Below are 72,089 nucleotides of genomic sequence, written 5' to 3'. Positions count from 1 at the left end.
TCTCTCTCTGAGAGAGACACAGAGGAAACCTCCACTTCCAGCAAGCGAGAGCTGTTTGACAGCTCTCGCTTGCTTGGAGCGGAGTGTTTGCTCTAACTTGGCGGGAACTGTCAAAGTTTCTGCCAAGTCACACAAACAGCTAAGTCCCAGGGGTGGGAGTCCAAAGGCCCATTACTGCCCCCCACCTCCAACATTTAAACAGTCCTGGGGAGGTGGTGGTCCCCAGAGAGAGTCTGCAATGGACCTCCTTAATTCTTATTATTGTAGCCCTGGGGAGGTGACTGTCCCCTGGGCTGCGGGGGGCCACATGGACCCGCCTGCCTGATTTATTAGCACCAGAGAGGTGGTGGCTCCTGGGACTGCGGGGGGCACACGTCCCCTCCCGCATTTATTAGCTCTATAGCCCCAGGAAGGTGGTGGTCCCTGGGGCTGCAGAGGGTTTTGCACGCTGCATTATTTAATTCTATAGCTCCCTGCTTATTTTTCTCATGCCCCCAGGACCTGGCCCACCCAGGCGCGTCACTAAAACAAGTGTGCTAGGTCCCCAGTACCAGAGCTAAGGAGTTAGGGTCTCTCTACCATGGCCCCTTCTCTTATTTTTTAAATTTTTTTCTTGGACTTGGCTAACGAGTCACAAGATGGCTGACAAGACTTCCTTGTCGAAGTGTTGGCAGCCAATCTGATCTCAGCACAAGATCGGGAGGATTTGCAGAGCCTTCACGTCCCTAGGAGGTGGTGGTCTCCAGGCTATCTCTGGCTTCAAGAGGGGCCACCCTCCATCGCAGACATAGCCTTTGGGGTGGTGGTCCCTGGAGCTTGGGGATCCCAGAGGGACCCCTTTTCTATTTTTAAATATTTGCCCGCAGGCCCCACTGCTTTGAATACAGTGTAGCCCCGGGGGTGGTGGTCCTTGGGGCAGTGGCCGCATATGTAATATTTGCCCTGGGGAGGTGGCGGTCCATGGGACAGCCGGAGGGAGCCAGGAGCACCCCCCCAACCGCAATTTTCACAGAAAAGCCCCCAGGATTTCGCCCACCCAGGGGCATTATATACACTTTACATTTTTTAAAATTTTACAGCAGATCCATGGCTCCACCGCGACTCCGCTCGTAAATGTTTTAAAAAAATGCTTTTGAGCCCTATGTGGGGGGGGGGGGGGAGGGGAGGGTGGGTACCAGAGGTAAGGTGGGTCAAGGAGTCCAGACCCTGGAATCTTTTCTTTATTTTTTATTTTTTTAATTTTCTCATGATTTTCCCATAGAAGTTATGGAAGGTGCTCCAGAAGCTAAAATGCACGCATATTTTCTGTAAATTCACACTATGGCCCTGATTACGACCCTGGCGGTCGGTGATAAAGTGGCGGTAAAACCGCCAGCAGTAATTACCGCCAAATTATGACCATGGCGCAAAGATCTCCGAAAGACAGCCAATGTACCACACCGACCACCAAGGCAGAAACAACAGCCACCACGGCGGTAGCCGCCTACAGCAAAGTGGAAGTCAATGTTCCGCCCACCATATTATAACAACACAATCCGCCACCTTTTCTGAGGCGGTACCAACAACATCAAAAGCCTGGTGGAAACTGAGCTCAGAAGTGAAAGGACTCACCATTGGAGACGCAGGGAACAACCACTGCATGTATTTCCGATGATATTCTACGTTCTGCTCCACCACGAACACCAATGCCGGGGAAGACGACAACGGTGAGTACAGACGACTAGCACACACGGGAGGGGAGAGGAAAAAGAGAGAGACACACAGACGCACATCACACAACCCATACACACACCCCATTCACACAACCAGATGCACAAGAAAGCAAGTTAATCCCAGAAATTGGCTAAATAATGCAAGGACAAAAATCATTTACCAAACTGAATGTAATAATATCAACACAGTTAAAAAATAATAAATTAGGCAATGTAACAGTTATTTACAAATGTACAGACCAAGGGACACTGCCCAGTCCTCAGTTTGCATGGGCCACATGGCCACAGGCCAAAGTCTAAGGCTCCACTTGTCACCTGCATCAACACGGAGAGAACACTGCAGGGGCATCAGTTGACAAATAGACAGGCACCTCAGGGGAAGGGGGGACGCACCTCAGCTGGAAGAGGAAACAAAGACCACTGGTTCTGGAGGGGGCAACATGCCCTGTGCTTTGCCCTGGGAAGTGCAAGGCCACAGTCTCTCAGGAGGGAGTCTTGTCCACTGGTTCTGGAGGGGGCAACATGCCCTGTGCTTGGTCCTGGTGAGTGCAAGGCCACAGTCTCTCAGGTGGGAGTCTTGCCCACTGGTTCTGGAGGGGGCAACATGCCCTGTGCTTGGTCCTGGGGAGTGCAAGGCTACAGTCTCTGGAGTGGTTGACTTGCCCACTGGTTCTGGAGGGGGCATCATGCCCTGTGCTTGGTCCTGGGGAGTGCAAGGCCACAGTCTCTGGAGTGGGTGTATACCCCACTGGTTCTGGAGTGGCCAGGCTGCACAGCAGCCCTTGGAGGCAGGATTACATTGCGTTCCCCGGCGGTGACGGCTGCACTGTGGTGGTGCTGCACATCCTCTGCACCCTCAGATGGATGCACTGTGGTTGTGCTGGTGCTGGGAGGCTCCTGCACATCCCCTGCACCCTCGGATGGATGCACTGTGGTGGTGTTGGTGGTGGGTGGAGGCTGCTGCACATCCCCTACACCCTCAGATGGATGCACTGTGGTGGTGCTAGTGGAGGTGGTGGTGGGAGGCTCCTGCACATCCCCTGCACCCTCTGATGGATGCACTGTGGTGGTGCTGGTGGTGGGGGAGGCTCCTGCACATCCCCTGCACCCTCGCATGGATGCACTGTGGTGGTGCTGGTGGTGGGGGGAGGCGCCTTCACATCCCCTGTATGCTTGGATCGATGCACAACCATGGTTGGTGGTGGGGGCTCCGTGACAGCTGCTGGTGCAGGCTCCTGGGACTTCTTGCCTGCTGGTGCAGGCTCCTTGCCCTCCTTGACTGCTGGGGCAGGCTCCTTGCCCTTCTTGCCTGCTGGGGAAGGCTCCTTGCCCTTTCGGGTGGCAGGTGCAGCCCCCTTGCCCTTCCAGCCTGCCGGTGCAGGCTCCTTCCCCTTTAGGTTGGCTGGTGCAGGCTCCTTCCCCTTCATTAAATGTGGCCTGGATTCCTTTCCACCACAAGTAGGTGCGGATGGAACTGGGCCCGTGGGCTGTGTGACTTAGGTGCATGGCTGGGTTAGTGATACCCTGGCCATAAGAGGAAGAGGTCAGTGGTGGATAGGAAAAGTCTCTCAGGGAGATTGGGGAGAAGGAATGGGAGTGGAGGATGAGGGAGTGGTTGTTGGAGGTGTTTGTCTGCTGGATTTTGGTGCAGGTGCATGGGTTGTATGCTGTTGTGAGGTGGATGACTGTTGGGTGCCTGAGTGCTTGCGTTTGTGTACCTTGGGGAGGGAGACAGACATAGTGGGAGAGACACAGGAGGCGTGTGCATGGATGCTGTGGAGGTGTCTGCCAGTGAGGTGTGTGTTCTTCTTGGTGTGGTGATGATGCTGGTAGTGGATGATGATGTAGTGCATGCAGGTGAGAGTGTGGACGTGGCTGGGAGGGAGGCAGTGGAGGAGGGGGAGACAGTAGAAATAGTGGATGTTGTAGTGTCTGCAAATGAATGGTGTTTGTGTGAGTGCTTGTGGGATGAAGTGTGGTGCTTGTGTTTGCCTGTGCCACTCTTGGGTGTTGTCTTGTGTGCATGCTCGTCTGTATGTGTGCCTGGGGTGGGTTGGGGTTGAGGAGAATGGGACTGGGAAGTGGAAGTTGGAGGGGGGACGGTAGGAACAGGGACAACGGCTGCCATTAGAGAGGAGGTCAGAGCCTGAATCGATCTCTGTTGGGCCGCCAATCCACAGAGGATGCCCTCCAGGAATGCATTAGATTGTTGCATCTGGGCTGCCAGCCCCTGGATGGCATTCACAATGGTTGACTGCCCTACAGAGATGGATCTGAGGAGGTCAAAAGCCTCCTCACTCAGGGCAGCACGGCTCACTGGGGCAGGGCCTGAGGTGCCTGGGGCGAAGGAGATGCCCACCCTCCTGGGTGAGGGGGCACAGGCAACTCACCGAGGGGCTGCTGGGAGGGTGGTGCTGGTACAGGGCGTGGCGGCTGTACCTATAGCTGGGGTAGTCACAGAGGTGTCCGCCACCACCAGGGAGCTTCCATCGGAGGAGGTAAATGTGTCTGAAGTGTCCCCTCCAGTCTCTGCCGTGGTGCTCTCCTTGTCCTCCGTCCCACTAGTGCCCTCAGTGTCGGGGGACTCTGCCTCTGGGGTACTGTGGGATGCAGCTCCCTCCGTTGCCGGGGCATCTGCTCCTCCGCCAGATGATGCTAATGCACATAAGGACAGGATGACAAAACACAAAAGGGGGGGGAGAGACAAAGGATACACTGGGTCAACAGCTACACCAACACCACTGTTGGCGTACACAGCACCCTCATACACAGGGAACAGGCCTACGCACTTTGCATTGCACCACCACTGATACTGCTAGCCAGCAAGGCATGAGGAGGGGCACACACCGCCAACTGCAGCACACCTGGGACCCACGCAGCCCTGACCAGTAGTGGATGCTTACAAGCTAGGTAGGTGAGATTTTCCCTACAGGACCCTAGCCACCAAAGGACCTACGCTGCTATGTCAAGCCTGGTCTAGGGGCACCCACTGAGCCACATCCACCACCCGGGTACCACCCCACCAGGCGTAAGTTGTAATGATACCCACTGTACTCACCTCCTTGTGGCTGCTGTGATGCCCTCAAGCACCCAGCCAGCTCTGGATAGGCCACTGCTAGTATGCGGGACATCAGGGGGGTCAGGGTTCGACAGGCACCCCTTCCTTGTTGGGAGGCCATCCCCAGCTGGGCCTCTGCCCTCTTCTGTGCCCAGTGTCTCAGGTCCTTCCACCGTTTGCGGCAGTGGGTACTCTGCCTGCCATAGACCCCCAGGGTCCGCACCTCCTTTGCGATGGCACGCCATATACCCTTCTTTTGATGGGCACTGACCTGCAAAGGCAATACACACAGGAAAATACCATTAGACAAACAGTCCAGCCTGTTACACACATGGCCCACCATACCCGTTACCATCACCACTGGCACACACATAGCCCAGCACACAAGCTGTACACCACAAAGAGGACATCCACCCACCCCCTTACATGAGGCCTTCACACACACCACTCCATGCATCTATGCCACTTGCATCGTGCCCACAGTGTACTCACCTGTTGGTATGGAGGCTCATACAGCAGTCCGTATTGGGGTAGGACCCCATCCACTAGTCTCTCCAACTCCTCAGAAGTGAAGGCTGGTGCCCTTTCCCCGGAATATGATAGAAAAAGGGCAGTCATGTCCGCGGCGGTGCATACCGTCACCGCCGGCTTAGATCACCATTAGCCACTGTACCCCATAGGGGCCAATATTAACTAATGAGGAGTTGCACGTCGGTTCCGGACCGCCTCCCGCCACGGCGCACGTCACCGGAATTACCTCACTTCCACCTGTCACTCCACACAGGACAGGCAGACGCCATTTTAGGGGGGGGGGCAGCACTATGGATTCATGCTGCGTCACTGGAGAAATAGGCACAAAATGGACAAATCACACTGACTCATTACAAGCTTACAGATTGCAAACTCCTGTTGTGGCTCAAATGTTCAGTTTGTGACAGATTCCTCACTCTTGTGTCCCTTAGATACCTAACGCTGTGGATTAATAGGAGATGGAGACAAACCCCTTTGTACCGACCCCTGGTGGACTTGGCAATACTTGAAGACAGGCACATTATCCTCAGCTATAGACTGGACAGGGCCACAATCACAGAGCTGTGTGCCCAATTGCAGCCTGACCTGATATCTGCTATCCGTCACTCCACTGGGATCCCCCCTCTTGTGCAAGTGCTATCAGTGCGCCATTTCCTGGCAAGTGGTTCTTTGCAAGTGACAGTGGGCTTGGCAGCAGGAATGTCACAGACAATGTTCTCAAACGTGCTGACAAGAGTGTTGTCTGCCCTGATAAAACACATGTGCAGCTACATTGTTTTCCCTCAGGTGGAGGATTTGGCCACAGTGAAGGCCGAGTTTTATGCAATAGGACATATCTCCAACATTATTGGGGCGATTGATGGAACACATATTGCATTTGTTCCCCCCCCTCACCAGAATGAACAGGTGTTCAGGAATCATAATAGCTTCCACTCTATGAATGTGCAGATGGTGTGCTTGGCGGACCAGTACATCTCCTACGTTAATGGCAAGTATCCAGGGTCGGTGCTTGATGCCTTTGTCCTGAGGAACAGCAGCATCCCACATGTGATGGCGCAACTACAGAGGCACAGGGTGCGGCTAATAGGTGAGCCCTGGTTCCCACCCAGTATATGTTGGTGTATGGGTATGGTGTGGGCCATATAGGATAGTGTATGGCTAAATGTTGTCCCTCAATATTTGCAGGTGACTCTGGTTTCCCAAACCTATCATGGCTGCTGACTCCTGTGAGGAATGCCAGGACAAGGGCAGAAGAACGTGATAATATGTCACATAGGCCAACCAGAAGGATAATTGAACTGACCTTTGGCCTCCTGAAAGCCAGGTTCCGGCACCTCCATCTAACAGTGCTACTCACCAAAGAAGGTCTGCCAGATAGTAGTGGCATGCTGCATGTTGCACAACCTGGCCCTCAGACGCCATGTCCCTTTTCTGCAGGAGGAGGAGACTGGAGATGCCAATGTGGCAGCAGTAGACCCTGTGGACAGTGAGGATGAGGAGGCAGAGGATGAAGATGAGGACAACAGAACATCAGTTATTCGACAATACTTCCAATGACACACAGGTGGGACAGTGTAACTTTACATTTCAATGCCTTTGGTTGTAATCTGTGTGGCAATGGCATGCTGATATTTCCCACTTCTATGTCCACTTACTGTTCCCTCCGGCTATTCATTTTGCAGATGTTGGTGATTTGAAAAATACTCCTGGTGTGATCACTACAGCCAGCTACAGGTCATTAATCTATGCTCAATCTATGTACAGTTAAATTGCAATGTTTGTCCCTGTTTCAATACATATTTGAGATACATGACATACTCCAAATGGATTTTTGTCAAAGGGTGTTTACTGAAGTGCTAACATATAGGGGGCAAGTGCAATGGGATGGGGTGATGATGGAGGAAAGTCCAGGGTATTGTTCCAGTCTGTTTGTAGCACAGATGCATTGTCCAAGGAAACACAGGAAGGGGAGCAATGGCAGTAGTTCAAGGTGGACAGGGTGACTGAGTGGGACACAAGGGTGACAATCAGGAGAGTCTAATTTCCTGGCGGGGTCTTGGCAAGTGTCTCTGGCTTCTGTCTTGATCACAGGGAACGTTTGCGGGGTCGTTCACCTTCTGCAGGTGGAGGGGTGCTAGTGGCCTGTGAGTCCTGTGGCGGGGCCTCCTGGTCACTAGTGGCAGTGGAAGTGGAAGGCTGTTTAGATGTCTGGCTAGTGGCAGGGGCCTGCTGGCGTGAGACTGCCTCCCTCATAATTTTGGCCATGTCTGCCAGCACCCCTGCTATGGAGATCAGGGTGTTGTTGATAGCCTGCAAGTCCTCCCTGGTCCCCTGGTACTGTCCCTCCTACAGCCGCCTGTTCTCCTGCACGTTGTCCAGGATCTGGCCCATCGTGTCCTGGGAATGTTGATAGGCTCACAGGATCTCGGGGATTGCCTCCTGGAGAGTCGGTTCCCTGGGCCTGTCCTCCCCCGGCGCACAGCAGTCTTCCTAGTGTCCCTGTTGGCCAGTGCCTCTATCCCCTGAATCGTGTTACCACTGCCACTGAACTAAAGGTCCCTGATTGTCTTGGGTGCGAGGTGTGGCCTGGGGACCCTGTAAAGGTGGACACACTCCTGATTGATGTGTCCTTGGGACAGAGGTGTGGGTACGCTGGGTGGGTGCTGTGGTGGTGTTTCCAGATGGGGTAGGCTCTGTGGTGGTGTGTGACTGGGCCTGGATAACCGGCTTACAGTGGTCCCTGATGGGCCAGGTAGGTCATCCAGATCCTGAAGACCAGAGTTGCTGTCATCACTGTAGGCCTCTTCAGTTGGGGGACTGGATAGTGCTGGCACCTCTTCTCCACTGACATTGGCTCGGGTACCTGTGTGAATGATAATGGTGTGTTATGGTTAATGTGTCTGACATATTGTACTACCGTGGCTTCCCCTCTATGGTTGGATTTGCCCTGCCAGCTTTCACCTGTGTATGTTAGTGTATGGTGGGATAGTTAGTTCTCTCTGCTATGCATGCTTTATTGATGAGTGTCCGTGCAGGGCTGTGAGGGGTGTCCATGCATTGGTACAGCATGCAGGGCTTGGCATTGGGATGAGTGAGATGTGATGGTGGGGTGTGTGGGATGTAGTGGAGTGATGGGGGTGAGGGTATGTGATGGCATGCAGGTACGGGGTGTGTTAATTGATGGAATTTGACTCACCAGAGTCCAGTCCTCCTCCGACTCCAGCCAGGCCCTTAGGATGCAGTATTGCCATGGCTTGCTCGTCCCATGCTGTGAGTTGTGGAGGAGGTGGTGGGGATCCACCGCCAGTCCTCTGGATAGCGAGCTGGTGATTTGCTGCAATGGAATGTACCTTCCCCCGTAGGTCATTCAACCTCTTCCTGATGTCATCCCTAGTTCTTGGGTGCTGTCCCACGGCGTTGACCCTGTCCATGATTCTCCACCATAGCTCCATCTTCCTGGCTATTGATATCTGCTGCATCTTTGCTCCAAATAGCTGTGGCTCTACCCTGACGATTTCCTCCACTATGACTCCACAACTCCTCCTCTGTGAAACGGGGGTGTCTTTGTGGTGCCATGGGTGTTATGTGAGGTGTGTTGGTGAGGGTGTTTTGGGTAATGTGTTGGGGTGTGTGATGTTGAGTGCGTGAGTGGTGTATAGGTGTGAGTAGTGTGTGGCTCTGGTTGTGTCAGTGGTCTTGGTGTCTTTCTGTTGGCAATGCTTTGTAGTCGTAAAGGGTTGTGGGTAATGTGGGTGTGTGTTTTATAGTGGTGTGTGTGTGTGTGTGGGTGTGGTGTGGGTATGGGTGTCAGGTGGGTGTTTTTTTAATTGGCCAATGTTGTGTAGTTTAGTATTTGGGTGTCCATTGTGAGCACGCCTGTATTTTACGCCAATGGTTTACCGCCGTTAAATGTCTGCCATGGTGATTCATGGGTCATAATGTGGTGGGCGTTGTTCTGTTGGCGTAACGGTGTAGGTTTTGAAACCACCAGGTAATCACTGACCTTTGGTCTGGCGGATTTGTGTGTGTGTGTGTCTGAATTCTGTCAGATTATGTGTGTGTCATAATATGGTGAACAAATATCCGCTGCCGTGGCGGTATGTTAGCGGCCGTCAGTGTGGCTGTAAGTGGGATTTGCCACCAATGTCATAAGGAGGGCCTATGTTTCTCAGCCATATGAAAATGGAGTCTGACATTTTCAGTAAAACATGTACTTCCAACAGAAGGAACATGTCAATTGATTCCCTTGTGTTCTATTGCAGCCTCTCAAAGTGTTCTAAAGAACAAGCAGAGCGCTAGCAGTCTTACTTATGACAAAAGTGTGGCACACCTGAAGCCATCTTGATTGAATCAAACTGGTAAAACTTAAAACATTTAATTTAGAAAGGAACAAAACAAGGGAGTTCATTTTGTCACAGAAATTATGGTTAGTGCTGTAGAAAGAAAAATTAGGACTTGCTTTAAGTGCGTTCTCAACTATCGTCCTCTTCTATTTCATTAAAACATTCTGACATACAAACTGAAACATGCACTTTCAACATCAGCAGCAGGATGCCAGTTAACTCCCTAGTGATCAGCAGCTTTACTAGAGTATTCTAATGAGCAACTAGAGTGCTAACATTCTGAATTTATGCCAAAAGTGTGGCACATCTAAACACCACATTGATGGAATCGAAGTGAAAAACTGAAAACATTTTCCACTGAGGAGACTGCAGTAAATGAGGAAATTAGAGAGCTTCATAACAAATAAGTCTCCCAAGACAGCCACCAGTTAAAAAAAGGATCCAAATGTAGCACAAATATAACCCAAATGTAGCCCAAGCATAGTCCTATAATAAAAGTGTGGAAAACACTTAATTTGTGTGTTTTTTTTTTAGTTTTATATAGCTCAGGTTTGACCCAAAGGTACCTGAGTGCTTTACATGAACATCAGTTAAATTACACAAGGTCACATTCATTTTAGTTCTATGCATAGGGAGATTAAGTGATTTGCCCAGAATCACGTGCGGACATCGAAACTCAAACCTGGTTCCCCAGTTGCAAAGTCTCCAGCTCTGGCCATAACACAATATCCTCTCCCCTAAGTGTAACATATAATCAAGTGATCAACTGGATACAAAAACATAAAGATAGTAAATAATTTTAAAGTGCTTTGTCTCTATTTGAGAACTCAGAAAATATGTCTAATTTTAGTTTTTTAGAGCACTAATAATTATTTCTATGGAAATAAGACCCTCTCGTTTTTATAACTTCTAAAGGAACTGCTTTAGGTATTACAGTTATGATTACATCAAGATGACCTCAGGCGTGCCACACTTTTGTAATGAATATAGAATGTTAGCAACATAGTCGTTCATTAGAATACTGTGGGGAGGCAGATGTCAAGGGCACAGACTCAGATAATTGAGGGCAGGGAGGAGGGTGTAGAAGCAACATGTTGACCATGCAGGGCAGGCGGGAGGGGCAGTGGCAGCACAACAGACCTTAGAGGGCAGGGGAAAGAGGGGCAGGACAACAAATCAACCATGCAGGAACGGCAAGAGAGGCTGTGGCACTTTAACAGACCATTGAAGGCAGAAGGAAGAGGCAGTGGCAGTACAACCATACATGCCAACAGACCCAAATCAGGCAGGAGACTTCTGATGTTTTTAAGCCCAAGGAGTTTTATGTTGTCTGTCTCCTGCCTAAAATCTCCTCTTTTTCAACATAATTCAATATAGAAAATCAATTCCCCAGTTTTTTATTTTCAAAATCTCCCACTTACCAAGTTCAAAATGTTGGCAAGTTTGGTATATTGGATCACGGAGGGCAGGAGGAATCGGGTAGGGAGATGCAGGCGTCAGGGGTTGCAGCAGCACAATACACCACACAGGGCAAGCGGGACAGCAATGCAGCAGGATGGACCATGGAAAGCAATAGGAAGGGGACAGGGCCATGCAGATGGGCAACAGAGAGCAGAGGGGAAAGAGGCAAAGGCAGCAAACCAACCAAACTGGACAGACAGGAGTGACATTTGCTGCATAATGCACCATGAAGGGCAGGAGGGAGGGTGCAGGGGCATGACAACGGACCAGACAAGACAAGAAGAAGGGGGTTAGGGGCCTGCCCATGGAAAACGGAGGGCAGGGGGCAAGGAGACAGGTATGAGCAGCAAGCTGACCATGGAGGGCAGGCTGGATGGGCACTGGAAGCACAACACACCATGCAAGGGAATAGTGAAACTATGATTGCAAACACACAGACAATGAAGGGAAAATGGGAGGGAGTCAGGGGCAGCAAGCTAAGTACACAGGGCAGGTGGGAGGTGGCAATGCCTTAATGGTAGCAATGAATGTGACAGCACAGAAGACCATGCAGGGCATGTGGGAGGGTTAGTGGTAGCACACGGGCATGGAGGATAGAAGGAAGGGGTAGAGGCTTGACACAGACAAGAGAGGGCAGGGATAAGGGGCTTCACAACAGATCACGCATGGCAGGTAGGAGTAACAATTGCAGCACCACAGAGCATGGAGGGCAGAAGGGAGTGACAGCAAAATGGACCATGGAGGACAGGAGGGAGGGGATAGTGGCATAGAACTTGGACAGATAGGGTGGAGGTGGCAAGTACAGACGCAGCCATCTGACCATGCTAGGCAGGTGGAAGGGGCTGTGGAAGCTCAATAGAACACTCAGAGTCGATGGGAGGGGCAGTGGCAGGTCCATGGAACATGGTGGACAAAACAAAGGGGGCAGGGGCATGCACACAGACATCGGAGGGCAGAAGGGAAAAGAGGGTAGGGGCAGCAAGCTAAGCACCGAGGCTAAGCAGAAGGGCAATGATGGGGCATGGAATTGGGCATCAAGGCTAGGGGAAGTAGGATAACAGTACCCTGCCCCCTTTTCTAGTTTTTTACTTTTGTTAGAAGTGTTGGCAGCCAATCAGATCTCTGCACACAATCAGGAGTATTCGCGAAGCCTTTGCACCTCCAGATATAAAAATGTGGTTTTCTTTTAATATTTCAAAAACTACTGAATGGATTTACACCATATAACAAAAAGGCTAATTTCTGGACCAAAAGCTACCGTTCTGCCACATTTGGATTAATCACCACCTCCCTGGGGCTAAATGCTTTTATAATGTGGGAGAGGCCCGATGGCCTCCACCAAACCGCAAGAGACCACCACTTCCCCAGGGTGATATATTAAAATATGTGCGGGGCGCACCGCCCCACTATGCCCCGGGACCACCTGGGGAATTACAGGAATTGGGTGAGGGGGACACACTGGTCCCTCCGCAGTCCCAGGGACCACCACCTCCCCAGGGTAGTTAACTAATAAGGTGCTGGTGCCCCACAGCCTCCCTGCAACCCCAGGGATCACCACCTCCCTGGGGCTATACATGTTGGAGGGGGGCTGCCCCCCTCATAGAGCCATTGATGGTCCTGGGACCGCCAACCCCAGGGCCGGCTCCTGCTATGTCCCAGGGTGCCCACCCCAGGACACAGCGGTTTGCTGTGGCTTGGCTGCAGCCTTGACAGTCACAGCACACACTCAGTTTTATTTACAGCAGAACCTGTCAAACAGGTCCCGCTGTCAAAAAGTAGAGTTTTCATCACTGTTCCCTGCATGCACATGTGCATGCTGGAAAAAGATGAAAGATTTGCTCCAGCAAGCAGGGAGCTGCTGTTTAAAGCAGCTCCTTGCTTGCTGAAGCAATGGGACAGCGGGGGAGGCCTTGAAGCCTCCCCCGCGATCCCTAATAGCCCTAAAATGGCTTAGTATAAAATAAATTCTAAAACAAAGTCAGGGACCGTGGGTCAGGCCCTGGGGTTTCCCCGTGGTTCCAGATAGCCCATAAAGGGCTACATAAACAATGAAAAAAATCTAATTAAATAGCACCCAGCATTGAGGGTTCGAATCCAGGTGTGTCCCTGATCGGTTCCCTGTTTTTTTAATTCAAATGTTTAAGGCTGATACTGAAAGGTGAATTTACTCTTTTTAATTGACGAATCAATTTTTCGTTGCAATTTGTGCAGAAATATCTTGTTGTAAATATATCATTCATCAAAGCCCAAAAAACTATCTATCTCTCTCCCTCTCCCTCCCACTCTCTTTCTCTCTCTCTCTCTCTTTCGATGTCTTTCTCTCACTCACACACCCATTCAGACCCTTATTCAGCCACTCACAGACCCACTAAGACACTCACGCACCTACTCACAGAACCACTCAGACCCTCGTGCTCCCGCTCACAGCCCCATTCAGACCCTCACAGACCCACTCACACTCATGCATCAACTCACAGACCCACTCAGACCCTCATGCACCCACTCAGACCCTTACACACCTACTCAGACCCAAGTCAGACCCTCATACACCCACTTACAGACCCACTCAGACTTCCACTCACAGACTCTCATACACTCACTCATAGACTCACTGACACCCTGATGCAGCCACTCACACACCTATACAGACAGACGCACCCACTTAGACAGTGATGCACACACTCTCACACCCAGACAGAGACTCTTGCAGCCACTCTCACTCCCAATTGCACTCTCTTACACCTATTCTCACACCCAGAGAGATAGGCTGCTGCCAACTCCCACTGTGCACACCCAAAGGGCTGTGTGCAGAGTAGGGTTGGCTGTGGTTGGGTGCAGGAACTGGCTGCAAGCCAGGCCGTGCGGGCGACCATTGCTGCGCACAGGGGAAGGCTGTGCATGGTGCAAGGGTGGGTGCTTATATGACGGTTGACCTCGGGCCTGGCCAAAGGCCTGGCCTTGTGGCTAACCGCCGCCTTGCGAGGCGGTGGTTGTATTAACGTATAGTAATGAAAATTATTAAACGTTAAAAAAAAACATAGAAATTCACTTAAAAAAACAAAGGATACAGGGACATTATGGTTAGGAAATTGAATTTTTTTTAAAACATAGAAATTAACTTAAAAAAACAAAGGTTACAGGGACGTTATAGTTAAGCTGACATTATAAAGCACAAAACCATATAAATTCACCAGTTATAGTTTCTCCAACTCATGCTTTAAGGTAACTATTACTCGCGCCCTCGCCATGCACTGCTAATTACCCCACAAATTACAGCACTCATGATATCTTTGATAACAACACTAATCATATCAATGTAAACATTGCAGTAAAACATTTTATATTAAAAAACTGTGCATGTCATGTGTTCGAATGTTCTGTGTCTTGTCCAAGAATGTGGAGACACGCTCCTGTAACATTGTTTGCCACAGTGATAGGTGTGATTGTAAGTCTAGTTCATTATTGTATTGAAAAAATGGCCAATAAAGAGCTATTTTTTTTTTTTAAACTAAGATTTCCTCTATTCTGTCTTAGTAGTCAAAGTGTGTTTGCATATCATGCATAATGGCCATTATTTCTAGATCCAAACAGGTCCTTATCATATGCATACATGTCCACTCTCAGATTACATGTTCACTCTAAGAATACTAAAAGCAGATATTTCCTGTGGACTGGCATATGAGACTTAGTAGGCGGAACCTGTATGCTCAGAATGTGAAAGGTGTCATGGCATAAATATGGTAATTCTTGGCATAGTAAGAGGTCCATGGCACAGTGGCGCGAACCCCTGGCATAATGCTTGCCCTTGCAATTCTTTTCATGTAGTAGACATCCATAGCACGTACCACAATTATACTTACTTCTGGCAAAATGATTTGTGGTATAATGTGGGCACCTATGACAAGATGGTGCCCACCCCTGAGATATTGGTGGTGAAAATAATTGGCAAGTAATACATGTTCCATTTAGATCTTCAAGGACGAATCTTCGTGCAAAAAGCTATTATTTTGGGATCAACTATGTATTTACTAAAAAGTAAAAGGCCAGTATTGCAGAATAAAATGGCAGTATTTCATAAAAATTACATGCTTTTAGCATGAACTTATCACAAACAACGTAAACATTTCCAGTTGATAATAAAGTGTGCATTTTTCCAGAAACGGCCAAGCTGATGTTTGAGGCCAAAATGAGTGGAATTTATGCTTAACTCTGGAGACTTATTTCTGATGTTATTCTTACAAACTATCCAATGTATTTCATGCCTGATGGATTAATCTCGTCATCTAAATTTTTTTATAAAACGTTTTTATTACACTTTCATACTTATGGAGAACCAGACTCCAAACAAATCACACATCATTGTAGACAAATAGTGTTTCACCCACAAATTGACAAGGTTTGAATTCACAATACAGGATATTCCCGACTCCTTCCAAAATGAGGGATCCTCCCCCTCTGTCAAGCCCACCCAACATGAACTACGTGCCATAATCCTTGACTTCATCATCCAATGATTATCTAGATTCCCTAATGGCCTAAATGAGAATGTCTCTACACTGCTACCAATCTGCCCATATTTGTAATATGGGAATACGCACCTTTCCACTTATACAAGGTGTTCCAAACTCATACAAAGATTCAATTCCTGTTTCCGCCTCTCCAAGGCTGGGGGTGCTACATCCATCCACGCCCCAGCGATGTCCCTTTTAGTCACAAACAGGCCCAGGCCACAATAGTGCCAACTTTTATCTATTGCTATCCATATTACTTATTATGTGTAATAGAACGAGCATTAGATCTCTGTGGAGAGACCAACCCAAAACCGAACCCAAACAATCAAGTACCTCTTCCCAGAAGAAAAAACCTTTGGCCGATAGGGCTATCCTAGCCAATTATAGGCCCATATCACTACTGCCGGTCTTCTCAAAGATTCTTGAGTAACTGATCAATGCCCATTTGTCCAAGTATTTAGACTCCAAGTAGTTGCTGCATTCATCTCAATCGGGCCTCCACCCCGGAAACAGCACTGAATCTACTTTGGTAGAGGTCTCTGACACCATCAAGATGGCAGTGGAGAAAAGGAAGCAAGGTGACCTAATAGTCCTAGATTTAACAGTGGCGTTTGAGAGTTTCCCACCCTAGCCTCATGCAACGACTGAGGGACATTAGGATAAGTGTGGCCGCCTGGGCCTGGTTTGGCTCTTTTCTTTCGAACAGATGTCAGGCTGTATGGATGCCGCCTTTTGCATCTGACTCCAAACCTCTAAAATGTGGTGTTCCTCAGGGCCCTGCCCTAAGTCCAATGCTGTTTAATGTCTATATGACTCCTTTGGCACTCCTGGTGGAATCATTTGGTGTGCAGGACATGTAGATCCTACTTACCTTGGATAGTAATATTTCCAATGCCCAGAACAGATTGGAAGTGTGTCTGTCAGTAGTATTGTAGTAGATTCACCCGAGCAATCTCCAGTGCAATACCAGTAAAACCCATATTTAAAAAGCCCATGGCAGATTCTAAAGAACTGACAAATTATAGATCAATATCATTGACTCCTTTTCTGGGTAAACTCATGGACAATTTGGTGAAAACCCAACTCTCAGTTTTTCTCAAAAATTACTTAGTACTGGACTCTTCCAAGTCAGGCTTCCGAGCCTCATTTAGTACAGAAACGGCACTGGTGGAAGTCCTAGATAACATCAGACTTGGTTTAAATGAAGGGCACTCAGCCAAGTTAGTGCTACTAGATATGTCTGCAGCATCTGACACCATCGCACGATCAGTCATACCTCATAGACTTGTGGAGATTGGTGTTGGCGGGAAAGACTTGGGCTGGTTGAGGAATTTCCTGACAGGATGCACCAATAAGTTGCAGATGGAGTTATTCTGCTCTCAAACCATTGCCTTGGACGGGCGGGCGGAAGGGGGGGTGGGGGGGGTGGAGGTTTCACAGGGCTCTTCCTAGAGTCCCAGTCTATTTAACATCTATGTGACCTCTTTGGCACAAATTATAAAAATCCTTTGGGTTCGAGGTTATATCAGATGCAGATGTCACCCAACTGGTTATCACCATGGGACCTAATCCATTAAAGAAAGATTATGTGAATGTATGGGAAAAATTGCCACTTAGGTGCGGCAGAACTGTCTTCAATTAAACTCTGGTAAAACAGAGATTGTGCTCTTCAGGAAGGCTCACTCTGAGTGGTCTGAGGACTGGTGGCCTCAGGACTATGGGCCCGCCCCCACTTCGAAAACTGCATTGAGAAACTTGGGTATCATTGTAGATAAAAATATTTCTATGAGGGTGCATGTAAATGCAATCGCGGATCTTGTTTCTAAATCATGCGCCTTCTGAAGAAACCATTCCAGTGGCTACCTCTCCAATCTAGGAAATCGCTTATCCAGGCTCTTATAGTGAGTAGGTTGGACTATGGCAATGCCTTAATGGTAGCAATGAATGAAGACCATTTTCCAAACTTCAGGTGGTTCAAAATACAGTTGTATGTTTAATCTGTAATTTGCCGCCTCAAACTCCTTCAGAACCCACTCTTAGAACGCTTCACTAGCTGCCCATAAAGAAGCGCTCACTGTTTAAACTCCTTGGTCTGGTAGTGAGACCGGCTATTTTCAGGGCAAATTAGACTGTATGCCCCCACTCGTAGCCTTAGATCTAGGGGAGTAATCATGCTATGTCCTCGGCGTTTTCGCAGGATGAAATATGGGGGCTGTGCTTTTTCATATCTGCACCCCAGCATTAGAATCAGCTGCCCCTTCATTTACGCTCATGTTTAGACTTTAAGCAGTTTAAAAATCCCTCAAACCCCGGCTTTTTAATCTCTGTTATTTTAATTTACCTTTTGAAACTTCCTGCTCAGGTCCAGTAAGGATGTAAGAAAAAAAAGCGCTGAGAGACCCTCTGGAGGGAGATTTGCTGAGCTCTATAAGCAACCATAACAATGCTTTTCATCTCTCCCTGTGTGCCACTAAAGATGAAGGCTCCTTTAAAGGGAGCCTAAAAACCTGGTTATTCAAACGAGTCTTCTAATCTACCCCTTCAGCGGTCGACGAACCTTTAGTGCCATACCACTTGATTGATTGACTGAGTAAGGGGGGCAGGCCCGCACAAGACCAAGTTGAGTGGTGCACAAAGTCCACACACTGGGTGTAGCACCGCATGCAGTTTGCTGAAAGAATCACAATCATCTTTCATGAGCCATTCTCTCGTGTACTATGCCCTGTGTAAGTATTTTAACTGAATGGCCATAAAGTGAGAGGCAATCTCAGCTTCTCTGGGAGAGGTGTGGGCCTCTCATCAGTCGTTTTCTGCCAAGGGGCATAAATCCCAATCTCATGCCGCCTGCAGCTGACCAAAGGAGTTTTACGAGGTTACCACGAGGGATCGGTACACCTGGCATCAAGACCTTAGCTTCCTGTGGGCTGTACCCTGGAAGGTCTTCCATGTTAGTTATGTATGGTGAAAGAGCAAAATGGCACTGTAAATAGCAAAAAGAAATGAGATCTGTGGAAGTTATATTCAGTTTGTAGTTCAGTAAAGGATTTCAATGTAACCCTGGGCGTTACTTCACCAAGCTTGGAGATACTGATGATATCCCACACTTTAAAGCCTTGCAGTATGGATGCTCGTACCGACCAGTCTCACCATCACAAGTGGCGTGCCCAGCCCAGTGCCAAGCTCAAGGCGTTTCAGGCAGTTAGCACCGTCTTTGTGGCTGGGAGAAATGAAGGTGCAGTGCCCTCCTATAAAGGAGATGTGAGATCGAGGTTCCCTGCAAAAGTCATTTTTTGGAGGCAAAAGCCAGATCCCCTGGGGTGTCAAAAGAACATTTATTTAGGGTGATTAAGTGGGACATCCTATAATAGTAGATGGTATCTTGGGCCGCTACGCCCGTCCTTTGTAAACATTTGTTAAGGGCAATCCTAGGGGGCAGGGGCTCCACCAAAAAAAAAAAACGAGCAACGAGGCATAAAGCTGATTAAAAAATAATTGTGGCATGGGGTATGATTAGTTCTGGAGCCCATATAAAAGGAGCAGCAAAGTGACCATCTTGTAGATTGATGAATGACCAAAAAAAGACAACTGGAGTGCCGACCAAAAGGTCACGTTTCTGCTCAACCTGTCTAGTTAGGGTTGAAGATTCCGATCCCAGACCCTCCACGTATCTGGCATAATATAGACCGAGACGTACTTAAAGCCTTCTCATATGGTTTGGATGTCTGCGACCCGAAGAAACACAGAGGTGCAACACCTAATGGGGTAGACAGAAGAATCTGTCTTGTTGAAAGTGAGTCCCGAAAATTCCCTAAAGATAATTAGTATCCGAAGGGCTTTGGTTTCCAAGTCTTGGGGTTCAGTCAAGAAAATAAGGAAAACATTGGTTCATGGTCCCTGGAGACCATTCAACACCCTGCACAGGGGGATCTACCCTGAGCAATCCAGTCAGGGGCTCAATCGTCACAACAAAAAGCAGGGATTCACAACAGCCTTGGTAAGTGCCACACTGCACCGGGAAGAGATCCAACACAGAGCGCCTTGAACGATGCCACCACCTTCATGAACATCAGGAGAGGGCATCCGATATATTTAGGGCCAATGTTTATTTTTGCCAACAGTGAGAATAAGGGGGGGAGTGGCCAAGCAAGATGGCCAAATAGATGTGCTTTAAGACTGCTCCCGCAATGGAGAACAATATCCTGTATAATCCTGCATCCATGATCATCCGTTCCCCTGGAGGTGCATGAACGCTTATAGAATTGTGAAAGACCTGTTGTCACCCCTGATTTTGTGGTGATGGCTGGCGAGCTGCAACCTGATTGTTGCTGCTTGCGCCTGGATGAGGAGTGGCCAGCGGTGCAGTGAAACCAGAAGCAGCAGGGTGGGCAATATGTGACTGGGTCAAGTGCGACCCAGAGGGACAGTAAGCTGAGTCGATCCAAAAGCCCTGCCCCAGCGATGTGCCCAGATCGCCCAGGCCACAGGCCATGTGGCAGAACATCTGTGACACATTGGATGGGCAGCTAACATAGATCCCCCAGATGGCGGCCTGTGGGACAAAGGGCCGCTAGCGATAGTCGCAGTCCCACCCAGGTGGACTGAGACTGAGGGTCCTCCCGATATTGGTGGCTGTTTCCCTCTCCCGAAGGAATGAGGGTCAGCGGAGGGGGATCCTGACGAGCCAGAAGTGAGAAGGACCGTGGTTGCCTCTGGTGGGTACTACATGGACAGAAAATGGCCTGCAGGCTGTGAATTAAGCCAGATGATGATGCCCAAGCTGGATGGACAGGAAGTATTTCACTCTAGATTCATTAAACATTAAGGAGGCTGATTTGAATTGTGGGTTCCCGCGGGGTCATTATACACGGCTGGCAACAATACCTAGGGACTGTAGTGACTTCACATTTGGGCCTGGGACGAGGGCCTGGCTGGGGGGTGTTGCACTGGCCTCGGCTCTTTGTAAAAACTCTGCTGTACAACGATACCTTCAAAGTAAGCAGATAAAAGGGGGACGCTTTGACTGCAGCATTATTAATGGTGACAAGATACAATGCTAGCTGCTTACCTTGGTATCCGCGCAGAGACCTTGACCTACTCACAGTGGTGAGTTGTCCCACGGATATGCAGAAACTACTTGCGGAGCCCCTGGGTAGTCTTTGCAGTGCCAAAGGTACTACACGGACCTGTGCGGGGAGCGCGCCCAGGTTGATACCGGACTTCTGATGAGAGGCACACGGTGTCGGCGAATGGTCAGGTTATCCTGTGGGGAGAGTAGGCTGTCCCCCGTTGAACACCCACTGGCTAAGTACCCTCCCGGTTGGGCGGCGTCTCTCTCCCGGAAGCGTGATGGTGAAAGATAAGGCACAGAAAAGTTGCCAGTACAAAGTAATGTCCCTGGCCCGGGCTCCCAGGAAGAAGGACAGGGGGCACGACGGATGGAACAGGAACATTGAAGTAAGTACACTGGCTCTTCTTGTTCTTTCCTTAAAAGTTTATTTCCAGTTATAATGTACAAACAGAGATACATGAGCTTGCCATCCCCAAACCGGCACAACTCTGACCTTTCATATGAAAACATTCCAATCCCCAGTCACAGCCTGCCCCAACATTCCACTGCCCCAACATTCCACTGCCCCTGATGTCATAGCATTCTTCTTTTACATACAAACCAATACATCACTACACATCCCCTTCCCTTAAAAAAAAACACCAAAAAACAAGAAAAAAATAAAATAATAATATGTATATAAATAAATATATATATTTTTATTTAATCACACACAAACTTTTCTAATACCTTAGGTTTTCTCAAAACCCTGCCGAAACAACTTTTCTTCACTTCACCACAAACTACATTTTTATTCTGTTCACGCTCATTCACATTACATTCAAATTCTCCCATATTAATACGAGTCTGGACACCTTCCTGACAGCCCCTAGCTCCCAATTCCCCAATAACTCTAGAATCTTTGTTACCATCAATATCACACTCCAACCACCAATATTTGTTATTATTACCTTCCAGCAAATCATACTGTACAAATTGTTGTTTGCAAGGCTTAGCAATAGCAACGCGACTCATGTGACATACACTGCCATCATCCAAAATGACAGTATTTCTCATCACTTTCTTAATTCTTATAGGCTCGCCAAACTTGCTCTCACCTTTAGCCACTTTCCTTACGGATTTCACTCTCACCCAATCTCCCCCATTCAAATGTGCTTCTTTAGTGCCATATTTATTATTAAAATATTCCTTGTTCTTTTCTTGTGAATTCTTTATGCACTTTCTTACATGTTCCTTGCTCCAAAGTACTTGTCTGCTTCTTTGCATCCAACCAGGGTTAATCTTTGAAAATGGAATTCTACCTCACATTATATCAAACGGACTTTGACCTATTGTCTCATGAGGTGTCACTCTATAAGCCCATAACATTTTCCTTAACTCAGAATCTATATTACTTTTGTTTCCATGCTTTGCAATTTGAATGATGCCCTTGAAAATCCTATTTATACGTTCCACTACAGCATTCCCCCTGGGATGATATAAAGCTGTAAACCTTTGTTCAATACCAGTCATTTTAGCAAAAGTTTTCATTTCCTCAGATTTAAATTGAACACCATTGTCCGTCAATAAAATTCTGGGAAATCCTTCCCTCAAAAATATTTCCTCCAAAAAATTAATCACTGCCTTGGTATCAATTTTTTGTAACACAGAAAATTCAATCCACCTTGAAAACAAATCAACTAAAACCACAATAAACTTTGAAGTCCCATCATGCCAAGTAATAGGACCCATAATGTCTAAAGCAACTTCTTCCCATGGTATATTAGGCCAACTTGAAGAAGAAATTGGCGGGTTAAGTGTCTTTTGAGATTTGTCACTATTCTCACACTCCATGCAGTCACGTACATATCTCTCAATTTCTACATCAATTTTTGGCCACCAATAAAGTACTTTAATTCCTCTTTTGGTGCGAGATATTCCTGAATGACCTTCATGTCCAATAGCAATAAGTTTATTTCTAATACCACAGGGGGGAATAATCTTCCCACCTCTACACACAAAATCACCTTCAATGCTCAATTCATCTCTCACTTCCCAAAAAGCTCTTAACATATCACTGCTTTTGACTTTCTTGTCATTATACCAGCCGAACATCACTTTGTTTTTAACTTCTTTCAACACTTCGTCTTTCTCATACTCCATGATCCATTCTTCTTTTTGCAATGAGCTTAAAGTATTCTCATCAAACACACCAGCTACACACCAGTCATTCCATGGATGTTGATCCAACTCTCTTAAAGGTAAGGACATTCTACTTAAAAAATCTGCAGTAACATTTTTTACCCCAGGAACATACTTCACTTCATATAAGAAATCTTGTAGTCTCATAGATAGTCTAGCTATTCTCGCAGATGCTCTACATAAACCTTCTGTAGTTAACAATTTAGTAAGAGGCTTATGGTCAGTCCGTATGATGCATTTTTGCCCCCAAACAAATTTCCGAAAGTGTTCTAATGCCCATACACATGCTAAAGTTTCTCTCTCTATTACAGAGTATTTTTCCTCTGTGGGAGACAAAGAACGGGATGCAAATGCAACCACATATTCTTTACCCCCATTGTCACTTTGTGTTAATACACTACCAAGGCCCTTACCACTCGCATCCGTAGTGATAATAGAACAAGCTTTTCGATCGTACCCATGCAACATTGGAGCACTCACAATTGCATTCTTAATTTCCTGAAAAGCCTTCTGACAACTTACATTCCATTCAAATTTCACTTTGTTTTTTAGTAACAGTCTCATTTGGTAGGTTTTAGCTGAAAATGTTTCTACAAATTTCGAATAAAACTCAGCTAGACCTAAAAAGGATCTCAAATCATCTTTAGATGTGGGGCATGGGGCATTCTTAATAGCTTCCACCAACTTTTTTTTAGGTCTTATGCCTTCATGATCAATCTCATGTCCTAAATACGTTACTTTTCTCTGTGCAAATCTACATTTACTGATCTCTGCGGTCAAACCTTTTTCTTGTAAGATGTTCAAAACATTCCTCAATTCCTTATCATGATGTTTCTTGCTACTTCCCATAACTAAAATATCATCCTGAAAGAATGTAACATTAGGCAAATGTCCAAATAACTGCGCCATCAACCTTTGAAAGACGGCAGCCGCCGACGCCAAACCAAATGGCATACGTTTGAAACGAAAACAACCCCATGGTGTACAAAAAGTTGTAAGATGTCTGCTATGATAATCCAACCTAACCTGGTGGTAAGCAGACGACAAGTCCAAAGTGGAAAACCATTTAGCATCTCTCGTGGCAGACAACATCTCATCAATACGAGGCAAAGGAAACTGATCTACTATGATATTATTGTTCAAACCTCTCAAATCCACACACAAACGCACTTTGCCATTAGCTTTACGCGCAACAACCAAAGGTGAAACCCACTCAGAAGCTTCAACTGGTTCTATAATCTGTGAATTTTGTAACCTGTCCAACTCTTTTTTTACCTCTTCCCTGACAATAAACGGAATATTCCGTACCTTATGAATTTTTGGTTTGGCATCCTTTTTGAGTCTAATCTGATGTATAAAGCCTTTCAGTTGACCTACTTGCCCATTGAACACTCCTGGAAACTCTTGTGTGACCCATTTCTTTGTGTCTTCTTCATCACACATTACTAAGACTTGCTCTACACTGTTAGGATCAAGCACAATATGCAGTTTCTTTTGGTCTTTCCAGCCTAATACCGACGGACCATCCTTAGCCACATATAATTTACATACTTTTGCTTAAATTTGAATACCAGCAATCTAAAACCAATAATATCTATTCTATCACCAGTGTAACTTTCAGGCGAAATGTCAGAGGTTTCTAAATGTTCCCCTAAACTATGTACAAAATGCTTTTGCCATGTGCATTCTGAAACAATACTGTATGGGGAACCAGAGTCTGCTGCCACCTGCAACATAACTCCCCCAAATGATATCCAACACAAGGGTTTGTTTGACGTTTGTCCTGAAATGTTCAAAACCACAGTTTTGTGACCCCTCAGTTTATAATTTACGTCTTCATCACTGTCATCAGAACAGTCTTCCACCACTTCCTTAATGCAGGCCACTTTACTGTTCACCTTCTTCAGTTGTTTCTTCCTGCACACCCTAGCAAAATGGCCTACAATTCCACATTCCAAACACTTAGCATTTTTAGCTGGACACCCATCAAATTTTGCAGCATGAAAGGAACTCCCGCAACGGAAACACTCATTTCTGGATCGATCAGGCATGTTAGATTTTAGATTTTTTGCAAAAGTTTGATTTTTCTCTTTTTTAAAGTCATTATCCCGCTTATCCATGGACCATTTGTTGTGCTTGCGATCACTAACTTTGGCAACGACTTCTTCAAAGTTCTTATCCTGTGCCAAAGTGATTTTCGCACATCTTTCGGATAATTCTGCTTTCTTTACTAAAGCAATAATATCCTTTAGACTGGATTTGCCTTCAATCCACAACCTCTCTTGAATAGATTTGTTTTTAGTATACATTACAATCTGGTCCCGTACCAGTTCATCATGTAGACCAGCAAACCTACATGAGCTAGCTAAATGTTTTAAAGCAGAAACGTAGCTCTCTATGTCCTCGTGTTTCTCTTGTTTCCTGTGGAAAAATGCGTGACGAGTAACCGCAATGCAAACAGCAGGAGAAAAATGATCATTTAAATCCAAAATAGCACTTTGAAACACATCTTCATCGCCTCTATCGTGTTTTTGTAGTTGATTGTAAATACGAAGACCTTCAGGGCCTAAACAGTGCATTAAGATCCTTTTTTTTCTTTCAGCAGAGATTAAACCATTGCAATCTTCTAAGTTTGCGATGTAATTCAAAAAATATTCCTTCCACTCCTTCCATTGTACAGCTGGTTCACCAGGAGACGCTAAAAATTCCTTTGGTGTACTCAACTGCAAAGAAAGCGACGTCCCTGTACCAGAAGAATCTCCACTCGAAGACATGGTGTACTAAAAATTATAGCTGTAAAATATAACTCTTTAGCTTACTTCTTCAGCAAGACATGTATCTCTGTTATAATAATTTCTGTTAGTATTCCTTTGTGCCGGATAAACTTCAGCAATGAAGTTGCTAAAAAAATTAAGAATAGTAAAAATAATACCATGTACTTGGTACTAATTAACATTAAAAGGGCGCTGTTCCTGCTCCCATGTAACTTCCAGCGCAAGAACCAGAACGTTCACAAGACATTGTTATTAAGCATTATGTTGTCCAGGCAACCAGTAACCAAGCGGGGGTGCACGCGAGGACCGAGGCGATGAAAAATCTATAAGTTGCCTTTAACAAAGCAGGTCTGAAAATAGCTGCTCTCCAATCCTCAGTCTGATGTCTGTAGCGTTGCCTTCCAATAATTGCAGTTTTCTCAGTCCAATGCTTGCTGCTTTAAGATCCTGCTCGTCGCCATGTGAAGTAAGTACACTGGCTCTTCTTGTTCTTTCCTTAAAAGTTTATTTCCAGTTATAATGTACAAACAGAGATACATGAGCTTGCCATCCCCAAACCGGCACAACTCTGACCTTTCATATGAAAACATTCCAATCCCCAGTCACAGCCTGCCCCAACATTCCACTGCCCCAACATTCCACTGCCCCTGATGTCATAGCATTCTTCTTTTACATACAAACCAATACATCACTACAAACATGGAGACTATACCCAGGGCACCGCTGGAATCCTGGCTGCCATTCAAGGCTCCAGAAACTAAGACGAACTCGATGGCCATGGACATAAATCATCTTCTTTTGGACCTACGCAAGGTTGTTGAGCGAGTCACTCCTACTGAGGAAGAGGCTGCTATACTACAGTGAAATGTTAAAGACCTCCAGGCCACGGCCGTGAGTTTAAGATGCAGTGCATCGCAAATGGAAAGCCGACTAGGGAGGAACGCTCCCACAGAAATCTTGTGTTTCCTTTAATTCCCTGAGAGAGACCTCTTCCTTGAGGGCTGCATTACTACCGCGCTGGAACCCAAATGACTCTCAAACATTTTCTCCATTGAGTGCGCACGCAGAGCGCTGCTGCCCATACCCTGCCCGAGGGCACCCCCAGGCGCTTATTGCCTGATTTTTTAATTACAGGGACAAAGACGCAATTCTCCAACATATAAACGCATACGCCCCCCTCTCCTCCCAAGATAAAAACCCTCCAAATATTTCCTGACTATGCGGGGAGAGTCCAGGATCTTCAGAAAAGCTCCATGATGGTTAAGAGACTACTGAGAAAGCATAACATTTAGTGCAGCCTCCTATTCCCGGGCAAGCTCTGTCTTCAATAAGAGGGCAAAGTACACTTTTATGTATCACCTCAAGAGGCTGTAGACTGGCTTGTATCCTTAGGCTTAGAACATGAAGAAAGGTCGCTGGAATAGAAAGAACAGTGAAGCCGGGGACCCCGCAGATCGACAAAGCGCCAGCCGACACCAAACAACCAGTTAGAATCTGGGGAGGATGCATCTTGATATACTACAGACAGTAACTGCGCCACTGGACAGACAGAAATCCCTTTCTCCGCTGTGTCTGGTTCAAGAGACCCAAAGTAATGGAGCTGGACCGGAGTGAACAGAACTTGACTGGATGATAGACAAAATATTCTCTTATCACACAGGTAACACAGCGGTCTGGTGAGACATTTGCAAAGACTAATAACTTTCCCGCTTCCACATGGGGACTGTACATTTCTTCTATGTTAAATGTTAATTTGTGATGAGTGATGTTTATACTCCATGGCTGTGGGAGTCAAGGGACTGGGCCGGTGTGGATTGCTGAGCTTTTTTATTGAGGGGGGGGGTGGAAAGGGGGGGGCGATTGAGATCTGTGTCAGTCTTTGTGCTCTGGACTAAAGCTACACTGTCTATTTTATCTTCTATAGTTATGATTAAGGGGACAGGGTGGGCAATTGGGGTGGGCTTCGCAACCTCTTGACCATTGGTTGTGCCAGGAGGGTATTGTAGAAACTACCCATGGGTGGGTACTGGGTAGGGGGGGAGGGTTTATTGCTCACTTGTTCATTAATATGTTGATATTGTTAGATGTGAGGGATGAGGGGCTTCCAGTTATACAGTATTATTATGTTAACTAGTACTTGACATCAATCCTCGGCAGGGTGGGCTAACTGCAATGAACCCTACTGTCTATCACACTCATGGGAACCAAATACAGAATTGCTGACCTGGAATGTGCGGGGTCTAAATAACTCAGTGAAGCAGAATAGGTTACATGCCCATCTCAGTAGATACAGAATAGTAGCGTTTCTCCAGGAGATGCACCTACGGGGATTGTATTAAATACCTGAAGAAGCAATGGAGAGGGCAGCTCAATGCTATGTCCTACTCTGGGTTTGCCTGCGGGGCTCTATTTGGGTGGCACCAGGGGTCCCATTTAAACAGACGCGAATCACTATGGATGGGAATGGAAGTATGTTATACTAGAGGGCACACTAGACACTCATGCATTTTGTTTTATTAATATTTATGCGCCCAACATTGTCTTTGATGCCTTAATTGACACTGTGCTGGAAGATGCCCACATTCCCCCCCCACAGCAGAAGTTAGTCTAGCCAGCGATTTTAACTGCGTGTTTGATGGCCAGATGGACAGGGCATTCCCTCGACATGACACTAAGCCCCATATGACTTTGCCCTTCAAGCAGACTCTAACGACCTTGACTCTTGTTGATATCTGGCACATGCAGCATCCGTACTCACTCACGTACTCCTGCTACACACCCACGACAGCTACAAATAGCCACCTAGATTACTTTTTTCATAAATGGAATTGTGATATATAGGGTGATGGACACACAGTATTTGGCCTGCTATATATTGGACCATTCGCCGTTACTAGTCACATACTCACTGGGGGAGGCAGAGACCAAGGATACCCCTATGGAGGCTCCACGCTGACACACTAACTGATCAGGCCCTTAGAGCTACGCTTCCAGAGACCCTTTCCCAATATTTTGAACACAACTGGAACAGTGTAAATAGTAGGCCGACATAGTGGCACGCCAAGAAGGTGGTATTCCATGTGGTGTGTCTGACTATCACTGTTGGCATACGCCAGACGTTGGAGGAGGACCTGAAACGACAGGAGACAGAACTGGAGGCCCTCAATTGACCACTACCGTCCAACCTGGTGATCCTAGGAGACTAGGACACACAGCAACATAGGGTATGTGAACTGTGGGACCAGCTTGAAAAACGCATGGAGTGTGGGGGATGCCGGTGGTATATGGAGGGAGACAAGGTGGGACGCATGTTACTACAACTGATACAATCTGAGACTGTCTACACCCCATTTTGGTGATAAGAAACCAGGAGGGCAAAGTGGTGCCTACACAAAAGTCGACTAATAGAGGCTTTGCATCCCACTTGCAAGAGGTGTATAGTGAGTCCCTGCATAAGACTACCGCTTGCTTACTGCACATGTTTAGTTTGCCCTACAGAGGAATTCTCTATGCAACCTATGTCGGTTAACCCATGTACTCCACACACCAGAGCTAAGGGATGATCCATATGCCCTGGCCTATCTTGACTGAACAGGCCTTTGACTCAGTACGCTGGGAGTATATCTGGAAAGTGCTAGACAGAATGGGATTGGGGCACAAGTACATTGACTGGGTTCAACTGCTTTACAAGTTCTCATGGGCAAGGGTGAGAATGAGCCAATATGTGTCAGAGGCAACTGATTTACAAAGAGGAACCTGAAAGGGGTGGCCCCTGTCCCCACTGATTTTCACTGCTGCGATGGAACCATTAGCCTGTCGACTCAGACAAGCCCTACATGGATGGGGTATACAGACATGTAATACACAACATATAATAAAATTATTATTATAACTCATAATAACATGATTATTATAATATATACACACACATCACCTACATTATATAAATATATATCTCAACTAAGATAAAGAAAATATATTTGTAAAACTAACTAAAGCTTTATATTTTCTGATAGTATTTCACATACTTAGGTTTATAAACTTTCACGGAAATAGTCTTCCAACAACCTGGATGGTTTTCTAATTCTTTTGTTACATGTATCTCCCCCATCACTTCCACACAACATTTCCTTTGGAAAATCCAGTTGCGCAATATTTTTCTAATTAATTAACTTATTAGTACTGGCCTGAGCAAGGTCAGAATCCATATCTGGTTGTTGCACAATATTTTCCTCAGTAATTACCTTATTAATACCAGACTGAACAAGGTCAGAGTCCATGGAATCGTATGAGTTGGATCCCATGAACTTTGCAGAAGAATTAGTTAGTTAATTAGGAACTATTGCACAATTAACACCTCATTCTAGAATATCCACCAATGGATCCTGAATACGGATTTGAAAGTCATTACCCATTTCTTACCATGCTTCAGAAATCCCAAATGTTACTCTGTTAAGAGTCAATACTTTGTCATTGTTAAGTTTGACAGAGTTGTTTAAGACTTCTACTACTTCCTCAGGCTCATAAGATTTGCTTTCACCCTTTACCACACAACCAAGTTTCTTGATTCAGACCTAATCAACTTCTTTAATCTCTACATTTTTGTACCTCTCTTTGAGTAATAATACGGGCTTACTTTTCTCTTTCCTGTCTTTAACTTTCTTCCGAGCTGCGTCTACAGACAATTAGTCAATACCTGAACGGAATAGCCAACCTGGATTGTATTTAGATATAGGATTTTTCCCTCACATCATCACAAAAGGAGACACACCTGTGATTTAATTGGTGGTAATTCTATAAGACTATACAGTTCTTCTGAGTTGAGTTACCCAGACACCATTCGTGGCAATAGCCAAATGAATAGCTCCGGTAATAACATGATTAAATCATCATCATCACACAAGCTTTATTCGGTCATAAATAACCATCAAAGCAATAGAAAAAGTACATTAATACAAGAATTTTTTTTTTTTAAAGGAATTAAAATCATGGGTGAACATTTACAATAAGATAAAGCCTTTCATTTCTTATCTTATAATAAACATATTTACAGATTTCTAAATATTTAAAAGACGAGTACGTATATGCCATGCCGCTACAAGGGACTTGCTAACTGCATAGATTATGAGAGTCAAGGTAGCGCTCTTCAAGGTCGTTAAGGCAATACCACATTGTCTTATGCCCATATTCCGGTGAACTGGACGAATCCACTTATGCCGGGGAAGGGCATACACTGGGCAAAAAACATAAAATGTTCGACAGATTCAAGAGAGTCATTACAGCCAGGGCATAGATCGGATGTTAATGATGATCTCCAGCTACCAGTTAAAGACTACAGCAGTAAGCATCCGAAACGAAAACGGGCATACAGGCTCTTGCCCAATGAATCAGGAATAGGATCTAAATAAGGTTCAAACTGAGGATACCACTTAAAATCAAGAAATTGATTAGTCAATCGACCATGTGATATTCAAAGAAGGTGATTATTTCTTAATATAGGACCAGTAGACGGATTTCAGGAATTGCTTCTGGGCCTTTCCTAAATTCTGTGGGTTCTCCCAATAGCTCTCAAGTCCCAAAATGCGAAACCATTTTGACACATGCCTAAGCCATGGGATAGAAACTGCATTATGTGTTTTTAAGATGTCAAGAGGGGAGTCCCTATAGATGGTAAGCTCTGGTGTAGTTCAGATCCTTACCCAGAAGAGTAGGGGTCTCAGAGCTATCAAATCAGAAATACCATTAAACCCAAGGTTCAAGAAAAACAGAATCAAGGGTGTACTACGTGGGCATGCAAGTATTGCTCTAGCAAAGCAATTTCCACCCACAGACAATTTATTAGTATTACAAAATCCCCACACCTCAGCACCATAGGCAGCAGCACCCTGCACTTTTGCCAAATAGATCTTAATAGCCGGGGAGACAGCTTTCGTGGCAGTGCTTTTGTAAAAGTGCAAGATAGCGCCTGACCTATGTTGAAGTGACACACTTTTGCTACTCTGATCCTCCCAATGTAAGTTGTTCGAGATCCTCAATCCCAAATAGTCTATTGAACTGACCTTGCTCAAGGGGGCCCCTAAAATGATGGTACATCTCCTTGCTGGTCCTGAACTAAACACCATTAGTTTGGTTGCTAGCATTTAGATCCAGTCCATAATCTGCACAGAAAGTTTTAAACCTGTCGATAAGAGTCTGGAGACCCATTGGGGTCTTGGAGATGAGGAGGGAGTTATCTGCAAAAAGTAGAATAGGAATTTTCTGCGCATTCAAGGACGGGGCATCGTTTTGACAGAGAGACACAGCTTGTACCACCTCATTTATGAATAGAGTGACTAGAGTTGGTGCCAAGACACATCCTTGGCGAACCCCCCGCAAAATGGCAATATGATCTGTTAATTCTCCCTGGTTACCCATCTCACCTGGGCATATGGGTTATCATGTAGCCACTGTAGTAAGTGAATTATATTGGCAGGAGTGCCCATTCTGTGCAGGACATCCCATAACTTTTCTCTGGGAACCGTGTCAAAAACGGACCGAAGGTCCACAAAGACAACATATAAGTTTTGCTTAGCAAGGACTACATATTTCCAGTTTAAGAGCGTCAGCCTGAAAACCTGGTCCACCGTGCTAATTTTCGGGCAAAAGCCCGCCTGGAGTGGGGATAACACCTGATTATCTTGAGCCCAATACAATAACTTATCCAAAAGCTGCTTAGCAAAAGCAAAACATTTCTGGAGGTTTGTCAATGAGAGTAATAGGTCTATAATTGGAATGGGAGCTTACATCACCCTTTTTGTAGAAGGGGATTATTTCGGCCCCTTTCCAGGTACTGGGTATTGGGCCCCCAGCTGCTATAATATTTGAGATCGTGTTTATGTACCAGGACCATATTACGGGGTCAGATATATAATTTGATGGTTATTTATGATTGAATAAAGCTTGTGTGATGATGAACATGATTGAATCTCCCAACCATGCCATTACCTCCTGGATTATATCATTCCATCCCTCTCAAAATATGTTTTTACCATTTTGGACACAAATGTGATACCATTGTCGCTTAATAGGGTGGAAGGAAGACCTACAGAAATTAAAAGTTGATCTAAAAATTCCAAAACAGAATCAGTGTCAGCCTGGTCAGCAATCTTAACCACAGGCCACCATGTAAGTAAGTCGATGAGAACGAACACATATTTTTGAGAAATGCCAACTGGTCCATAATATCCACAGCAACCGATTCCCATGGGTTCTGAAGATTAGCAATGCTACAGATAGGCGGTCTGGCTGTTTGTAAAGATTTGTCTGCATGAATACACTTGGTACATGTTCTCAAAAATTTCTCTACATCCCGGTCAACCCCGGGCCACCAGAACACTTTTTTCACCACAGGCGTCGCTCTTGAAATTCTAAAGTGAGCTTCATGCGCCAAAGTAACAACCATCTTGTGGAAACTATGTGCAGGAACCACAGTTTACCCATGCATAGGCATGCCATTATCTTCTGTTAGCTCTGACGTTACTTACCAAAATGGTTGCATAGACTCCTCTATACTATTCTTTTTTGGACATTCACTGTTAAACATATTTTACCACTTACTGCAAAACATTGCTATTTTCATATTCAGAATTCCATTCTTCAACTTTAACTGCAGGAGCACCACTGTAATGACCAACGCTACTTGGTACCCATTCCAGTGTTCATCCTCACATTCTTCAATCTGTGTAGGCATCCTACAAAGACATTGGGAAAAGCGCCCTCACCGAAGTGGGGGGGTGCGGCCTGTTAGGGGTCGGAGCCTCCGAGGCCCTAGGTGCACTCCCCCTGTTTTCTATGTTTACCTCGCCAGGGGTGCGCGGTGTCGGCCGGGCTTCCGCCCTTGTAAGGCGTTGGGGCGGAAGTGCAGCAGGGGGCATGTCGTGGGGCCATCGTTGGCTGTTGGCCGGATCCGGCTGCCGCAAACCGGTGGGGGGCTATTTAAGAGCCCCCCCCCCAAGAAGGCTAGTCCTTCTTTACCTATGTTGCGGCGGCCGGACCTGTGCGGGAGCCCGCGATTGTGGAGCCCACGAGCAGGGTTCCTTTGTCCTTCGTTTTCTGTTCTTCAAACCGGCATTTGGTGTTGTGCGGAATTCTTCGTTTTGTGAAGGACTAGAGGTCCAGAGGAAGGGCTGAATCGCGCAGGCGACGCTGCGATCGGAGCGGCACAGAAGTTTTACTGAGTCAGTGTTCCATTTTGAGGTGAGTTTCAACATGGGCGGCTGAGTGTGTGTTGTTGGCTTTTGGCGCGCGCGCTGGGGAATATTAGTTAGAACTTGCGGTCAGGGTTTTGGCCATGGAGTATCCTCGAGCGCTGCTGATTCGTGTGTAGCTGCATGTTGTTTTTCTACGCGCGACGCCAGAATTGGCTCTTTCAGGAGAGCGTCTTTGTTTATAAGCTTGGAGGTCCTCGGTTCGATTGCTGCCCCCCCATTTTTTCAGGGTAACTGTTTATCATTCGCGCCGGTAACGCGGGGAATTGGGCGAGCACACGCAGCGCTTGTCTGCTCCTTTGTTAGCGGTCTAAGGCAGCGGGGTCCTAGGGGTCTACCGAGCGAAAACCTCGCGCCGGTAACGTGAGCTAGTTAGGCTATTTATTCAGCGCACGTCTGCAGCGTTTTTTAAGCTGTGTTGTTAATCCTGCTTGGACAACAAGGTTTTTCTTACCATTTTACGGTGCTGGTCCCCTGCGCTGGTGCGAACTAGGCAAGTATTGGCGCACGTGGGGCGTATTTCTTTATTAAATTAAAAAAAATAACAGATACCGAGGTGCCTGAAAACAAGTGGGTCGTTGTGTTAGGCACAGCTAACCTGATTCTGGGGCAGGGTTTCGTAAGTAGCTGAGAAGCTAACTAGCTGCGAATTTTGATGCAGTGTTTTATAAAGAGGCTTACTCGGATTCAGCCACAGGGCTCTGGGATCTGTATGGTGGCACAAATGTTTTAAGGTGGTTGTCGAAACGTTAAGCATTTGGGAAGGGTTATCTTATTAATCCTTGTATTTGACTGTGTTGTATTTATCTTATTTGCAGGTTCAACCCCCCCAAAAAAAAAAAAAAAAAAGTAATATCAATATATAGGTAATCTTTTCCATTGTGCCCCAGAATAGTTGCCATCCTTACAGTCCATCATGCCACCAAAGAAGGCTAGCACCCAAAAAGGCAAAGGGCGTGACCCTCAGTTATCCCAGCTTCTAAGATTAGTCTTAGAAAAATTGGGGAGTGAGGACACAAGTGAGGTCATTGAGTGTCTGGAGAAGGAAGTGGGTAGAGTTAGGGGTTCCCACCCAAAACGGTCCCATGTGGCCCCCAGCGCTGCTTTCCCCCCGGTTAAGCGCAGAAAGAATGGGAAAGGGCAAGTGCCGGCCACCATCAATCTGACGCCTCCCACAGCTGTTAGTCTGCCAGCACAGCTTATCTTGCCTGATACCCCGGCCCTGCCCGCAGTGCCACCCCCTGCGCCTCCCGCTTTAACTACGGACACCACGGCACCTCCGGGCATGTGTGTAGAAGGGGTCCTATCTGATATCCGTAAATCCTTGGTGGCCTTAGCGCCTACAGCTCAGTCCGGGGCATCACCCACCCCTTTCCCAGGGTTAGCTGTTCCCACGCCATCGGGTCCCCTGCCAGTGCGCTTGCCCGAACACCAGGCGCAGGATCAGGATCCTTCCAGGTTGGCGCTATTAGAGGTATCTAAGTTATTGGCCGGTATTAATGCTCCAGCTACCACCGCGCCACCACCTACAACACCGTGGGGGTTAAACGACTCTTGGCAGAATACAGTAACAGACCTAGAGCGTCAAGTAGATTCACTGGTGGCAGCGCATACTTCAAACCCTTTACAGGCTTCAAATAGTAGCCCGAGTGTCACCCCGGCACGAGCACCTGTCTCACTTCACCCCCTTTGGTTCAAAACATCTTGCCCAGCTCCAGCAAGGTTCTGGGTCAGGACAACCCTACTAAGGAAGGGACTACAGATTCGTTACTATCCAGACCAGGTAAGCTGGCAGCTCACGTTAGTAAGGAAGTTAAGGAGAAGATATGGAAGGGGGAATTTGTGGACTTTTTTCATTGATAAGGGCGAAAAGGAGGGAGATTGAAGTGAAGGAGAAAGAACCTAAGTCATCCTCCTATGTGGAAAGGAAGCCCAAAATAGAGGAGAACATCACAAATTGGCTATTCGGTCTTAACGTTTTTATGTCAATCCGGAGTTGGGCACCTCCTTGATTTATTACGCTAATAAAATATTGAAAGCCCAACACACTTATGGGGGGTTGGCCTGGTTGGAATACGATTGAGATTTTCGTTGGGCTAAAGTAGAGGATCCATCCATTGGGTGGGATCAAACTGAGGTTAATGTGTGGCTCGAATGCGTTAACAACAAGGTCCCAGGGAGGCAGCCCTTTCGGCCTCAGTTGTCAGGTGAGAAGAAAGGGTCGTGCTGGGCATTCAACAGAAAGATGTGTTCACGTCCCGCAGGAACCTGCAAATTCAGACATAATTGTTCCTTTTGCGGTCACCCCTCCCACCCTGAATCAAAGTGGATGAAGAAATCAAAGGAGCGGGGTAGGGACCCCGGTAAACCATCAAATTGATCACCCCCTGCCCTCCCCGATTAGGTTAGAAGCGTTACGCCCTTGGTTGCAGGCTTACCCTTCTTTGGATTCAGCATTAGTACTTCTTCACGGTTTTTCCTTTGGTTTCAGGATACCCACCCCTAATGTTCCTCCTGTAAATCACTGTAAGAACCTAATATCCGCTTCCCAGAACACTGCAGTGGTAGCCAGGAAGTTGGAGAAAGAAAGGGCCCTGGGCAGGCTTGCCGGCCCTTTTAAATGCCCACTGCTAACTGGTTTTGTGTGTTCCCCGATGGGAGTGGTTCCTAAAAAAGAACCAGGACAGTTCAGACTGATTCACAATTTGTCGGCCCCTCTGTGGTCATCAGTCAACGATGCCATTGATCCTCAGCTTTGCTCGGTCCGCTATGCATCAGTGGATAATGCAGAAGATAAAGTTAGGGCGTTGGGCCGGGGGGCTTTGTTAGCAAAAACCGACATTGAGTCAGCCTTCCGTCTGCTTCCCGTCCACCCCGATGACTACCACCTATTGGGTTTTCAATTCCAGGGTGAATATTATTATGACCAATGCATGCCCATCGGCTGTAGTATATCATGCAGTTATTTTGAACAATTCATCTCCTTTCTTCACTGTTTTTTTTTGCTGCGTACTGGGCACCGCGAGGTCATCCATTACTTAGATGACTTCCTGATTCTGACAGGTGCAGGTGGGCTCTCCGAGCATTGATCGCTTTGTTTGAAGAATTCGGTGTTCCTTTGGCGCCAGAAAAAACGGTCGGCCCTTCTACCTGCATCACTTTCCTGGGGATTGAAATTGACTCAATGGCGGGGGAGTGTCGCTTGCCTTTGGATAAGTTGCTGGCCTTCAAAGAGTCCATTCGTGCTACATTGTCTCAAGAAAAGGTGACCCTGCACCAGCTACAGGTACTTGTGGGCCAGCTGAATTTTGCTCTGAGAATCATCCCCATGGGCCGCCCCTTTCCCAGGTCAATAGCTCGCTCAATGGCGGGGCTGAAGGAGAAACATCACCACACTCGTTTGTCTAGAGAAGTTAGGGAGGACCTAAGGTTATGGGACCTGTTTCTAAAGACGTTCAATGGCTCTGTCATTTGGCCGCAAAAAGCGATATCCAGCCCCACGTTGGGCTTATACACTGATTCCGCAGGTAGCATAGGTTTCGGTGCAATACTGGGCTTCATGGTGTAGGGCAAATTGGCAGGAAGATTGGGTCAGATGGGGGTGGACCAAGAATATAGCCTTTCTAGAATTATTCCCAATTGTGGTTGCTGTAAACATCTGGGCGGAGGAAATAAAGAACAGGGTTGTAATTTTTTGGTCCGACAACATGGCGGTAGTAGAAGTTATTAACCGCCAGGGGGCTTCATGCCCTCTGGTCTTGCGCCTGTTGAAACACCTGATTCTGGCTTGTCTTCAGCACAACATTACGTTCAGGGCAAAACATGTGCCTGGGGTCCATAACAATGCAGCTGACGCACTGTCTCGCTCATTAATGCAGAATGTTCTGCGGTATCACCCACAGGCGATGGAGAAGATGACGAAGTTCCCAGAATCTCTGTGGAAGATTGGTGCCCCACCCTCCCAGACTTAGTAGCGACGTCTCTGGCACCACGTACAAAAGCAGCTTATGAGAACTGTTTTTTCCTTTACAGACGGTTTTTGCGGTTCGCAGCATGTTTCGGACACATTCTCAGAGTCCGCAGTTGGGGTTTTTCTGCAACATTTACAAATTATAGGGCACCCTGTGTCATGCGCGAAGGCCTACTTGGCGGCGATACGCTTCTTTGCAAAAATATGGAATTTAGAGAGACCATTGAATACTTTTATTATAAGACAGGCCCTAGTGGGTTGGGCCCAGGGGTCCCCAGGTGGCACAGATGCCAGGCGTCCCGTCACCACCCCTTTGTTAGAATTTTTTTTAAGGGCACTCCACGTCATCTGCTCTTCACCGGCCGAGGCGGCTCTATTCGCCGCTGCATTCGCTTTGGCCTTTTACGGGGCTTTCCACATCAGCGAGTTGGTGGGCTCTTCCAGGGGTGACCATTCAGGGGGACTACAGCAGAGAGACGTGCTGGTATGCGCCGGGTCACTGTCCATAATGTTGCGCAAATCAAAGACAGACCAGCTTAAAAAAGGAACACGCATCACGCTCTGTGCTGCGCCCGGTTCACCCTTATGCCCAGTGTCACTTACAAACAGTTATCTCGCAGTACGTCCTACAGCAGGCTCTTCAGCCTTGTTCATACACCCCAGTGGAGACTGCCTATCGTGCTACCAGTTCTCTGAAGTCTTCAAGTTGTCCCTAAAAGCAATTGGGGTCGATCAAAAAGGGTACTCATCCCATTCATTTAGAATAGGGGCAGCCACAGTAGCGGCGGCAGCAGGCCTTCCAGCTACCGCGGTAAAAGGCATAGGTCGGTGGTCCTCAGAATGTTACAAGCGGTACATCAGGCCCGATTTGGTGTAATGGTAGCTCGGATGCTTGGTGGTGATGTCTCACGCTCCTGTTTCTTTTCTTTCAGTCAAATGTCTCAACGTGTGGTCTGGGTCTTGGGTCATTCGTTTGTTCGTCGGGCGGCGTACCGGGTGCAACAGCTCCGTGGGTCGAATCCGGCAAGCATGAAAGGCGTGGCATTTCGCTGGTGCGGTATTGGTGGAGGAGGCATCACGCAACTACAGCATCTCGTCAATATGGCGAAAGGATGTGGGGGACTGCAGTCTCCGGATCTAATCATTATTCACTTGGGGGGCAACGATTTAGTGCGTTTAGGCCGTAAGGCTCTGAGGGAGACAGTATTCCTAGAAATCACAAAAGTGGCAAAGCAGTTCCCAGGGGCAGCATTCGCTTGGTCACCCATGGTACCGCGTCGGAAGTGGGGTGCAGGGATAAGATCTAGGTCTATCAATGTGTCAGTTCGCCGGCTTAACGCTGAGATGGCAAAACTCTGCCCGGGCCAGGGCCCGGGGCGCCTATGGAACATCCCCCACAAACTGTTGAAGGGCGCCCACATGTTTCACAAGGACCAGGTGCATTTATCTGATGAAGGAACCGATCAATTTATCCGTGACATGTGGGGTTTTGCCCGCAGCCTCTTTTTTGGGGGGGAGGGCGAAGGACCTTTTGGGCCCTGGTCGCCCTTGTGGCGGAAATTGAGATATAAATGTGACTAGAAACAACAGGAGGGGGTCCCCAAGGTTGCCCCCCCCGGGAGGACATCTGGGATAGGATCCTGAAGTTCTGAGCCAACCAGAGGATGTACACACCAGATCAGGGGGTAAGAGAGCTCAGATCGCTGGGGGGGAACATGGGGCTCCAGCTCTTGGCCCCCCCATTGCACCCCAAGGCTGATTGGTGTTTGGAAGGGGGGGGGGGGGCGGAACCCAAAGCATGAGGACAAGGTACGGTGTAGTCAGGGTAACCGCCCCTCCTACGGATACAGGTGAGACATGGGTCACCTGTGTGGTCCAATGGTGGTTCAGGACAGGAAGGGATCCTGTCAGATTTGATTTATGGTCACAAGAAATTCTCGTTAACATGTAAATAAAAATGTTTGTGTAAATGATTAACTTTTGATATACAGTACTTGCTATAAATATTTTGGCTTGTTGAGTTATGAGATGTTTTTTGAATTATGTCTCTAAAAATAAAGTAACCTCTTCCAACGATAAAAAACTTGTCGCTCTGTGTATTTCTGGCGGGGGGAGTGTGGGCCTTCTGGAGGCCTCCGGATCCTAGGGAAAAGCGCCCTCACCGAAGTGGGGGGGCGCGGCCCGTTAGGGGTCGGGGCCTCCGAGGCCCTAGGTGCACTCCCCCTTTTTTCTATGTTTACTTCGCCAGGGGTGCGCGGTGTCGGCCAGGCTTCCGCCCACGTGCCTCGTGAGGCTTTGGGGCGGAAGTGCAGCAGGGGGCATGTCGTGGGGCCATCGTTGGCTGTTGGCCGGATCCGGCTGCCGCAAACCAGTGGGGGGCTATTTAAGAGCCCCCCAAGAAGGTTAGTCCTTCTTTACCTGTGTTGCGGCGGCCGGACCTGTGCGGGAGCCCGCGATTGTCCCACCCACCCTCTCCTTTCTTTTAGTAGTTTGGGAAGTAAGGTTTTGTAAATTGAGATATAAATGTGACTAGAAACAACAGGAGGGGGTCCCCAAGGTTGGGCCCCCGGGAGGACATCTGGGATAGGATCCTGAAGTTCTGAGCCAACCAGCGGATGTACACACCAGATCAGGGGGTAAGAGAGCTCAGATCGCTGGGGGGGAACATGGGGCTCCAGCTCTTGGCCCCCCCCATTACACCCCAAGGCTGATTGGTGTATGGAGGGGGGCGGAACCCGAAGCATGAGGACAAGGTACGGTGTAGTCAGGGTAACCGCCCCTCCTACGGATACAGGTGAGACATAAGTCACCTGTGTGGTCCAATGGTGGTTCAGGACAGGAAGGGATCCTGTCAGATTTGATTTATGGTCACAAGAAATTCTTGTTAACATGTAAATAGAAATGTTTGTGTAAATGATTAACCTTTGATATACTTGCTATAAATATTTTGGCTTGTTGAGTTATGAGATGTTTTTTTAATTATGTCTCTAAAAATAAAGTAACCTCTTCCAACGATAAAAAACTTGTCGCTCTGTGTATTTCTGGCGGGGGAGTGTGGGCCGTCTGGAGGCCTCCGGATCCTAATCTTTGCCAGGTACACAAACCACTTTGTAATCAAAATCCTGCATCTGCTTGGATAATTGTGCTACTATTGCAGAATCTTTAACAGTAACTTTTGTAGTTAATAATTTACCAAAGGTTTGTGGTCACAATGTATGATACAAGGTTTCCATGAAACAAGTGCCCTAAAGTGTTTTAAGTACTATGCACACACCAATGTCTCAAGTCAGTTTGTGAAAATACTCTACCTAACCCTTTGCTACTAGCATCAGTGGTAATGATGCTATCCACACTAGGGTTGAAACTCTTCAAGGAAGAAGCTTTCACAATGGTAGATTTGACATCACAAAAAACTCTTCCTCATATTCTCTTGACCATTCAAACTTGTTATTTGTTTTTAACAACTACCTTATGTGAAATGTTGTTTCTGTGAACCTCAGAATAAATTTTGCACAATACTCTACCAATCCCATGAATTAATGCACATCATCTTTGTTAGTGGGGCTTGAAGCATCTTCAACTGCTTGACTAAAGATGGTTTTGGTCCAACACCATCTTCATCAATAACATGACCAAGGTAAGTTACTCTTTCTTCACAAATTAGCAATTTAAAAATTCATCAGTTAAACTTCTCAATTTAAGTTTTTAAAAGCATTCTTCAATCTCATTGTGCTCTTCCTTAGTGCTTGCAAAAATTAATATATTGCCCGGGAAAAAAATCACTCTTGCTTCCTTAGAAAACAAATTGAACATCAAATGCTGAAATACAGCTGCCGCAGAAGCTAATCTAAAGAGCTAACATTTGAACTGGAAACATCCTTCATAGCATCAAAAAGTGTCAATATTGCTTTGTTCCCACAAAGTAAGTTCCATACACCGAGGCCCTCATTATGACTTCGGTGGTCCTTTTCAAAGACCGCCGAAGCCGCTGCAGCCAGCAGACTGCCAGTTCTTGTGGTCTGCTGACCGCCATATTTGGAGTCGTTGGAGGACTTCTGCCCACTTACGGGTGGAAGTCCGACTCTGTCGGCCTGGCTGACGGAGTTAAAGAAGCAGAAGCATCACTAGCAAGACACCGCCCGCCATATTACGAGCCGTAATACGGCTTGGCAGAGTCTTGCTGGTGTGGTGGTGCTGGAGGTGCAAAACTGCCAGGGCTCATCTCCTCCCAGACGACCTCCTCAATGGAAAAGGTAAGTGATCGTCTGAAGGGGGGGGGGGCATGTGTGTGGTGTGTGTAAGTGTGCAAATGTGGGTGCATGTGTGCAAGTCTACGAGTGAGTGGGGGTGCATTGTGCAAGTGTGATTGTGCCGAGGGGAGAGTGTGTGAATGTATGCGTGCGTGGAGGGTGTGGGGGTGTGTATGATTGTGGATGGGGGAGGTGGGTGGTGTTTGTGGGTGCGTGTGCATGTGTTTGTGTGAGTGAACGGGGAGAGTGGGTGAGTGTATGAATACGGTGCGGGGAGGGGAGAGGGAGGTGTGAATGTTTGCAGAGGGATGTGTGAGTGGGGGTGTATGTATGTCAGTGTGAGTGTGGGTGTGAGTGTTTGGATGGATGTGTACAGTTGGGAGGGTGTTTGGAAATGTGTGGAGAGGTGGGGGGGGTTTGTAAGTGTGTGGAAGGGTGGGGGCTGCATGGAGGTGTGGGGACACGTGTGCATGTGTGTGCCGGTGACAGGAATGGGGATTCCTGACGCCGGGTGCGTTACCACCAGGGTTTTCGAGGCAGGGTGACCGTTACGGAAAGCCTGACGGTGTGCAGCCTCGTAATGAGGCCGGCAGGGTGGGGCCTGCCACCGGGCTGGAGGTGCTCACTGCCGGCCACGTCGGCGCAAGCGCACCGGTGGGCCAGGCAGCGCTGTGGAGGTTTGGATTCTGCCAAACCCCACAACTTGTGATGTGATGGACTTTGCCGCCAGGTCCACGGCGGTAAGACCGTCACAGCGAGGCTGGCAGTCTGATGACCGTCAGCCTCGTAATGAGGGCCTGAATGTTTTGCAGAAGAAACACAACTTTAATGCTGAGGTGAGATTATTGGTGTAAAGAAAAGCAGTGCCAAAATAAAAGCTCAAATTTGAGATGTACACCAGTTATTCTTCAGTAGATCATGGCCACCAGTGAGTTAAACCAGTAAATTCAGCTGGTGCTTGCAGAGTGAAGTTAAAAAAAGCAGCACGCAAGGTCACACAACGCAACCTTGCATCAAGACGTGTTGTCAATCACTAACCCTAAGCGTATGCATATGGTGTTTGGAGTTCTGATGACGTTGCAGCTTCCTGCTCTAGTGGTGGATGGTGTACGTTGGCTTGCAGCAGAGTTCGTGCGCCAGCTGTAAACAATTTAGATGCAACAGTGCTGCCAAAACCAAAAATCGTCACCCATGGTTCTGCAGTATAGCGCAAGGTAAGAGTAAAAAATTGTACCAAAAATGCTGATTCTTATTTGAACAGGTGTTGAAGGCAGGGTCTGTTCCAGGAAGTAAAGTAAGAGTCTTAAAAGAGCTGTGTTTACATCAGCACTTATCTCAAATGTTGCAAGTAATAATGTGGCGTGATTCTTATAAACAAAGCAGTTTATTGCCAAGTACGAATGTAGTTATAGCGTACAAAGTAGCACACGTGTCACTCCTGTATCCTCTTCTGTCATCTTCGTAGCATTCCATAGAATGCCTTAACATCATACCAATTGTTACGTCCACTACCTTCTAAAAAAAAAAAAAACTCTTTACAACACCATTTACACCTCATAGTTTGTATTACAGTTTTGTTTTGCTCTGGGTAAAAAAAGGACTGAAATGTTGCAGGCCGAATGATGTTTCTGTTGGCATCCCTGGCCTTAGCACACAAATTGGTTTAGCCTAAAGTCATGTGACCGGAGGCCTAAAATAAACAGGGGGTACAGTTTATCGACAGTTCTGCACCAAGTGAGTTATGTGTGTGTGCAGTTAGGGTGCTCTGCCACTGTGCACATCGTCCCAGCTCAGCTTACCTGCACTGCTGTTCATGGGACATAAAAACACTGACACCAGTATTTGTCCAGCAGTAAATGCTGTTTTTAGGGTTAGGCATGCGAGTGCATGTGCCAGCGCATACGTCTCGCTTGTGAGACTCAGTTGTGCACAGTAGAAGGCTTGGAGCCCGCCTGTTGCTTACCATTTGTTGGCTTGCGTGACACACTTCTTTACAGCCTTGTAATTCATCACCGCATGCCTGGCATCATTTCCGTTCCTCTGTGTGAACCAGGGACCAAGAACTGACTGATTCAACTTAATCTATTTTGTGCTTTTTAACTTCTAGTGCCCTGCAAACAGAAGGCTTGCGACTGTCACAAATGTTGCCAACAGGACAAACCAAAGTGCAAAGTTGTATTTTTTTTTTTTTACAGCTAACTTTCTTTTATTTTGCCAAGTCGTCTTTTCTCACTTTGCACTCATGTTTTCTTATGATTTTGCTTGGGTGCGCAGTTCTCAAAAGATGACAATTATTGTGCTCTAAATATTGCAAAGCAACCTTGCTTCTTTATTATGAATAAGGGCTGAATTGATGCTTTAACACAATTGTGCAGTATGCCACAATCCACCCAACACCAATGCACCCTACCCCAATCCACTCCAATCTACACCACTCCAATCCTCCCATCCCAATCCAATCTGCCCCACTCCAATCCAAAACACTCTAGAGCACTCCAAAACAATCTGCCCACTCAATTCAAATCAGTCTGCCCCACTCCAATCCAAAACAACATGCCCCCTCCAATCCAAAACAATATGCCCCACTCCTATCTACCCCACTGCAATCCAAGAAAATCTGCCCACTCCAATCCAAAACAGCCTCCCCCACTCCAATCTGCTGCACTCTAGACCAGAGCAAACTGCCCCACTCCAGTCTGCCCCACTGCAACTCAAAACAATCTGTCCCACTCAGATTCAAAACAATCTGCCCCATTCCAAACAGCCAAACTCTAATCTGGCCTACATCAATCTAAAACAATCCACCCCACTCCAATCCAAAATATTTTGTCCCACTCAAATCTGCCCCACTAAAATCTGACCCTCTTCAATCCAAAACAATCTGCCCCACTCCAGTCTGCCCCAATCCAAAACAATCTGCCCCACTCCAACCCAAAACAATAAGCCCCACTTTAATCCATTCCACCTCACACCAAAACAAACCAATCCACCCCTCTCCAAACCAATTCACCCCACTTCAATGTAACCTAATACAATTTGCCCACTCCAGTCCAAAACAATCTACCCCACTATAGTCTTCCCCACTCCAATCCAAAATAATTATGTCCCACTGCAAACCACCCAACTCCAATCCATTTCAATCTGCCCCACTTTAATTCAAAACAATCTTGTTAGAAATGGGGTCTCTAGTTGGCAGTCAGCTTACACCCTGTTCAAGTAGGAACCCTCCCTCTAGTTAGGGTAAGGGAGATATCCAGCTCAGATAACCCCTGCTAACCCCCTTGGTAGCTTGGCACGAGCAGTCAGGCTTATCTCAGAAGCAATGTGTAAAGCATTTGCACAAAATACATAGTAATACAGTGAAAAACCTACAAAAGGACACCACACCAGTTTTAGAAAAACAGCCAATATTTATCTGTGTAAAACAAGACCAAAACAAAAAAAAACTAAATACAATAATAAAGATATGAATTTTGCAAGAATTAACTTAAAAATACTGTTCCTTGAAGTCGATAGTCCCAGGCGCAGCTATCACGGCGTCGTGAACAACAAATCTAACAGTTTAGGCTCGCTGCGGCTTTGCGGCCCAGCTACGGTGTCAGGAAGACCTGCAAACAGTACCTTGGAAATGCAGAGAGTTGTGAAACTTGTGGCATTGCTGGCGTCAGTTCCAGAGGTAGGTGAAGGTGTCGTTGGGCCCTTGAAGTCTCACGCATTGCTGATCAAACTCCAAGCTGATGACAAAGTCAGGATCGCTGGAGTTGATGGCGTCAGGTCTGCGGTGCGAAGCAGGACGATACGACATGCCCTGGCCACAGGTTATGGTGCAGGCAATGGGTCGGTGACTGTGTCCTGCGGCATTAGAGAGACCAGGACTGCTGTGTAAAGCGAGGTGGTGTGACGTGCGGTCTCTCCAGGCCACAGTGGAGGCTGCGTTGTTGTTGTTGCTGAAGCACTGTCATCGGTAGGCCCAAGGCTGCGGCACGGTACGGGTTCCGTGTGGTGCCCACGGGTCACGGTGCAGACAGGGGCATCTGTTGATGACGCCGGAGTCAATAGCACTGGTGTCAGAGGACCAGGGCTGTGGTGCAGGACAGTGTATCGTGTGCCTCACAAGCAGTGTCCTCAGGCTACGGTGTAGGCAGTGGTGTCAGCGTGGAGCAGCGTCATCAGGGATGCCAAGGCTGCTGTCTGATCATGGCAATGTGGATTCTAGGGCCCACAGGTCACGGTGCAAGCAGCGGCTTGTGACGGTATGAGGTGGCACCAGCGGTGACACCAGGGTTGCAATGCGATGTGGGGTACGGCTCCATGAGGTCACAGTGCAGACAGCAGCGTAGTTGACTGCGTCGCAGTAGTTTTTCTTATGATGCAGCACAAAACACACAGTTCCCAGCGCTATAGGCAGATGAAGCTGAAGTCTTTGATATCCTTGAGACTTCCAACAGGAGCCAAGCTCTACACCAAGCCCTTGGAGAAACTTCACAACCAGGATACCCAGCAAATTCCAGTCTTTGCCCTCTTTAAGGCAGAAGCAGGAACTGCAGGCCAACCCAGCAAAGCCCACACTGCAAAAGGGCAGTACTCCTCTTCCAGCTCTTCTCCTTGGCAGAGGTTCCTCTTGATCCCAAAGTGTTCTAGAAGTCTAGGGTTTTGGGTCCACTACTTATACTAGTTCTGGCCTTTGTAGTAGGCAAACTTCAAAGGAAAGACTCTGTGGTTCACACAATCCTGCCTTGCCCAGGCCTGGCTCCAGACACACTCCAGGGGGCTGGAGACTGCATTGTGTGAGGACAGGCATATCCCTTTCAGGTGTAGGTGTCAACTCCTCCCTCCCAACTCTAGCCCAGGAAACAATCAGGATATGCAGGCTACACCCCAGCTCCCTTTGTATCACTGTCTAGAGGGAATTCATAAACAGCCCAGCTGTCAGTCTGACCCAGACGTGGATTCCACAGGCAGCCAGAGGCACAGAATGGTTGAGCAAGAAAATGCTCTCTTTCTAAAAATGGCAGTTTCAAACAGACATTCTAAAAACTAACTCTACCAAAAGATGTATTTTGAAATTGTGAGTTCAGAGACCCCAAACCTCCATATTTCTATCTGCTCTGAATGGGAAACTGCACTTAAAAGATATTTAAAGGCAGTCCACATTTTAACCTATAGTAGAGATGGGCCTTACAATAGTGAAATACGAATTTGGCAGTATTTCACTATCAGGACATATAAAACACACCTGTACATGTCCTACCTTTTAAATACACTGCACCCTGCCCATGAGGCTACCTGGGGCCTAACTTAGGGGTGCCTTATATGTATTAAAAGGGAAGGTTTGCACCTCATCCCACCTCAATCCAACCCACTCCGATCTAATCCACCCTACAGCAATCTACTCCCTCTACCCAAATACAATCCACCTCCAACAAATCCACTCTATCACAATCTACTTTCCCAATCCACACTACTAACTTTTAGCCATGCTGAATAGCAGCCACACTGGTGTACATGGCAAAACACATTGCCAAAACCAATAGCTCTTATATAGACAAGACCTATTGGATTTGTCAATTCTTTTTAGGGTCGAAACTACGTCGCTTGCGCTTGCGCATGCGTTTCGCTTGCGAGGCGCTTTAGGAATTAAAAAGGGCTCGGGCCCCGTCCACGTCACGTCAGTGTCTTTCATTGGTTTGTGGGCTTGCCTGTTAGAATCTGCTTGATTTCATTAGTGGAAGGCACGCATACGTCATGCCTTTCCCGGTGGCTAGCCCTCCTCGAGCGCAGCGACCAAGTACAGAAAACATACGAGGTTCGCTGTTTTCCGACCGGTTCGTGGACGACTTTTCTCTATTTTCGCAGCGCGATCTCGCTTGGCACAAGTCAAGCCCTTTGCACAATATCAACCCTGTTACACAGTTTAGCACTTTTATAGTATAATGTTGTTAATAGTTAGCACTTTTGCCGACAGGTTTCATTACGAGTGAAAAGTCCGGTTAGGAGTTTACAACGCTATTAGCTCTAACACGAGCAAACGCGAGACCCGTTGCATTGCAAATGCCTGTTTTTTGTTTTGTTATGGGGAGTGCCCTTCACTGCCCTCCCCATCCTGCCCACGGCATTTTTCCATCTACAACTGCCGTGCTTTATTCATGCGCTGCTGTCCAGACAGCGAAAATGTACGTCGGTATTAAAAAAGCGGCTCAAAGCGCGTAAACTCAGAGGAATTTATGCTACGGTTACTTTCAGGAAGCATTGGTCCGTGGTGGTTTCTGAAGAAACGTGAAGTAAAACGTCTTGTATATATCTCAGTGATACGCAGTGCTTTAAAATTTAAATATACACGTGCAACTGAATATCCGCTTCTACTGAGGTACTAAATTATTTGGTTCAGGTAACAATGCGATTACTAATTGTCTGTTGAAAGGAAACGTCTTGCTCATTATTCTATTTCAGTGACGCGTTTTCCTACCTCAGAAACTTTACTTCACGCAGATATATTTACCCCGAGAGCACGCGCAGTAGATTATACCGTCAATCACTGGCTGCCGCGCGCGTGGATGTCAATCACCTGGCCACGCCCCTTACCAACGGCTGCGGCTGCCCAAACATGGCCTCACTGACCGCTGCAGGTGTTCGGGAGGTGCTGAAGTACCAGGTAAACAGCTCCCGGGGGAGGTGGTGAATTGTCTGTCACACAGAAGAATTTTCTCTCAAGGCGCTGATGAGAGAGCCTCAGGGTGCGGGTACTACGCGTCACTGCGGCGTGCCAAACGTGTGCCCCAACCTCGCACCCTTTTCAGTTTACGGGAGCGACTGCAGAAAAGTTGGGAGCAATTTTAGCGAACATTCTTTAAACTACAATGCGTGGAAGAATTAGAGCTCGAGTACAGGTGGTAGCAGTGTTTCCAAGGATGGTAAACACTGCACGCACTATACAGTGGGACGACGCAGCGCACCCCCTGCTAAGGGCAGTCGAGTAGGGCTACCATGCGACCTTGATTCAGGCGGTTACAGCTTTTACTGCACAGGACTGTACTTAAAAATAAAAAATAAATCGTTGCAAAATATGTTTTATTGTGGTACACCACCATCCGAACGCACTAGTTAGTAAAAAGGGTTTTCAAGGCACCTAATTATCGACTCAATTTGGTATTAATGGCGGTCGCGCAGTGAGACCCCCTTTCTAGCACGGCTTCAGTGGCGTAAAGTAAAATGATGGGGCCCCTTGCAGAATATGAAGAGGTATTCATTGGCCTTGGGCAGAATTGCCTCCCACCTTCTTAAGGGTTTTCCAAAGTTTTTCAACCGGGAGTCAAATAAGAGATTTTGGAAAACATCGGGAGTATATATTTCCCTCATTGGCATATTTAAGCAGAGACAATTTCAGTGGAAAGCCTGACAGCTAAAAAAGAAAATATTTTTTGTCTTTACTAACCGAGTCGACCCCCTCGAATCGGGTCTTTTGGCTTGTATGAAGGATGTAGCCTTGGTCTTAAGAGCACCTGCACGAGCCAAGCACTGAAAATAGTTGGCATGTAAATCATGCATCATGTAACTGTATCAAAACCTTTTTTTAAATTCAAAATGTGTATTTAACATGCGGAAGTGCTTCTCCTTAGAACGGATTATAACATTGCATTGATAGGTAATTATTAAAATTGACAACTTTTATACATGAACTAGGAACCCCACCTCCTGCGTCCTGACGAAAATACCATTAGTGAAGTAAGAGGCAGCCCAGTTGTCATCTATACCCAATATGTGGCCTAGATTATTTTAATACATAGAGCAACATTCTATTTGGCGCAAAACATGCCCCAACATACGACAAGCCAGATTACAAGCACTATTAGTATTATTTCCTTTTTACATTTACGTTTTAGGCACACCATTGACTGGTACATCCTACAACCGAAGAACACCTGTGGTCCTTCACAAGTCTATAAGTTAATTATCAGAGAATAATTTTAAGTTTGTTGATACATCCAGAGGTTTATAGTATTCCGACATTCCCATGCTATACTAAGGATCTCCCGGTCCATCTATAGTGAGAATTTCACTGGAATTTGGATTTGCCTCCATCTCCTCAATGGACAAATCCCCGTACTCATCGTGTTAAAATTCCGCCCATATCATACATTCGTCCTCTCCTTTTTGTTCTGTGCGCTCTTTCTTAATATGCCTATGCTCTGGTATAGGTTCGGTCCTTGAACCTTTGTCAATTTTTTGTGACCATTTTTTACAGCCCTTAGTAAGAAATTCTTCTACTTTTCTACAAGATACAAAAGACGTTCTCAACTTGATTGAATCCATTAATGGTACAGGGATTATACAGGGTATTATTACCTTAGACGTAGAAGCCCTGTATACAAATATCCTGCAGGAGGCTACTTTGCAGGTGGTGGAATCAGCTCTTTTCAACACCACAACCCCCCTGTCCACCCCTGTACCTTTCATCATGCAATGTGCCACTTTGGCTCTCACCGAGAACTATTTTGAATTTGAAGATCAATTTTTCCATCATATCAGGGGGACGTCAATGGGCAGCACTTTCGCGCCCAGTCTAGCCTGCCTCTACATGTATGATTTTGAAGAAAAATATATTCTCTCTCAATCTAATCCTTTTCATACTGATATTAAACTATGGAGGCGGTATATAGACGATATACTGGTCATTTGGCAAGGACCGTTGTCTAAAGCAGATGAATTCACGAGCTGGGTAAATTCCCTTGACCCCTACTTGAACTTCACAGCTACAGTGTCAGCATCTGGCCTACCTTTTCTTGATCTGATGATTACCATCGATCATAATGGTCAATTGGTAACCAGTATGTACCATAAACCAACAGATCGTAACAGCCTGTTGTTATACGAAAGTCACCATCCCAAAGCCCTACGAGACAATTTACCCGTGGGACAATTTTTGCGCATTAGACGCAATTGCAGTTCCACACATGATTTTGACGATCAAGCCAACTCATTACAATTAAAACTCCATGAACGTCACTATCCTAATAAACTTGTGAATGTGGCTCGCAAAAGAGCTAGAAATAATCACAGGGAGTCTTCTGGCACCCAAGGACAAGGCTCCCCAGACACGAATTACCTGTGTCTCTACTTTCACTCCACTGTCCAATGATATCAAAAAATTGATTAACAGACGCTGGTCCATCTTGGAGAGTGGTGGTATGGTATTGCCAAAACCACTATTTGCCTTTAAACGAACTCCAAATATCAAAGACATAGTGGTCAATACTCGTCCAAAGGTTACTTACAACACTTCCACACAGAGATCACTGTGGGACCTTCCCCCAGTTCAAGGCCATTACCCTTGTGGTAATTGTAATGTTTGTAAACTGACTAAACAAACAACATCGCTAGATCTTGAACCTTTAGGGAAGTGGTACTTAAGAAAACACACAAATTGCAACTCTAAGAATTGCATATACATGATCACTTGCCCTTGTGGACTACGCTATTTTGGGATGACGACACGGCCCGTTAAGATACGTATAAATGAACATAGGAGCAACATCAGATGCCATAGGGTCACTACCAAGCTATGTGCACATTTTTTAGACACTCCACATACCCCAGATGACCTGTGGTGGACAATCTTGGAAGTCCCAAGACTTAGTTCCAATGCTTCTGATGTTCTCTTCAGAATTGAACAACGTTGGATTTTTAAATTAGGGACTTCCATCAGGGGATTAAACGATGACATTCCGTGGAATACACTTTCAGTATAATTCCAATAGCCTGATGAAATATCCTTTTGGACTAATAGCGGTGTACTAAGATTTTTTCTGCAATAATAAAGTTTTTTTCAATTTAAAAAAAAGACCTTTGATGGACTCTACGTTTTTATCATCTATAGTAATTCTACAGAAATGGTTTTTATGTCACTCTTATTGTTTAGAGGACTACCTTCCCCGTTTACGATCATCTTATGAGCATTATCTTTAAAGGCTGTGTCTCTCTCTTGTATCTTTTTGACTGCACACTTCAAACAATTGTCCTTTCATTATTTTTAGGGGCTTGCTGTAAAGTCCGCTTTCTATTTCTATTATTTGCTGGCCGCGCGAGCCGGAAAAGTTTCCCGGTCTCGCTACAACACATAAATACGCCCGCCGAGTGCCCAGCCATTGTCTAAAGGACGCTGTCAGGCGGGTAGGTCAAACAACCTACGAACGACAAATACGAGTAAGTGAAACCTCTTTATTTCTGACCGCGCATCTCCGCGGTTGTACCTGACTTCGACACGAGCGCTACCGATTTTATGGGTTTACATAACCGCTATTGTAAAGCCTATTTGCATCGTGTTTTAGGAAATATAGACTCTTTAGGAATGGGGTGCCTACTTATGTTTACATCTTTTAAACCACGTTTGTGATAACCACACCATATTGAGCACCTAATTTATGCTCCATATGTGTTCCTGTTCTTTTCTCACTTGGCACTGTTTACTAACCAAGTAAACACAATCGTTTATAACTAGAGGTGTACATTATGACATTGTTCTTCTCTATATTGTTACATTATTTCCATTATCTTGGACTTTAACTATTGTAGTGACACTTGTCTATCAGAGTTGCATTTATTTAGAGTTTTTTCTAACAATAACATTATTACCAAACATTGTTTTTTACGACTACCGTAATACTAGATTGTCAGTTCCAGTCCCTGACAGGTGATTCTAAGGAGCCTTCCGATTACCGGGGATGGTAAGCTTATCTTGTACATATTGCTTCGCTAAATTACGCACAGCATTATTGCAATTATTTGCTACACTTGGACTACCTGCACTTTACTTGTATTTTGATTTTTAATTTTTAGGGCGACCTTTTTTGACATAGCATAAACATAGAAAGTAAGTGACTGTTTTTGCATTTCCTCCCCTATTTGGGCTTATAGTTAAAATCATTTTTGGAGAAGTTATAATTCTTGTTGGTCCTGATGAAGCGTCGCTGGATCCGGCTGGACCATTAGACGCGAAACATGTAGACTTGACCAGAGGTACCATAAAAGGTTCTATCCTCTTGCGTTATTATTGGGAGTATGTGAGCATTATATCTCATTTTTTAGACTCCCACTTCGGTTTTTAATCTTGGTCTCCATCTTATCAATCTTATTAAAATTTATAATTTATATCTTTTGATGGATAACCAATTTTAATATCCCTAGACTCTCCTTCATTGTTTGAACCTTCACCGCTTTGAACATTACGGTTAAGAGCCCCCCTCTTCGGGGAGCCCGTTAGGCATTGCAGCACCGGCCTAATGAGGAGCTGTCCCGATGATGAAGCCAGTCATCCAATGTGATGCTTGAGGGCTCTTGCTCCTGTTAATATTAGGTCCTTCGCAGCCCTAACTATTGGAACAGTGTACCTTTAATTTCTAGTATGCTCAGCCATGGCCCACTTCTCTACATCCCTCAACCATGACCGCACCAATTTTCCAGCATCCTCCAAACACTATATGGCTATTCCCCTTTTGATCATAGAAACTCAAATGATACAAAATTACTATTCATATTTTTTCATAGGAGAAGGGATAATGCCCAGGAGATAATGCATGTTTGACATTTCTTCTGTAATCCCCGCAACACGTCTTTCAGTGACTTTCTCTAATATTATTTTACCCCAAAAACAACTGTAAACATGCACCTACAACTTTATACATGGGCACATATCTGGTTTAGTTGGGTAACTTCGATGCTGTCGGATGCGCATGAGGTAAGTAACCCTTGAAAGTGTGGCAGTTTGAACCTGGCGTTACTGGAAATCTCCCTCACCTGGGAGCATGCTCTTCCCCCACGCCCTGTCAGGCAAAGGTTCCTTTAAGTTGTCCTTTCATCTCGAACTTGCCTTCAGAACCGCTGGGGCCGTATCCGTTTTTCAATGCATCACAAAGTTGGGAACCCAAAGACCTTATAGGTGCCTTTTCCAATAAAAGTTCTAGTGTTTGTGTGGCAGCAAGCCAATGTGAAATCCTTTCAAACATCCCGATTGTCTTGGTTAGTAAACTGCAGGAATTGTCCAGCACTGCTACCGAATTGTCCTTGCACTTCCTGGAATGTAATGCAGTTATTCCCCTGCAATAGACCACTTAGGGTGTTACAAGTTCCCTCTGTCCATCATCTCTGCATGGACATATTATTACTTATATTTTGCAACTGCTCTAGCCATCAAACTGATCCTTTCCTTGAGAATGGGGCTTTAGGTAATACTACCTTTATAACAGTCTCCCATACTCTAGCTACCTGTTGCAGGCCATAATGACAATGGCATTTCCGTTTGGTGCCAGACATCAAGCATTTGGTAATTTGCCAGTCCCGTCCACACCCACCAGGAGCTGTTTTTCTCACTACTCCTCTGCAGAGCACCATTTTAATGAATGTTGCGACCTCTGACCTGTTTTTGGTCTAGAGCTCGCCCCCATGTCCGCAGCACCACCTTGCTGTCTCGTGTCCCTGACCCCCGCCCACGCTGCTGCTAGCGTTTTCGAGGCCCTCCTCCACCCGCAGGCATCCTCCTGCGCCTCATCCCTGGTGTCTAGTGGGCTTCTGGTAAGCATCACTAGATCCGTGTGCACTGTGCCGCTTTCGCCATATCTGTAAGTGTTTTTGCTTTTCAGCGCCTTGCCTCCTTGCGCTCTTGCCCCCATTTGCGCCCCCTTCTGAATTGCTGTATTCCGCTTGTGCTTTGTGCCGTTTACCGTATTTGTGACTGTATTCCATATTTTGTGATTGCCTTCTCTGCCTTGTGCTTTTTTCACTTTTGTACCTTTTTCCGCCTGTTTTTCTCCCCTTGGGTGCTCCCCCTTGCCGCTGCCTCCTTGCGGCCCCGCCTCCCTCGCGCCCCCATTCGCCGCTCCCTCCCGCCTCCCAGCTGCTCCTCCCTCCCCCCTGCCTTCTTAATGGCTGGCGCTGCGCGTCCGTGCCAGAGGCGCCCGAGGGGCAAGCCCGTCTGCGCCCGTCCGCGCCCAGCGCCACCCCCCCTGATCCGCCTGCCCCCCTCACCTCCAGACGTTGCTACTCGGCCAGCGAATTTCTCGCCCTCAACCCCAGCCCCTCCACAGCCTGCTTCCAGGCCACCCCGAAGCTCACCAAAGGACCCTTCTCCTGCCGCACCTGCAACAGAACAAGGAACCCTGCAAGAACCAACACCAACCACCTCCCCTGCATACTCTTCAACACACGCTCTGCACGAAAGCACGCCATCGAGCTCTGGGACCTACTCGACTCCACCGCCTCAGACGTAGCCTTCCTGACCGAAACCTGGTGGAACGACTCCTCAGCCCCCGACATCGCCATAGCCATCCCTGACTGCTACAAGATCACCAGAAGAGATCGCACCAACGGAATCGGAGGAGGAATAGCCATTGCCCATAAATCCACCCTCAAAATCCACACGGACGACACCCTCAAGACAGCTGAACACCTACACTTCCGGATCCACACGGACCCCAACACCACCCTCAGGGGAACACTCATCTACCGACGACCAGGACCACGAGCCCCCTTCAGCGACACCATTGCCGACCTCACGAGCACCCACGCCCTCGCCTCTACGGACTACATCCTCCTTGGAGACCTCAGTTTCCACCTGGAGAACAACAACGACGCCAACACCACATCGCTGACCGACAACCTCGCCCACCTCGGACTCAGACAACTGGTCAACACACCCACCCACATCGCCGGCCACACGCTCGATCCCATCTTCTCCGCAAGCAACCACGTCTCCTTCAGCCACACCACCGAACTCCACTGGACCGACCACCACTGCGTCCACTTCACATTCAAGAAACACACCGAACACCACCGCACCCCAATACCTCCTCACCGCCGCTGGAGCAAAGTCACAGAAGACCAACTGACCAGCACCCTCGTCCAGGACCCGACTACCGACCCTACCGACCCGGACACTGCCGCCCTCAACCTACAACGGTGGATCCTGGACTGTGCTAACACCCTCGCACCACTCAAGAGGCCCACTGCCAACCAAGAAAAGAAAAAAGCAGCCTGGTTCACCGACGAACTCATCACCTCCAAACGCACCTGCCTGAAACTAAAGAAGAAATGGCTCCTCGAACGCACACCGGACAGCCTGGCAACCCACAAGGAAGCCACCCGCAAGCACCACCAACTAATCCGACTCGCCAAACGTTCCCACTTCACAGAACGCCTAAACAACAACGCTCACAACAGCAAAGAATTCTTCTGCATCGTGAAAGAGCTCTCCAACCCCAGCGCCAACGTCAACGACATCCCACCATCCCAAGAACTCTGCGACGCCCTGTCCACTACCTTCTTCCAGAAGATCGCCGACATCCACAACAGCTTTAACACCACACCTCCGCCTGACCCCACCCCCGATTACTCCGCCCACGCCAACCACCTTACCGCCTGAACCCACGTAGACGATGCCGAAACTTGCAAGACCATGAACTCCATCCACTCAGGATCCCCTTCAGACCCTTGCCCACACCACATCTACAACAAAGCCGACTCTACCATCGCCCCCCAACTTCGAAAGGTCATCAACTTATCTTTCGAAACCGCGACTTTCCCGGACAGCTGGAAGCATGCCGAAATCCACGCCCTCCTCAAGAAACCCAAGGCTGACCCCAACGACCTCAAAAACTTCCGCCCGATCTCCCTCCTCCCCTTCCCGGCGAAGGTCATCGAGAAGATCATCAACGCTCAGCTCACCCACCACATCGAGGACAACTCCATCCTGGACCCCTCCCAGTCCGGTTTCAGACGCAACCACAGCACTGAGACTGCGTCCTCGCCGCCACAGATGACATCAGACTACAAATGGACAACGGCAAAACTTCTGCCCTCATCCTCCTGGATCTTTCCGCTGCCTTCGACACAGTCTGCCACCGCACCTAACTAACACGCCTCCACGAAGCTGGAATACAAGAAAAAGCCCTCAAATCGATCTCCTCATTCCTCTCCGGCAGAACCCAGAGAGTCCGACTCTCACCCTTCCGCTCCGAAGCCACCAACATCATCTGCGGCGTACCCCAAGGCTCCTCTCTGAGCCCAACGCTGTTCAACATCTACATGCCCCCCCTCGCACAACTGGCCCGTCAGCACAACCTCACCATTCTCTCCTACGCCGACGACCCCCAGCTCATCCTCTCCCTCACTAAAGACCCACACACCGCCAAAGCCAACCTCCACGAGGGATTGAAATCCATCGCCGAGTGGATGAGAAACAGCCGCCTGAAATTTAACTCTGACAAGACGGAGGTCCTCCTCCTCGGACGCACCCCCTCGGCCTGGGACGACTCCTGGTGGCCCACCGCGCTGGGACCCCCTCCAACGCCAACCAACCAACCAACCACGCATGCAACCTCGGTTTCGTCCTCGACTCCGCCATCACCATGTCCAAACAAGTCAACACAGTTTCCTCCTCATGCTACAACACCCTCCGCATGCTCCGTAGAATCTACAAATGGATCCCAACGGAAACCAGAAAAACGGTGACTCAGGCCCTCGTCAGTAGCAGACTAGACTACGGCAACGCACTCTACACAGGCATCCCAGCGAAAGACCTCCGACGACTCCAACACATCCAAAACGCCTCCGCCCGACTGGTCCTCGACATACCCCGCCGATGCCACATCTCCCACCACCTGAAGGACCTCCACTGGCTCCCCGTGGACAAGAGGATCACCTTCAAGCTCCTCACCCACGCTCACAAGGCACTCTACAACGCTGGACCCCCCTACCTGAACAACAGACTCAACTTCTACGTCCCCTCCCGCCAACTCCGCTCTGCCAGCCTCGCCATCGTTCCCCGCTTCCAACGCAAGACATCCGGCGGCACATCCTTCTCCTACCTCGCCGCCAAAACTCCCTTCCGACCCCCCTACGACAGACCCAGGACCTTCTCACCTTCAGGAGACTCCTCAAGAACTGGCTCTTCGACCAATAGCAGCACCCCCCCCCCCCTTGAAACCCTTACGGGTACGTAGCGCGCTTTATAAATATTGTGATTGATTGATTGAATGTTGGAGCTGCATTGCGTGTAGTATAATTATAGGCCTGGGGACCCAGACTTCCCATTTCTTTGTTCAACTTACGGACCTTCAACCCTACCCTACTTTGCCTGCTTCCCCATATCAGTGAAACCAATAGACCAGTGGTTCCCAACCTGTGGTCCGGGGACCCCTGGGGGTCCGCGAAGCCTTCTCAGGGGGTCCGCGAGAGCCTAGGAAATTAAAAAATATTGACAAATTAGGCCCCCAGCTTCCAGTAATGACTAAGGCGGGGGTCCCCGGATTCCCATGATGATTCAGTGGGGGTCCCTGGGTTCCATTATTGTTAAAGTGGGGGTCCACAGAAATTAAAAGTTTGGGAACCACTGCAATAGACTATCCATTTGCTTAAATGTGGAATTGGGTTCTGGACACATAGTTATGCAAGGCGTAAAGATACTGAGGAAGAAAAATAATCTTTGCTTCCTGCTGCAGACAAGGGAAAGTGTTCCAAAAGTGCACAGAGGCCTGGAGTCCATTTATTTAACATTTGTTATAGGGAAATTAGCTCTGTCGTATGTGCTACTTTTATGCCTAAATATTGGAACCTGTTTCCCAGCACAGCCCTACCTGAAGAGTCTCTTTATTGGAGTACCCCCTGGCATTGCCAAAGGACATAGCAGTGATTTACTCTGATTGATTTATACTCCTGAAGCATCCTCAAATGTCTGAAGTTTGTTCAGTAATCTCAGAATTGAAATTTGAGGCTGTTACAGCTAGAGGAGAGAATCATCTGTACACAGGAACACTATGTGAGTAGTATCGCCCACAGAAAGCCCCAGTCTTTCCAAACTCTAAGCAGGACATTCAACAACTCCATGGCAAGAGCAAACAAGAGAGAGGACGAGGGCATCCTTACTTAGTTCCCCTCTCCACATCCCAACTGTCAGATATGTGATCACCGGAGCCAACCCATCCCCTGGGATTTGATTATAATAAAGAAATCCTGTAAGGAAATGGCTCCCTGTTGCAGTTACCCCCCACTTTTTGCCTGATACTGATGCTGACTTGAATGAAAAGTGTGCTGGGACCCTGCTAACCAGGCCCCAGCACCAGTGTTCTTTCACCTAAAATGTACCATTGTTTCCACAGTTGGCACACCCCTGGCACACAGGTAAGTGGTACCACTTGTAAAAGGTACCAGTGGTACCAAGGACCTTGTGACCAGGGAAGGTCCCTAAGGGCTGCAGCATATGTTGTGCCACCCTAAGGGACCCCTCACCTAACACATGCACACTGCCATTGCAGATTGTGTGTGTTGGTGGGGAGAAAAAGGCAAAGTCGACATGGCATCCCCCTCAGGATGCCATGCACACAAAATACTGCCTGTGGCATAGGTAAGTCACCCCTCTAGCAGGCCTTACAGCCCTAAGGCAGGGTGCACTATACCACAGGTGAGGGCATAGCTGCATGAGCAATATGCACCTATAGTGTCTAAGTCTATTCTTAGACATTGTAAGTACATTTGTGGCCATATTAAGTATATGGTCTGAGAGTTTGTCAAAAACAAACTCCACAGCTTCATAATGGCTACATTGAATACTGTGAAGTTTGGTATCAAACTTCTCAGAATAATAAACCCACACTGATGCCAGTGTTGTATTTATTAAAAAATGCACACAGAGGGCATCTTAGAGATGCCCCCTGTATTTTACCCAATTGTTCAGTGCAGGACTGACTGGTCTGTGCTAGCCCCCACTTTTGGCGGCAAGTCCAGGGGAGATAATGATAAAAACAAGGAGGAGTCACCCACCAGTCAGGACAGCCCCTAAGGTGCCCTGAGCTGAGGTGACCCCTGCCTTTAGAAATCCTCCATCTTGGTTTTGGAGGATTCCCCCAATAGGAATAGGGATGTGACCCCCTCCCCACAGGGAGGAGGCACAAAGAGGGTGTAGCCACCCTCCGGGCCAGTAGCCATTGGCTACTGCCCTCTCAGACCTAAACACCCCCTAAATTGAGTATTTAGGGGCTCCCAGAACCTAGGAAATCGGATTCCTGCAACCTGAAGACAAAGAAGGACTGCTGACCTGAAGCTCTGCAGAGAAGACTGAGACAACAACTGCTTTGGCCCCAGCCCGACCGGCCTGTCTCCCCACTTCAAGAAAAACTGCAACAGTGACGCATCCCCCAGGGTCCAGCGACCTCTGAAGCCTCAGAGGGCTACCCTGCATCTAAAAGGACCAAGAGGCTCCCGAGAACAGCGGCCCTGTTCAACAGACCTGCAACTTTGCAACAAAGAAGCAACTTTTAAAGACCACACGTTTCCCGTCAGAAGCGTGAGACTTTCCACTCTACACCTGACGCCCCCGGCTCGACCTGCGGAAAACCAACACTACAGGGAGGACTCCCTGGCGACTGTGAGCCAGTGAGTATCCAGAGTTGTCCCCCACAGCGACGCCTGCAGAGGAAATCCAGAGGCTCCCCCTGACCGCGACTGCCTGCTTCAAGGAACCCGATGCCTGGAAACCACACTGCACCCGCAGCCCCCAGGACCTGAAGGAACCGAACTCCAGTGCAGGAGCGACCCCCAGGCGACTCTTCCTAGCCCAGGTGGTGGCTACCCAGAGGAGTCCCCCCTGTGCCTGCCTGCATCGCTGAAGAGACCCCCGGGTCTCCCCATTGAATCATACTGAAAACCCGACGCCTGTTTGCACTCTGCACCTGGCCGCCCCTGTGCCGCTGCGGGTGTACTTTTTGTGCCTGCTTGTGTCCCCCCCCCGGGGCCCTACAAAATCCCCCTAGTCTGCCCTCCGAAGTCGCGGGTACTTACCTGCTGGCAGACTGGAACCGGGGCACCCTTATTTCCATTGAAGCCTATGTGTTTTGGACTCCACTTTGACCTCTGCACCTGACCGGCCCTGAGCTGCTGGTGTGGTAACTTTGGGATTGCCTTGAACCCCCAACGGTGGGCTACCTTGGACCCAACTTTGAACCCTGTAAGTGTTGTACTTACCTGTGAACCTAACATTTACTTACCTCCCCCAGGAACTGTTGATTTTTGCAGTGTCCACTTTCAAAATAGCTTATTGACATTTTTGCTAAAACTGTACATGCTATTGTGATAATTCAAAGTTCCTAAGATACCTGAGTGAAATACCTTTCATTTAAAGTATTGTTTGTAAATCTTGAACCTGTGGTTCTTAAAACAAACTAAGAAAACATATTTTTCTATATAAAAACCTATTGGCCTGGAATTGTCTTTGAGTGTGTGTTCCTACTTTATTGCCTGTGTGTGTACAACACATGCTTAACACTACCCTCTGATAAGCCTACTGCTCGACCACACTACCACAAAATAGAGCATTAGAATTATCTCTTTTTGCCACTATCTCACATCTAAGGGGAAACCTTGGACTCTGTGCACACTATTTCTTACTTTGAAATAGTATATACAGAGCCAACTTACTACAAATCCAGCTAAGGAAATTGGGGCCAAACCTTGTTCCAGAGTACCACTTCCTTATACCCCCAATCCAATGTGTCAAAACCCTTTTCTTTATCCAGGGGTACCAATACTCTGTCTACGTTCGAGGCCTGTATCATGCTCATGACCCCCTCAACCATGTAATATTTTTGAGGGTTCCCTTTATAGCCTATTCACAATAATTTCGGATTGGACCATTACATCCGTATTCATCATGGAGAGTGGTTGGTAAGACCATGTAGCTGAGGGTCCTTGTGCGGGTTGGGCAACATAATTGTGACTGCTTCCCGCATAGACTGTGAAAGTTGGCCAATGCTTTTGACCTCCAAAAAACACTTCCACTATGCAATCTGAGAGCAAAGATACATAGGCCTGATAGGAGCCAGGTGGCAATCCATCCTTTGCTGGTGCCTTATTATGTAGCATCTCGAGGATAACCGCGTGTAACTCTTCTTGTGAAATGTTTTTCTCTAGTTTCAGCATTCTTCCCCACAGAGCTTTGCTACTTCCACATCTGATAAGAAAGGTGTGGATATATCTTGATTCTGTCATGGCTTCTTTTATACGTCTGCCAAGTATCCCCGTAGGTATTTATGAATCCCTGTTTGTGCGGTCACCCTTCATCTATCCCTTTCCGTGAGCGCCATTATCATAGAAGTAGGAGTCTCACTCTTAAGCAGCCTGGCCAGGAGTCTTCCCAGTTTATTGCTAAATGTGTCTTCTGCAAGGTCAACCAGTCTTCATATCTCTTGAGGTACAAATGCACTCTAAATCTCTTGGTGTATTCATGGAGCCCTCCTACATTCCGGGTGACAATCTTTGCATGAAAAAAGGGTCTGCCAACTAAGGATCACTTTAAAGATAATGGGAAACAGGGACATATACAGAATGTCTAGTTTCCTTAGCTTTTCTGTCACTGCCAAAAGGATTTTCCGTGAGTCTGAAATTTCCTTGTATTGTTTTGGAAATTTCCCTTCAACCTGGGAGTCTCCCTGACATCTGGCCCAATGAAGGATACCATTCCTATTTCTATTAATGAGTACTCTTGCAATTATTGTTCTTGGGGAGGAACCTGGCTTTTGACGGGAGTCCAATGCCCTGTGAGCTCTTGCAGTGAGAAAATATCTGTGATATCTTGCCTGGACCCATGGCGTCCCTGAGCCATCCCTTAAAAAAAAAACAAAAAAAAAAAAAAATAAAGTTCTGGCAAGTCTCCTTCCACCCATTCTGGGAAGCCCACTAAATGTAGGTTACATCTGTGTAACCGTCCCTCAGCATCCTTCAGCCAATTATCCAAATATGCTCCCCATTCTGTAAGGTTGTTAAGTTTTGTCCGAAGATCCTCAATCTACTTTGTCAAATTAGTTACGTTCTTTTCTGTCACCAGGGAGCATCCACTAAATTTGCGTGAATTAACCCTCAGGAAGTTTGCATTTATAGCAATCATACCTATTCAATGCTCCAGTACCTGCTTACATTGTGCAATTGCCGCTAGGACCTGTGCTCTAGAAGGCTCTGATGATGATGTTGAGGGACTGTCCCTACCACAGTCCCTCTGCTGCTCCTGCCATCCCCCCTGTTCTGCAATATATTGATCTATCTTGGTTTGCTGAGTGGCTCTAAATGCTCTGCCATGGCCCATAATGTGTGTAGGAATCAGCCAGAAGAAAGGTGCAACAGGTGGTCAAAATCTAAAGTATTTGATCACAACTACCTTTCCTTCATGCACGCACTTTCGCTGACCCTTCAAATCCGCTTCACGAACAGCCAGCTTTTTGTATAATCAGGCAATAAGAGGCTCTGCTCTTGACCACTTAGCAGATTTTAATCTGCCTCACAGGTCGATTCAAAAGTCTTTCATCCTTCTGACCTTATCAGTGTACTTGACAGACCTCATCTGCATCTTATAGGCTCAAAGATGCTCCAAGTTTTAGGCCCAGTGTGGGTCAACGTGGGAACAGGCTCCTCAGTCCAGTTTTTTTTTATAGATATGAGCAGTTGAATAAAACTGAGCTCAACCAGATCCTGCAGTACATGCATTCTATCCACAAGCCCTCCGCCATGCTGGATTGTGATGGAAGCCCCTCGTCAAGTGGTTACTCTCTCAGAGCTCCCACCAGTGCTGTAGGGCTGCAGTCACTATCTGAATGCGCCGTAACACATTGCCTCGGTGGGGCTCCTCTTGCTGCTACACTGGTTCACTGTGTGAGTCCCTTGTCTGGAAGTCTCACAACAAAGGGCCGCAATCAACCACAGCAGTGGCAGAAAACACTATGTCTCACTTCAGCTGGACTGTTGTTACCGCCACATGGGTTGCATCCAAGAGCCTCTGGTAACCGCTGCTGCAGTCGCCGGGTGGGGTAGGCAGCACCCAGCTGTTCCTCTCCTCCATTTGCAGGCACTCCTGGATCTGCCTTGGGGAACCGCCCACACCTCATTTGTCTGCCTTCCGGAGTCCCTGGTAAATATCTTACCCAGGTTAGGTGCATGCCGTGCCCGGCACCTTCCTCAGGGGTAACACTTCCTCAGCTGGGATCAGAGCACAGGCCTAGGATTGTCAGGCCTTCTACCCAACCACCATTTTCAGCCCAAGTTTCTGTTCGTATCAGGGTTAAAATCAATCGCTCTTGATATGAAAATGGTCCCCTGCCACCGCAGATCACATTTGTGCAGTGGATCACAGGCATGGGTCTTGGTAGCACAAAGAATACTGAAGGATGGCAAAGGGGGTCATAGAGCCAAAGATATGCTATCGGCCATTTAGATTGTCCATGCCCCTTGTAGAGTAATACTTACTGCTTTATTATAGTGTGTACAATGGAACTCAGCGAACTTCTGCAATTATAAGCACCATGATGTCATAGGCTTTTACACTCTGTGCAGCAACACCAGAGCAGCCCAGACATACAGGAGTTCTATGGAGCTCGTTCAGAACATTCCTCCCAGACAACACAGAACAGAAAAAATGTCTTTGGACACCTTGTTCTTAACTTCAAACCGGAACTCTGAATCAGCTCAGTCTGCTTAGGCCACCACAACACTCTTGATATTTCAAAGAGGTTTGGGGGTGAGCCCTTAGATTATATGATATGGATACTACTGACCTGCGATACTCACCTCCCCATTCTTTTACCAGCAGTCTCTGAGTGGATGGCTGCCGGCACTGATGGCTCCACTGCCTGACAGCATCAGGTAGACTGGAAAAAAGGGTCTTGACATCTTAGATTTGGGCAGAGAGATGCAATGTGGGATTGTTTATTGCCAACCACACACAAAGTGATACAAGAGTGGATGAGAGTTCCCTGTGGAAATTCTAGCCCCCACTGGCTAGAGTGTCCTCCCTAAACTTGAAATTGGAATGGAAGTGGCACCCATTTCATGTGGCTATCAGCCTCTGAACATTGTTGGACTCGGAAAGAATATAAGAAAGACTGCAGCTGCTAAACCTGTGGACCTTAGAAGGAAAGGCTGCACCAAGAAGGACTGTATCTACTGAACCAGAACAGAACTTCAGAAAGAGAAGGGCTGTTACTACTGTTGAATCTGTGGCAAGAGACCCCAAGGACTAGGCTGCTCCCGCTTGTGCCAGGGACCAGTGAGTGGACTTCCAACGCTAATTGGCTAGTCTCTTGTTAAACTTGAGTGCCACATAAGCTAAAGAAGCCCTCCACAGTGTCCAGCTGACCAGTTGCCGCCAAATGTTTCCTGGAGCATGCTGGTGTAGCCCGTGAGATCAATCCCTATCCCCCAAGAGGTATCTCCCAGGTCCTGGACCCTTGGTTGGTGCTAGTGTACTCTCTCTCTCCCAGCTTACCTAAAGCAAAAGTTAATGTTATTGGACACAGAGTATGAGTCTCATAGACTACCGCTATCTGCAGGGCGTAGGTAGCCTTGAATGCTGAAGAACCAAGGCTCTTTAACAAACCACTGGACTTTGCCGGTCTGTCGAGCCAGACTCAAGCTTCAGAGGACTCTAGCGACCTGATAGTCGACAAGAAAAGTGCAGAGGTAAAATCTTGATGAGGACCCCCCCGGTGTCTGCATACAACCCCAGGTTCTGTTGTGGTTGGCCTGAAACTTTGACTTTGCCCTAGACATTTACTTTTGAGGTTCAAAGACTACTGCTAAGAGTAAAAAGCATTGATTTATCAAACTTTTAAAAACATTTTTGAGTGGATTGCAGTGATTAATGAAAACCTTACAAGAATCATAACTTGCGTTCCCTTCATCAGAGTTTTGTCATTTTGGTGTTTGTTGAAAGTTAAAAATATATACTACTCTTATACATTCAATCATGGTATTTGTTGTCTTATGTCTTTTACTTATTAATTGTTTTAGTACTGGTAAATGCTTTACGCCTGTTTTCCTTTGAGTTAAGTCTGACTCCTCTGTGCCACAGCTACCCAGTAATGAAATAAGGTTTGATTTAAAGAACCTTAACTGAACCTGACACGGAGTGGTGACATTATTTAATTTTTCACAGTTAAGGTGTCACAATTGCCCCAATTAAAAATCCACTTTTCTTATAACATTGTGTACTGGGTGGCCCATGCAATATTTCTTGGAATTCCTCCCTTCAGCTACTTTCAGAATACTGAAGCAAGCATGAATAGTAAAACATTTTCCTCATTAAGAAGAAATCATACCTTCCAATCTGCCTTGTAGTTAAATATCTACATTTTTAAACTCCTTCAAACAAAAGCCCTTCTCCAGCCCATCATATGGGGAAAACGAAATCCAAATGGAGAGCGTTCTCACATCTTTATCACCTGAATACAGCACTTCACAGTTAAACATTCACCAGTTAACATTTGCAGATTCTTGAGAGCTGCAGTGCTACCACGTGCAGTGTGTTAGTAACCTTCAACCTTTTTTGTAGAAAAGGATTTTTTTTAAATGTGTGAACTATGCATTAGATGCTAAATAATGCAGTGAGAACAGTGAAAGCACAACTATGCAGAAAAAGCAATTCAGTTCAATCCAAATGTTCTTGTATTGTGCGTGGTTACCCTCCCAGGGCCGAATGCAACCAGAGCACTAAACAGACCTTCTTCCTTCGTCTGCCTTAACCCAGTATTTAAATCATTCCATAGTTTTGCTGCTAGGAGGTAGAAAGGTCGACCTCCATTCTTAGTTTCTGCACTGTAGGTATTTTGGCTAATATAAAAGAGGAAGATCTCAATGTTCTCCTGGGTACATAAGAAAGAATGATAGGAAACAGAATTTGAGGACATTTTTTTTATGGTAACCTCTGTGGGCAATACATAATGATTTAAATTGAATTCTAAGTTTAACTAGAAGCCAGCGCGAGGCTGCCAGGACCTGGAAATGGGTTGTGACCATTGTATCATTAGTAGCAACCTTGCAGCTGTGTTCTGGATTATCTGGAGTCTTTTCAACATGTAGAGCAGGCATCCAAGGTAGAGGGAATTTCCGTAATCTAACCGGGAAAGAATTAGAGCCTGCATCAAGTCTACTACCTTTCTAAGTATGCTTATGATAACAAAAAATGTAGAGCCCAGTTTGCAAACTTGGGTTTCAAAAGTGAAATGTTCATCCAGCCAGAAGCCCAGATTTTTCTTTTATTGTTGGTTTAGGTGGGCCAATTACCTAAGGTTTGTGGCCAACAAACCGGTGTCCGGCAGTTTGTATTGTTATTGACCGCAGACATTTCAGTTTTGTCACCATTGAGATTCAAACAAAAAGGAGCCACCCATTCAGCAACTCCCTTTAGACAAGGTCCACTTGATCCATGTTACAATGATTATCCTGGATAAGGGGGATGATCATTTGCATGTAAACTGCATACGAGTTGATGGAAAGACCAAAGGATAAATCTGCCTCCACTATAGGGTGTGGAACTAAGTGCGAAACTCTGAGGAACTCCACATTTAATCAGGAAGGTATTCGAGTAAAATGGCTTCATGTACACCTCAAAGGTTCCTTCATCAAAAATAAAGAGAAGAGCAGCAGTTGCAGAATTGTGTATTTACATTGGCCCTGGAGATAGCTTGTTATCTTCTACTCAAGAGCAAAAATAAGGTGTGAGAAAGTAGCCTATTTCTAGCATGGTTACCCCCATTTTTGGCCTGTTTGCCAGTGTGTTTTACTGTGTCTGCTGGGATCCTGCTAACCAGGACCCCAGTAGTTATGCTCTCTCCCTCTAAATTTGGTTGTTGGATACTGTTAACACAGAATTTCACTCATAATTAGCATACTGGTCACTCCTTATAAGTTCCTAGTATATGGTACCTAGGTACCCAGGGCTTTGGGGTTCCAGGGCATCACAGGGGGGCTGCAGCATTTCTTTTGCCACCCATATGGAGCCCATGCACAGGCTTCTATAGGACAGTCATTGCAGCCCGTGTGAAATGGTGCATGCACCCTTTCACTGCCATTTACACTGCACCAGGTCTCTTATAAGTCACCCATATGTCAGGCCTTCCGACCTTGAAGTCTGGGTGCAGAGTACCTGTGTGTGAGGGCGGCCCTGCACTAGCAGAGGTGCCCCATGTCATCTAGGACCATTTTCCTGGACTTTGTAGTGCAGGGACGCCATTTTACATGTGCACTGTACATAGGTCACTACCTATCACCAGCTTCACAATGGTAACTCAGAATATGGCCATGTTTGGTATCAAACATGTTGGAATCATACCCCAAGGCTTTTGCAAATATTGGTTGTATGATACCATGCACTCTGGGGGGGCTCCTTAGAGGACCCCCAGTATTACCATTACAGACTTCTGAGGTTTTCCAGGCAGCCCCAGCTGCTGCCAACTCACAGACAGGGTTCTGCCCTCCTGTTGCTTGAGCAGCTCAAGCCCAGGAATGCAGAACTAAGGATTTCCTTTGGGAGAGGGATGTTAACCCTCTCCCCTTGGAAATAGGTGTGACAGGCTTGGGAGGGGTAGCCTCCCAAAGCCTCTGGAAATGCTTTGAAGGGCACAGATGCCTAATCCAGTCTACACCAGTTCAGGGTCCCCCAGTCCCTGCTCTGGCACAACTCATAAAGGGGAGTGACCACTCCCTTGTCGATCACCACCACAGGGGTGGTGCTCAGAGCTCCTCCAGAGTGTCCCCGGGTTTTGCCATCTTGGATTCCAAGTTGGCAGGGCACTCCTGGGAGCATCTGAGTGGGGCAGTGCCAGCAGGTGATGTCAGAGCTCTCCCCTGTTAGGTGATTACCTGTTAGCTGACCAATCCCCCTTTCAGGGCTATTTAGGGTCTCTCTCTTGGGCCGTTCTTCAGATTCGGATTGCAAGACTCCAGCAGGAATCCTCTGCATTCTTTACTTCATCTTCTTACCGAAGAAACTCTAACTGGACCCGCCAGGAACTTTGTATCTGAAACAAAGAAGCAAAGACAACTCCTGCAACATTGTATCTTCAGCTCCTGCCAGCAACTGTTTCCTGGTCGTGCAGCCTCAGAGGACAGCCAGTCTTCAGCCTGTGCCAGAAGAACGAAGGAATCTCCCTTTAAGTGAAGGAGTCCATTCCCTGCTTCAGCAGGCACCCTTCTGCAGTGACGGCCGGTGGCTTGGGTCCCCTCTCCTGAAGAAGTGTGTGGGTCCAGCAACACAGGTGGTGGACTGAAGTGGTCCTGAAGGTCCTGAAGTCCAGCTGTCCAACTTTGGTGGAGGTAAGAGCTTTCCTCCCCACGCAAAACAGTACTTCCAGGCACCACGTTTTGCAGTTGCCAATGCTTGTTGGTATCCTTCCATTAAGTTCTTCGTGCACCGTGCAGCTCCGGCCCACAGCACTCCTTCCTGCGACTCACAGCCTCCTGTGTGGTTCCTTGGCAGCGGGGGATCCCTTTGTGTAGTGCTGCATGGGCCTCCTTTTTCACCTTCTTTGTCCCTGTGCTGTGGGAGACCTGTGCGCACTACTGGGCTCTCTGAGTTTCTGAGAGCCCCCGTTGTCTCCTCCTCCTGGGTAGAGGCCACCAGGTCCCTCCTGGACCCAGGCAGCGCCATTTTCCACTAACCTCAAGCTTTGCATGTGTCAAGGCTTGTTGGCGGAATCCAACAACGCAAACCAGACTGCAATCATCCATCTGGCGTGGGACATCATCTGCACCAACCAGGAACCCGCATCCGTCGTCTTGGGTGCAGTACGGACTGGTCTTCTTCACTGGTGGTTCTTCTTTTGCACCTTCATGCAGGTTAGCAGGGGCTCCTGATCTCCCTGGTCTCTTCAGTGCTTCTTGGACTTGGTCCCCTTCCACAGGTCTTCTGGTCCAGGAATCCATCATTGGTGTCCTGCAGTCTCTTCTGGTTCTTGCAAAATCTTCTATCACGTGTTCTTTTGTGTTTTAGGAAAGTAAAGTTACTGTGAATTACTCCTGCTTTCCTGGGCTCTGGGGTGGATTCTATTACTTACTATTGGTGTTTTCTTACACTCCCAGCGCCCTTCTACACACTACACTTGCCTAGGTGTGAAACCAACATTTGCATTCCACTTTCTTAGTATATGGTTTTTGTTCCCCCAACGTCCATTTCTAACTATTGTGATTTTCACTGTTTTGTTTTCTAACTTTTTCAACTATTTCTGCAATCTAGTGTATATAATGTATATATTACTTACCTCCTAAGGGAGTATAGCCTCTATGGTTTTTTTGACATTTGTGTCACCAAAATAAAGTACCTTTATTTTTGTAACACTGATTATTTATTTTCATGTGTGTGAGTACTGGGTGACTACAATGGTAATGCATGAACTTTGCATGTTTCCTAGTTAGGCTTTGGCTGTGCTCCTCCACACTCCCCCTAGAAGAATATGTGACAGAACAACTAGGTCCTAAACAACTATAGCCTAAACCACTACTGCTAAACAACTAAAACATCTCTACAACTAAATACTGAACAACTACTGTCTAAACCACAATTGTGCCTGAATAACAATTGCCTGAACAACTAATATATATATTTATTCTGAACAACTAATAAACCATAAAAAAATAGTTGTTCAGGCAATTGTTATTCAGGCACAATTGTTGTTTAGACAGTAGTTGTTCAGTACTTAGTTGTAGAGACTTTTTAGTGGTTTAGCAGTAGTGGTTCAGGCAAGTAGTGGTTTAGCCCTAGTTGTTCAGGTTGTTTCCCCCCCCCCTCCCAGAGGGCCTGGTTTCTAGACACTGACTACATTTCACTAATAAGGGATAACTGGACCTATAAGGTGCCTTAGGTACCCATTACAAACCAGGCCAGTCTCCTACGTAAGGTTTGTCTGGATTAGTGATTTACTATATAATCTCTGAATACTTCCATTTTCTGATCGTGCCTAGGAGCAGTAGTAAGCCAGTTGTTCCATCAGAAAGAGCTTGTACTGGTACATAGAAATATGTATACATACGTGGTAGGTGGCTTGTACGTTATCTTGTTTGAACAGTTATTTATTCGTCGCCATCAGTTTTCTTCCAAATATCAACATGAAAGCCATTTTAGTGTTAGAAGGAAGGATTATATAAACCTTTTTATAGCTAAAATTTCACTGTTGCTAAAATAAGTTTGCATTTTTGGACGACAACTTTATCAGAGCCATTCCTCAGAAGGAAATTTGCAAGCTCCACTTTCCAGCCAGGTTATTGTTTTTTATGATTAGTCCTGAAAAAGACAGCAGCATTTCAGGTCAGCATTTCAGGTGTAATCATGCATTTGCTCTTTTTGATCGCTTTGTGTCACTAGAGAACAGTTAATGACATATATTCCTGGGTTTGCCCGTGATGTTGTGGAGTGTGGTGAGTTACTGTTCATGGGGCACACCCACTTTGATAAATGTACAAAGGTTGCTTGCAGAGGTGTATGGTGGTGCAGTGTCTCTAGGGCACAGTGGTTATCCAAAGTAAGCACAGCTGCGATGATTTGAGGTCCATAGGCTGGAGGTTAGTGTAGCAGTCTAGTGTCTATAGGGATGCAGCAGGGTGTGCCTGTGTTTATACAACACAATAGGTTGGTTTTCATTGAAAGCAATGTAGTGTAGTGGACTTGTATCCCTAAGGTTCAGTTCACTGTAGTTGGTTAGCATCTGTAGAACTTGGTGTAATTGGTTTGGATTGAGATGTGTAGGACTCTGTGCATGGTTGTGAGTTATTATCTTTATAATATATGGGAGCCTGCAATCACTGCATAAAAACCTGTCTCTAATTCCTTATTACAAGCAAGTTGTGATGTATGTAGGCACACATAATAAAGGATTGATGTAGCTGTTCAACTCTAATAACTTATTACAGTTGAGTCCTGACTTAACAATACCTGCTGCCAAAGCTAGCAGTTGAGGAGAAAGGCAGGTCACAGCGCATAATTAAAGATGACCTTAAGGAAAGAGGAAAGTAGCCTTTCCTTTTTCTGTTCTGTTTTTCTAGATAAACAGTGATAAGCAGAAAGATATTTATGTCCTTGTTTGTTTTGCACACTGTTGGGTAATTAATTATAGGGGAGAGAGAATCTCCCCATGTTTCTACACATTCTGAGCTACAGCGTTTTTAAAATGTTATTATTTTTTTAACTT

Source organism: Pleurodeles waltl, chromosome 5 (genome assembly GCF_031143425.1).
Source record: "Pleurodeles waltl isolate 20211129_DDA chromosome 5, aPleWal1.hap1.20221129, whole genome shotgun sequence".
Lineage (NCBI taxonomy): Eukaryota > Metazoa > Chordata > Amphibia > Caudata > Salamandridae > Pleurodeles > Pleurodeles waltl.
The sequence above is the reverse complement of the archived record's forward strand: the minus strand, read 5'-3'. Positions refer to the sequence as shown.